The following is a 60,948-nucleotide window of genomic DNA, read 5'->3' as shown; positions in this document are numbered from 1 at the left end:
GTTGTGAGCCTCTTGTTGATCACCTGTGACACAAAAATTATTGATGTGTGTATTTGTGTAGGTGAATAAATATGTATGTGTATGTATATATGTATACGTATATATATATATATATATATATATATATATATATATATATATATATATATATATATATATATATATATATATATATATATATATATGTATGAGTGTGTGTACATGTGTATACAACATTAATAATTTTGTAACTAGCGTCAAACATTGTTATTTGCTTAGCTAAACGAACTAGAGGGTTCAGTTCCTGAACTGATTATGTGCCTCTGTAATCCTTTACACCACCGCCCACGGGATGGGTATGGGGTGCATAATAAAGAAAGAAATAGAAGAAATTGAAATTGCATAATACGGTTATTGACATTCAATAATAGTAAGATAAAGCAATGAGGACCAAATGGGAGACCAGTGATCAGATGAATATTACAGACTCAAGGGTAGCCTTCTCTTCTTGTATATAAATGAAAAAATAAATGTTTGTTTAATTCTAATGCTTGTAGGCGAGAACAGTTGTGAACGCCAGCTAGCGTACAAGTACATGAGCGCCCAAAATACTTTTACACAAAAGACATGTACAGACAGGCGTGTGGCTTCTGACTTCTTTTTTATTGATTAATATTAAATATTAGGCGCTTACCTATAATAGTTATCATTTTATACATGTATAACTCTCACATAATAAATATAAAAGGAGTTTATCCAAAAACTGACAGAAGTGTTGTGTTTTGTGCGTTGTATCGTGTTTGTGGGCATTCGGGTGTGTTGTGTTTACGCTGGCGGGCGGCGTCCTTACCAACTCCGGATTATGTCTATTACATCACTAAACTTCATTTATTAACTATATGCCTGTTAAATAGAAGATTTTAATTGTTAATAGCATTATATTGTCGTTTTAATATGGAACACGTACACATATGCGAAACGTCTAAAGCTGGTGTCCGAAGTGGTAAAAATATTAGTGTGCGATGTTGTCAATGTACGGAGTGTCTTGTATCCCTTGCGAGATACTGTACCAACGCTCAGTGCGCTCAACTCACACCAACGTATCACCTGTGTACTTCTGTATATTCGACCAAATATATATACAGTATAGTATCTTAGTGTCTGTGTTTATTTGTCACCATACTTTACGTAACAATAGAACCGTTACATATCTAAACAACATATATTTTTATCTAACACACACACACATCCCCAAGATGCAGCCTATAGCAGCTTCCTGACTTTCAGGTTCCTATTTACTGCAAGGTGAATAGAGGCATTAGTATGTGTATGTTTGTGTCTGTGTGTGTGTGTGTACGTGTGTGTGTGTACGTGTGTGTGCGCGTGTGTGTGTTTGTGTGTATACTCACCTAGTTGTGGTTGCGGGGGTTGAGCTCTGGCTCTTTGGTCCCACCTCTGAACTGGCAATCAACTGATGTACAGATTCCTGAGCCTACTGGGCTCTATCATATCTGCATTTGAAACTGTGTATGGAGTCAGCCTCCACCACATCACTGCCTAATGCATTCCATCTATTAACTACTCTGACACTGAAAAAGTTCTTTCTAACATCCCAGTGGCTCATTTAGGTACTAAGTTCCACCTGTGTCCCCTTGTTCGCCTACCACCCGTGTTAAACAGTTTATCTTTATGTACCCTATCAATTGCTCTGAGAATTTTGTAGGTAGTGATCATGTCTACCCTTACTCTTCTGTCTTCCAGTGTCATGAGGTGCATTTCTCGCAGCCTGTCCTCGTAACTCATGCCTCTTAGTCCTGGGACTAGCCTATTGGCATACCATTAAACTTTTTCAAGCTTCGTCCTGTGCTTGACAAGGTGTGTGTGTGTGTGTGTGTGTGTGTACGTGTATAACACACACGTACTTATGTGGTACGTATGTACTACATAATTGTAAGGCGTTTGCTGAATTAGAAAAGTCGGCTAGCAGTCCACCCTTAACGACACAATTAACTCATTACATAAAAAAAATACGTGGCTGTGCAACAGTGTGTGGGAATTGGGGAACTGGTGTGCATTTAGACGACTGGTGAGGACCAACAATGACGTAGAAGGATGGCACCAGCGTTTGAATCAATGGGCAGTGAGGGACAACTTGGCTTTATATATTTTAATCCCCTTACTGTACCGTGAGGCGTCCCTGGTAACCTTGCAATACCAACTGGTTTCTGATCAAAAGCTAAAGTCCAGTCGCCGCAAGAGCAATGAAGAGAAACAGGAACATTTGTGGAAGCTTTGGGACCGTTACGAGGAAAAACAGATAAGCACCTCACAGTTCCTCAAGGAATGTTCGCGTTTTATCCCAGGAAGTGCCTGAACTAGAATTAGAAAACAGCAGTCTGTTTACTGGTTGTTATTTAACTTAAGTTAGTTGTAAATGATAATGTAAAAATAGCCACTGAGAACTGATGAGTTGCCCAAGACTTTTGCTCGTAAAGAGGGAATTGATTACAAACTTGGACTGCCTTTGAGCAGCCTGAGGGCAGCAATATCCCAGGAACATCAGCTAAATTTCGGAGACTTGAAGCAAAGTGAAATTCACACCAGTTACTCCATCTATCATCATTCTATTATGCAGGAAGAACCGCACGTCTATGGGTCATCCAATAATGTTAGCAGACTTCTAGATGTTACCACTGCTAGGCTTAGGTTCGGCTACAAGTACCTCTGGGAGTTTGTAACATCTGCTGATGTAGATTTGACTAAATGTAAACTCTGTCAGCAGAACTATTCGCTTACTTTGCGCCATTATATAATGGAATGTGAAAAAATCGCGGAATTTAGGGATAACACCATCAATAGTGTCCAAGAAATGTGTAAGTACTTCATTCATAATGATGTGCTGCTCGAAATCTTAGCGAAGTATCCAAAATTTGCTTACTGTAGGTAATGCTGCACATAACTGTAAAGCTGCCGCCCAGTTGGATGGGTGTGGAGCAAATGACTGTAATGCTGCCGCCCAGTTGGGTGGGTGTGCAGCAAGACTAGTAACTGTGTGACTCACCATAGATGTAAAGTGCCTTGTATAGTGACTGTTGTGAGCCTCTTACTGATCACTTGTGACACAAAGATTATTGATGTGTGTATTTGTGTAGGTGATTAGATATGTATGTGCATGTATATATGTATACGTATATATATATATATGTACATGTATGTATGAGAGTGTGTACATGTATATATATAATATTAATAATTTTGTAACTAGCGTCACAAATTGTTATTTGCTTAGCTAAACGAACTAGAGGGTTCAGTTCCTGAACCGATTATGTGCCTCTGTAATCCTTTACACCACCGCCCACGGGATAGGTATGGGGTGCATAATAAAGAAAGAAATAGAATTGAATTGGTCTGATTAAGACTTTATGACTATGTAATCTATGTTTTGCTCCACTACTTACTGGTTGAGTATGGGGTGCATAACAAATAATAGCCTCCTTCGGGGGCGCCTTGTTTCTAAACGTGTTAGTCTTAAATCCTTTAATCTCAAATCTTGCTACAATGTACCTCTTAATATATGTTATGTACTCTCGCAACCCAATGTACCTTCTTGTATATAAATAGATTTCAACTGTAAGGGGGTATGGTTTGCACCTTGTTATTCTAATAATGGATAAATAATTCTAATAATGGAAGCGCTAATTATATGAACAAATGCCATGTATTTATTCAGATGATAACAACAGCGAACACAAACCAGCGCATATACGAACGGAATGGTTTGTATGTACAAACTTCTCAGTGAACGAAGTTGTTTCTAGCCCGGTATCCGAAATTGCAGTATACGACTTGACCAGTCCCCGTCTCCTGTGTGCCCTCCGGAGTGGTGCACTCCTGGTGTGCCCCTCAGGGCTTGGTGCACTCCTGGTGTGCCCCTCAGGACTTGGTGCACTCCTGGTGTGCCCCTCAGGACTTGGTGCACTCCTGGTGTGCCCCCAGGGCGCGGTGGTTTCCTGGGTGTGGTGATCTCCTGGGTGTGGTGATCTGCCAGAGGGATCTGGAAGGGGTTTTGTGTTTTTTGCCCATTTCAGTATGAGTTGAGGAGAGGCCTTGACTTTGGCTACCCAGTGTTCTCTGATTGGGGTATAGGCTGGCACTTGCCTTCCTGAGGGACTCTAGGGGCTCCCCAAACATCTGCCTACCAGTGCATTTATTTACTTCAAGGCGCATTATTTTCTGCCGACAGGCGACGCCAATGTAGTCACACGGCTTTTCATTTTACACTTCAAGGAAACACAAGTTAACATCCAGCACCACTTCCATCGTGGCTCCAAAATCAGCAGCAGGAGCAGTATTAAGGGAAAACCATGATACAAACTGCTCCTGTAATGAAGGTGAAAACGCACCAGTGTCCAGAGTGTGGGAAGAAGTTCAGTCGTCTTGGAAATATAAAGACTCACATGTTAGTGCATACAGGTGATAAACCTCATGAGTGTCTAGAATGTGGGAAAAGATTCAGGCAGCTTGGAAATGTGAAGACTCACATGTTACTGCATAAGGATGACAAACTTCACGAGTGTCCAAAGTGTGGGAAAAGATTCAGTCAACTTGCAGGTCTGAAGAGTCACATGTTGGTTCATACGAAAGACAAACCTCATGAATGTCCAGAGTGTGGAAAGAGATTCCGTCATCTTCTAAGTATGAAGAGGCACTCGATGGTGCATTCAGATGAACGACCTTTTGAGTGTGCTGATTGTGGCAGAAGATTTAAGGAACGAAGTGCCTTAATAAAGCACTTGATAGTGCATACAGATGAGAAACCTCATGAATGTCCAAAGTGTGGGAAAAAATTCAGGCAATCTGGATATATGAAGAGTCACATGTTGGCACATAAGGATGAAAAACCTCACAAGTGTTCAGAGTGTGGTAAAAGATTCACTCTGCTTGGAAGTCTGAAGAGTCACATGTTGGTTCATACGGATGACGAACCTCATGAATGTCCAGAGTGTGGGAAGAGATTCCGTCATCTTGGAAGTATGAGGAGGCACTCGATGGTGCATTCAGATGAAAGACCTTTTGAGTGTGCTCGTTGTAGCAGAAGATTTAAGGAACGTGGTGCCCTAATAAAGCACATGTTAATGCATACAAATGAGAAACTTCATGAAAGTCCTGAATGTGGTAAAAAATTCAGGCAGTCTGGATATATGAAGAGTCACATGTTGGCACATAGGGATGACAAACTTCACAAGTGTCCAGAGTGCGGGAAAAGATTCAGTCTACTTGCACGTCTGAAGAGTCACATGTTGGTTCATATGAATGACAAACCTCATGAATGTCCAGAGTGTGGGAAGAGATTCCGTCATCTTGGAAATATGAGGAGCCACTCAGTGGTGCATTCAGATGAAAGACCTTTTGAGTGTGCTGAGTGTGGCAGAAGATTTAAGGAACGTAGGGCCCTAATAAAGCACCTGTTAGTGCATACAAATGAGAAACCTCATGAATGTCCAGAGTGTGGGAAAAAATTCAGGACACCTGGAAATATGAAGAGTCACATGTTGGCACATAAGGACGAAAAACCTCACGAGTGTCCAGAGTGTAGGAAAAGATTCAATCTGCTTGGAATTCTAAAGAGTCACATGTTGGTTCATACGGATGACCAACCTCATGAGTGTCCAAAGTGTGGGAAGAAATTCCGTCATCTTCGAAGTATGAAGAGGCACTCGATGGTGCATTCAGATGAAAGACCTTTTGAGTGTGCTGATTGTGGCAGAAGATTTAAGGAAAGAAGTGCCTTAATAAAGCACATGATAGTGCATACAGATGAGAAACCTCATGAATGTCCAGAGTGTGGGAGAAAATTCAGGATGCTTGGAACTATGAAGACTCACATGTTAGTGCATAAGGATGACAAACTTCACGAATGTCCAGAGTGTGGGAAAAAATTCAGGCAGCTTGGAATTATGAAGAGTCACATGTTGGCACATACGGATGGCAAACTTCATGAGTGTCCAAAGTGAAGGAAAAGATTCCGTCATCTTGAAAGTATGAGCTAATTATATGAACAAGTGCCATGTATTTATTCAGACGAGAACAACAGCGAACACAAACCAGCGCATATACGAACGGAATGGTTTGTATGTACAAACTTCTCAGTGAACGAAGTTGTTTCTAGCCCGGTATCCGAAATTGCAGTATACGACTTGACCAGTCCCCGTCCAGTACACCTGTCAAGAGTTAGAAAGTGAGCCTAACATCTTGTCAGCTGTATAACATGTCATTAAGACGCTGCACAGTTTACCTAGACTCTCATACACCCCAGCACAGTGTCTACACCACACACAGGTATGCCTACATCCTTGGACTACCAATTTTACTTTTGAGGCATTTAATTGTTTCATTTGTTTTCGAAACTCTGTTTCATTTGTTAGTAGGATTTTCTTGCCCTTATCGGGCATTTGTTAGCGATATTGTAATGTGTGCAAATTAATTTATACAGTAGTTTATAATTACTATATTTAGTTTATACTGTTCTGTAATTCTAGTTTTGTAGCCAATTCAGTTAGTAAGTATTATGATAGTGACAATATTGTTTTATCTTTCTAATCCAGTACATTGGATTTTAAATCAAACCACACACCTATTGGGTTAAAGTATTGTCACTTCAAATTCTTATGGACTGCTCTGTAATTTGCTGAGACATAGATGTACTTGACCAATATTTATAGACTTTAAGAAGATCTCAAGTCCCAAGCCTGTATGTCTTGCCAAGCCTATATGACAAAACCAAGTTAGATACAAATAACATCATCACTTTTATTTTAGAAACAAAAACACCTAGGAGCGTTCATTTGAAATTACATATCTTAAGCTAAAATAAGATTATTGATCAAGGCAAAGTTCAAATTCACTGAACATTAAGATAGCTTCATGACAAGCTAAGTTAATATATAACTTTGTTACTTCATGAATACCAAAGTGATATATAACTTCTCTACAAGCCAAGATCATGTAATTTTACTTAAGGCTATTTTAGCATAGTGGGAAATAATGGTTATTACCAAGTGCTTTGTTCACACCAAAACATTCGTTAATTTAGGGGCACCAGGAAAGATGACCAAATGTAGTGAGAAACTGTTTTGAAGGTACACGATATGAAAGGAGCTTACAATGTTTTTGTAATTATATTGACAGTCGTGGACCAAACAAATATACACGCAATTGGAAGGATTTGGATGCCTACTCCAAGCCTGTTCGTGGTTCCATACGCGGAGGTCCTGGAAGAGGTGGGCCCAGGTCTTTGCATGGCAGCCGAAAAACTCTAGACAACGATGAAGAATTCCCGGTATTGAATTCTCCACAATACAAAAAACACGAAGGCGATAAATATAATGACCTCAACAAGTTTGAATCTCCTGTGACAAGATCAGAAGTGCCAGGAGCAATTGTTGACAATTTGCATACAGGTTAGTTTTGTTTATTTTTTGTTTTGGTCGACAGCATTGTTGACATCTGATTACAACAAAAAATTATACACAGTATTCATATTTTTAATGTTAGGGTTGAATTAATAATATTTTGTATGTCAATACAGTATTTAAGTGCTGGCTTGTATTAAATGTCCCCCCTTTTGGCAGAAGTATTTTGGGATAAATACTTTTTCTTTTTTCCCATAATACCTCTCTTCAGTTCTTTGTTTATATAGTACAGTAATTAGCTATTACAGTTCAAATTCTTAGTCATATCTTTCATATTTTAGTTTTTAATTATTTTTATCCTTCAAATTTTTTGTATTTTATATGGCCTGTAATACTTTATAAACCTAATGAACCATTCCTCATTTATGTATGTACGGAATATTAGTGTAAACATATAACACATTATATAGCACCACTTGTTGTGAGGGGAAACATTGTGATAAACTGCTATTGATTATAAACATTAAAACTGCTATTGATATTCCAAGATATCATCTGATCATAAATGTAATTAAAGCAAGAAATAAAATATAACAAATTTCCACGTGGCACCTGACCCTATCACTCGTTACCAAGCTACCATGATTGGATATCCTGCTCTCCAACTACCAAAGCTAGCCAACTTTATGACTCCACCAGAACTAAACCATGGCATGTAGATAATTTAATGACATTAGAGCTTCCTGAATGCTAATTAACAATATAAGAAAAAACATATAATTTTGTATGCACACAAGGAGATAGGTACAGAATATTGGCATTTGTCTTGAGAGTTAAGGTGATAGTTAGACTTCAGGGGGGCCATCTTAAATTTGAGGTGGTTTAAACTTTCCTTGCAGCTTAGAATTATACTGAGGCTATCTGGAGATCTTGAGGTTATCTCGAGATGATTTCGGGACTTAGCGTCCCCGCGGCCCGGTCCTCGACCAGGCCTCTTTTTTGTTACACACCCCCAGGAAGCAGCCCGTAGCAGCTACCCAACTCTCAGGCACCTATTTACTACTAGATAACAGTACGATTCTGATTTCAGTGAACCCCTGAACACATTGAAGATCAATGATCTGAAGGAATTCTTTGTGAATGTAACACCACCATCGAAGAATATATCACGCGCCACCCTAATCCCACTGGACTCTTGAAGCAGCAATAGACTGCATGCCCATGCACTCTGCACCAACCATGGACTCCTGGAGTCCTGTTCATCAAGAATTGGAAAAACCATTATCACAGGCCCTTAACATCTTTTGGTGATGGAGCCTACATACTAGTGTTACAGTATTCCTGATATACATAAAATAACAGATCGTTCCACTTCACAAAGGAGGTAGTAAAGCAAATGCAAAAAATTGTAGTCTTGTAGCTCTAGCATACATCATAAAAAATCTTTGAAAAAGTGCTCTAAAATGTAATATCACAAAACACATGGAATCACAGTGTCGACATAACTCTGGGCATCATGGGTTCAGAACAGGGCGTTCTTACCACTCACAATTCTTAGACCACTGTGATATGGCCTTAGATGCCATGGAAGACGAGCAAAATGCTGATAAAATACACACATATCTCATAAAAGCCTTTAACAAAAGTGACCAGGGTGTCATTGCACACAAAATGCGCACAAAAGGAATTACGGGCAAAGTAGGGAGATAGATCTTTAACTTACTAATGAACAGAACTCATATTTTAGTGAACAAAAATCGAGCTATCTTAAATATAAACAAACCATAGAATTTGGTTTTAAATATGCTCAATGGCTTTCCAAGGTCCCAACTCTTTTAATGTTGGAAAATCTATGAAAAATCATTACAAATGTGATTGGAGCCACATTAAGAGTGTTATCATTCATACTTTAATATTTCCCATGCTCCGAGCCAATTCCACTGAGCAAAACTTTAATTTCAACCTATCATATGATGGGCAACTTTTTCCACCAGTTTGCTCAACTCTGGTCTAACATCCTAAGCAAATCTGCACATCAACCGCTTCATTGAACTCTGTTCGATAAATCAGATGAGTAAATCCAGCCAGGAAAGCCTGTGTTGCAACCATAGATTTGCCAAAATGAGGTTCACTGAATTAAAAATTAAAAAAATTGAAGGATTCTGTTATATTCCATGACCTATTAACTCTTACCTGCATCTACAGATGGATCCATATAACCATGTTGCGGTGGGAAGGGTGAAACTTGCTGCCCAGGAATGGAGCGTTGTCTTTGAGACGAGTATCTTTTTGGTCTAGAAGATGAGCTATCTCCGTCAGGAGATGCATTACCACCTCTGTTTCCCCGACCTTGCATGTTGGCTGCAGCAGCGGCCGATTCCTGCAGTCGTGGAGGCATTGTGTTGCGTCTGTTATCCACATTTCCACCTCCACCACCTAAGCAAATAAAACACACTTATGGCACATGCAAGAGAGTAAATTATACAAACCTAAAAAGTCACCCCCTTACATCTCATTATAAGCATCTGTTAAATACATAATAAAGTAGACACTGGCAAAGTATCCAGTATCAAAAGTTCATCAACTTCACTCGCCTCTTCCTTGAGACACAATCAGGGTACAGTAGTTGCCCGTATATTGCATGCATTAAATATAGTTTTTGGCCTCCATGCAGTTTGGAAGCTTAGCAAAATCTCTAGATCACCTCTGAAATGAATAAGAACCAGTCTGGTGCTGCTGGTATGGAAAGACAAGACAAGACATTAAAAAAGAAGGTAACTAAATAGACGTGTATATTCTCCATGGCTATAGAGAATAACATTTTTTATTTGACCACCCTGGACATACCATTGAATGATTTAGTCCTGCAATTGAAGCCTTAAGCTTTTCACTGTCATGATAATAAGTTAAAATTTATACAAGATTTGCTCCCATGCCAAAACCATTTTGCTATGCTCACAAAATCTTGATTATGTGGCAGTCATGTCATTATCTTGAGGGAAAATATCCCCACTGCTGCAACATAATGCAGTACATTGAAAGACTGCACAGTGAAATGCTCCTGGATATGTGCCAAAAGGTTACCAATAAACAAAAACCACAACATCTGACTTCAGTGTATATACCGGTGGCTTAAGAAAAATAAAAACTGTTACTGGTTATATCACAATCTGACGTTAGCTATTGTATCATGCTTCGTGGTAGATGCAGAAGTGCTGCTAGATAATAGTGGGGATAGTGGAAATTTGAGACTGGTTGTCCACAGAAATGTGAATTTGTGAACACTCAAGAAAGCTACATTGACTTAGAAAGTTTTATTACAATGATTCAGTAAAAAATTATTACAAATAAAAACATTAAGAGCCAAAAGGAATAAGGTGGCAACCCACAATACTAAACCCAATGTTTATATATATACTGTACAGTTATCTTATTATGAGCCATTTTTGCATATTTTTTCTGGTATTATAGAGTACAGTACTGTATTTAGATGCAATTTGAGAACATTACATGTTCAAACTTTTCTTATGCATAGCAGGGGGAAGCGAGTAGCATTGCCTGACCTAGTCCAGCCCATCCTCCCGTTTTGGTAGTTCTTATAGTAACGATGAGGACCATAGTATATATACCAACGTACAACAAGATTAAAAAGTAGAAATCGGCACTATTAAGTTGGACAAACCAGACTTGGGTTGCGAAGACAAATTAACTAACCTAACCTTCCAAGGCCTAACACAATATGAGGCCTAGTATGTGTGTGCTATACTAGGCCTAGGAATATTTAAGTTTGTTTTTTTTAGCTTAATTTTTTCTGACTATAAAGTCAACAGTACAAAGTTCTAAAGTTCTACTATGTAATTGCTTAGAATGCCAATCTTTGTACTATGGTACACAGTTACAAAAACTACCATCTACAGGAGAATGGGTTACCTAGTCACATCCAGAGGCTAAGGACAATATGGTTTGCATCTTTATAGCCAAGTGTACTGTTTGTTTTCAAATAATGGTTACCACTCATGAACATGTTTTTGTCTCAAGTGCCTTACTAAAAAGTTTGGTAAAAGATTTTTTAATTAATATTTTACTCTTAACACCTTTACTGCAACATTCAACATTTGTTCATTTTCCTATTAAACTTATCTATACTGCAAGTGTAAACAATCATCTCAACCTTGAAAATAACAAACAGTACTTGTTAATGTACAAATCCACCACCGAGTTCAAAGAGGAGAGATACAGATGCTTAAAACAACCTCAGTGTTAACAGACAAAACTCTGGCCCTCTCATTGACAACTATGAGAGGGCCAGAACTAGATCCCAGGAATCAATAGGGATACCAATTCTTCAATACTCGCTTTACCTTAGCCAAAAATAAGGGTGAAGCATCGATTCAGCCAGGTCGCTATGAACCTGCACATCCTACCTTTACCTCCTCACCTAATATATATGGGTTGTGGTCCCCAGGAACCACAGCCCATATATAAACTTAACTTAAAAATGAAATGAAATGAGTATATGGGTCACTATGCATGGAAAACACATGGGTGTCATAAAGCCAGTCAATTTTCATATTGTTTCTTTCCTAGCAGTCAGTTTGGCAGGGAAGACCCTTCCAGGTGCAAACAGAGCTTGTTGGGGGTCAAGCACCTATGTCTCACTGCCAAATCAAGGAAGATGCTATGGAAGGTCCCTCAAGGCACTGTCTTGGGTTCATTTTTCTTCCTAATCCATGTGAATGACCTACTCAAGGAAGTGTATTCATGCATGGTAATGTTTTCAAACAATGAAAAGCTAATGGGAAAATAAAAAACTGATGAGAACTGTATAGTGCTGCAGGAAGACCTTGACAAATGCCAGGAGCAGGCAAAGAAATGGCTGTAAATGTCTTAAAAAGCTTAAGACAATGAAGGTGAGAAAAAATCAGAGGAAATCTACATCATAAAGGAAGGGCAATGACAAAAAATCTGAAAGAGAAATAGACCTGAGAGAGGATATACAACACTGGAACACTGGCAGTATAACACACTCTTTCAAGAAAATTTATGCAGCTTACATTAGACTAGTATTAGAAAAATTCAAAAGGAACTTTTAAAAGTACATTGGTTTACAAGATGGCTAGTACTGTACCTGAATTAAAATGGCTAAACTATGATGACTGGGTCAAGGAACTCAACAGAAGAGAAAGGAACAAAGGAGGTATGATAACTACATTCAAGACATCGAGGTGAATAGAAAAGGCAAACAGGGGCAGCCAATTATAAATTTGGAGAAAATAGAGCAAGAGGATAGGACACAGGTGGAAGCTGGAACACAACTGAACTTGTCCGAACCTAAGGAAGTATTCATTGACAACTTTAGAGCTAAATTTCACTCGCCACAGACACAAACAAGAAAGTGGTGATCAGGTTAAAGTGGTTTAAGCTATTTCCTATATTCTTCCACACACATCATCCTGCCAGACACTTTGCCCACTATACCTAACAAAGTCTAATATTCTTATACTAACAATATTCATGATTTTTATACAATGATCCTACTAACAAAAATAAATAATGAAATATTATTTAAATGAAATATTTAGATACTGTCCTGAATGCCTCTTCCAAATTAAAGATTAAATTTGTTCTGCAAATAGCCAAAAGGAGTTCAACTTTAATACTGTACAAACTTTGCTTCTATCATTATAGAGTACGTAAATGATGTCAAGTTTCTAGCCGATAAGAAAAAACATTCAAGGTATCGAAGAGGAACTACGAGGAAAAATATCAAGGATATCTAATTAACATAAGATAGCATTTACTAAATGACAATAATTATAAAACATGTGAAACATTAACATTGATAAAACAAAATAAAAGCTGACAACCAATATACAATTGTTAAGGAATACAAAAATTACTAACGATTTTTGTTCCTGAACGGCTCTTTTCTATTTTGTGAACTGATACTGATGTTCTTTAACATTGCTGTTATTTCTTCTATATCTCTGGGTGTATGGGGAGTATGTGGTTGGGGTAAACGCTGCTGGTGTCCGCCTCTATAATTACCACGGCCACTGGGACAATTGTCTTGGTAATACTGGCCCCAACTGTCCTCATTATATCTGTTGACAAAATGCCCACAGTGTTACCTGCACATGACTGTCAACACCATATTAATTAGCAGCATAAAATATAATTAAACATTTAGTTGAACATCTACACACAAATGGTTTCAAAAGGGTTAAACATTTTAAACATACAAAATGATATGTTCAGAAGTGTGTATATGAAATGTTGGGACATTATCAAAACATACCATTTCAAATTAATTATATTAATTTTCACCTTGCAATATTAATGATAATAAAATATCACCAAAACGAATAATAACCATACTACATTATTTAGGCACTGTGCTCGCTAAGAAATCATAGTGATCACAATGCCTAAAACATGTTTTCCAAAGAAAGATAAAATGTGTCAGCTGGCAGGGAGCAAGGACCATATCTTACTTATTCAGTCCTGACAGTAGCTTAGGAATGGAGGTGTTGGTAGATAGAAGGTCAAGGAGAGCAGGGAGGAACTGGGTGTGATGATGGGCGGCAAGGAGAGAATGACGAGGAACCGGGTGTGGCCAATAGGTAGCCCGTTATCACAAGACAACCTCAGGCCGGGCTCGGGGAGTAGAACTCCCCGAATCCTCTCTAGGTATGCTCCAGGTAAGCCCTGCCACCCAGTCTATGGAAGCCCTCTTTCTGATATCTTGTATTTTAGGCCAGTGTGTCAGACTTTGTCAAAACCTTTTGATACATTTCTGAGCAGCAAATTACACTGCCAGAAACTCTTAGCCACCCCATGCACTTTTGGTTACCCACCTGCCATCCACAATTGCCCTTCTGTGACTACCCAAAAAGAATGGCATGTATAGGCTGTATTGTACAGTGTATTTCTCTGCTATAATATTTAACTTTTTTCTTATGGTGGCCGAGGTATCATGCCTAGGGTGGACCGATCCTTATCTTGTCAACCTGCCCAGTCAAATATTTTCCCTTATGTGATTTTACCTCTTGCTACTCAATAAAATATTTTCTTTCCTAAATTTTTTGTTTTAAAAGAAACACAAGTCTTGTTTTTGCTAAGATAGTCTGGTAGCAGCAGCAATTGATGTGGAGGTGTTAAGAGGAAGCAAGTTATGCAATCATTAAAGCTACGAGTGATTCAACTTTTGTGAAAAATAGTCATTCACTTTGCTACATTCCTGGTAAGAAGTTCAGTAAGTCGAAAGTTTTGGTAACTGGAATGAGGGCAAGCCCCATATGATTCTGATTATCAAGCATAGACAATATTTTATTTTCCAAGTACTGTACATCTTCCCTAAACTGTCTTAGGCATAGATCAAAACAAAGTTTGAAGCGAATGATTGCCCTTGTCAATACCGTACTTTGGAACATTAGCAATCAAAAAATAACACTGACAATAAATAAATAAATAAATTTGTTACTTGTTTACAGTGTTATTAAGCCATGTCGTAGTAACTTCATCCAGGTTTCTGCTGGAAAAAGAGCAGCAGGCAAAGCTAATTGTCACTTTGTCCAATTCATTTACCTACCCTATATAGTGTACTGTCTATAAGCCAAATAAATAATATAAATTCAATTCTGTAACTTCTCAGCAACACTGTTTTATTCCCAATCCTATTCTAAGCACATTACAATAAGGTACCAGTGGATTAGTAGTCATCTGCCAATAAATTACTATGTCCTATTTTCATGCTTTACATGGAAAACCAAAAATAAGATTGAATCTATTTTGTTGTATATCTGAACAAAAATGCTTCTCTTACCTATGTTGTTCACGTTCTCGATTATAGCCTCTGCCACGATTGTAACCTCTACCAGAACCTCTGTAACCTCTGCCACGTCCACCATAGCCATCAGCACATACATCTTGGGGTTGTGGACTAAAACCTGAGATCTTGTGTAGCTGCTGCTGTTGTTGTTGCTGCTGCTGCTGTTGTTGCTGCTGCTGCTGCTGCTGATGATACTGCGGTGGTAACTGCTGCTGTGGTGAGGCTAATGGTGCCGTTTGTTCTGGTTTATAATTTTCATTATCACCTGCAAAAATTTCAACTAGTTGTTTCAACTGCCTAAAGTGCAATCAAGAAATATATTCCCAGCCAGGAATATGTGGTGTACATTTTCACATGTTCATGAATGGAGACAGACAGGAGGCTATAAATTACAAATCAGTGTCCCTTACATGCCTCTTGTGTAAAATGCTAAATACTTTGTACTCGAGAGACTGCATGGTTTTTTGGGAGAAAAAAAGGCAAAAAGGCTTTATGAACCTGATTGACTTTTATTATCACCAAGATAAGGAAGAGAAAGAAGGATACATCGATTTCATGTTCCTAAATTCTCAAAAGCTTATTGACACTGTCCCTCCAAAAACAAAGGCTGATCCACAAGTTGGAAAAGGAAGCTGTAGTAAATATGAAGATACTGGACTGGAATAGAGTCCAACTACTCTATTGGTATCTGACAAACAGGAAAGACTTCTGTAGTTTAGGAAAGTGTCAAGTGGGGTCCTGCAGAGTTCGGTACCTGGACCACTGTTCCAGCTGTATATAAATGACTTCCCAGAAGAGGAATACACAATAATGTTTACATATGACACTAAACTGATGAGAAGAGTAAGGACAGAGGAAAAAATAAAATAAAATAAAATAAAATAAAAGAGGACTGCACAATACTATAAGAGGACTAGACAAGCTGCAGGTATAGACAAATGATAACCAGAGTTTAATCCCGATAATTGAATAGAAATATGGTTTGGTTAAGAAAAATAAAGACCAACAAGAAAGTATTGTGCAATATATGAGTGAGGCAGTTATAACAAAAAATAAAAATAAAATAGAAAAACACTAGGGAGTTGACAAAACTAGCCTTAACACTAGAGGAGCATATGAGCAGAATAACATCAGCAGCATATGTGAAACTAGACAAAACAAAAATTGGCATTTGGAAACTTTGGTGAAGAATCCTTCAAAATATTACACATCACACATGATGACAAGACCACACACTAGAATGTGAAGGGACGACGACGTTTCGGTCCGTCCTGGACCATTCTCAAGTCGATTGTGATCAAGTCACAATCGACTTGAATGGTCCAGGACGGACCGAAACGTCATCGTCCCTTCACATTCTAGTGTGTGGTCTTACCATCATACTTTAGCCACGTTATTGTGACTCATCGCCTGCATACACATCACATACTTCTGACCAGTACACAGAACACACAGCTCCAAAACACACTTATGAAGGTAATGTGGTAAACAAGTGGGATGAACATGAGCCAGAAGTGGCAGAAGCAACCACCACTCACAGGTACAATAATGACAGTACTTGAACATCAAGAGGTATAAATACCCCTCTTACAATAGCAAGAAGACAGGGCTTTATGAGATAGATCTGTCTCACTTCCTTTAATCACAAGTAGTTAAGCACTCCAGACTTGAAATACTTTTCTATCAAATACAAAAATTCCAAATCTGTCAGGTACCTATTTCCAAATTTTTTATCAATTTGATTTAAATCACAACGATAACATTTATCACAATGTTTCCCCTCACAACAAGTGGTGCTATATAATGTGTTATATGTTTACACTAATATTCCGTACATACATAAATGAGGAATGGTTCATTAGGTTTATAAAGTATTACAGGCCATATAAAATACAAAAAATTTGAAGGATAAAAATAATTAAAAACTAAAATATGAAAGATATGACTAAGAATTTGAACTGTAATAGCTAATTACTGTACTATATAAACAAAGAACTGAAGAGAGGTATTATGGGAAAAAAGAAAAAGTATTTATCCCAAAATACTTCTGCCAAAAGGGGGGACATTTAATACAAGCCAGCACTTAAATACTGTATTGACATACAAAATATTATTAATTCAACCCTAACATTAAAAATATGAATACTGTGTATAATTTTTTGTTGTAATCAGATGTCAACAATGCTGTCGACCAAAACAAAAAATAAACAAAACTAACCTGTATGCAAATTGTCAACAATTGCTCCTGGCACTTCTGATCTTGTCACAGGAGATTCAAACTTGTTGAGGTCATTATATTTATCACCTTCGTGTTTTTTGTATTGTGGAGAATTCAATACCGGGAATTCTTCATCGTTGTCTAGAGTTTTTCGGCTGCCATGCAAAGACCTGGGCCCACCTCTTCCAGGACCTCCGCGTATGGAACCACGAACAGGCTTGGAGTAGGCATCCAAATCCTTCCAATTGCGTGTATATTTGTTTGGTCCACGACTGTCAATATAATTACAAAAACATTGTAAGCTCCTTTCATATCGTGTACCTTCAAAACAGTTTCTCACTACATTTGGTCATCTTTCCTGGTGCCCCTAAATTAACGAATGTTTTGGTGTGAACAAAGCACTTGGTAATAACCATTATTTCCCACTATGCTAAAATAGCCTTAAGTAAAATTACATGATCTTGGCTTGTAGAGAAGTTATATATCACTTTGGTATTCATGAAGTAACAAAGTTATATATTAACTTAGCTTGTCATGAAGCTATCTTAATGTTCAGTGAATTTGAACTTTGCCTTGATCAATAATCTTATTTTAGCTTAAGATATGTAATTTCAAATGAACGCTCCTAGGTGTTTTTGTTTCTAAAATAAAAGTGATGATGTTATTTGTATCTAACTTGGTTTTGTCATATAGGCTTGGCAAGACATACAGGCTTGGGACTTTAGATCTTCTTAAAGTCTATAAATATTGGTCAAGTACATCTATGTCTCAGCAAATTACAGAGCAGTCCATAAGAATTTGAAGTGACAATACTTTAACCCAATAGGTGTGTGGTTTGATTTAAAATCCAATGTACTGGATTAGAAAGATAAAACAATATTGTCACTATCATAATACTTACTAACTGAATTGGCTACAAAACTAGAATTACAGAACAGTATAAACTAAATATAGTAATTATAAACTACTGTATAAATTAATTTGCACACATGTCAAATTTGTATTGAAAAATAGAGTCCCCAAATAATTTCACGTGGAAAGATGCAGAGATGAATATACATGTACAACACTATACACCTTTCTCCTTATCATAGAACGAGGACGATACAAAAGCATTATAGTATATCACCTACAAAACATACATGCTTTTTAATTATGAAATCATTTGTTGAAATAGAAAATAATAAAAGTCGTAGAAGTACCACTGTTGGTATAGAATTGTTCCCACCATATTTACTTCCCTTACTAAAATGCTTTTTCCTTACCCATAACGCCTTCTACAATGAGCTTTTGGAGGACCTTCATTACGTATATCATAACCATATATAGCCATTATCTCTTCCCGGGACTTGGGAGATTGGTCAAACTCATTAAATTTGTCATGGTTCCACTTATCATCCTCTTTCCAAACTTTCTTCTTACCAACTTCCTTTTTAACGACTGGTTCTTCAACCCTGTAGCAAACATTATGAATATCACAAAAAATTATAAAAAATACATGTTTATATACAAAAATAAAAGTTATATACAAAATTATAAAAGAATTATAGAATACACACACACAATGTGTGTGTATGTGTATTCACTTAGTTGTATTCACCTAGTTGTGCTTGCAGGGGTTGAGCTCTGCTCTTTCGGCCCGCCTCTCAAACTGTCAATCAATTGTTACTAACTACTATATATTTTTTTTCCTTTCCCACACACACACCCCCACAGGAAGCAGCCCGTGACAGCTGACTAACTCCCAGGTAACTATTTACTGCTAGGTAACAGGGGCATCGGGGTGAAAGAAACTCTGCCCATCGTTTCTCGCCAGCACCGGGAATCGAACCCGGGCCACAGGGTCACGTGTCCAGGGTGCTATCCATACAGCCACCGGCAAAGGTGTGTGTGTGTGTAAACTCATACAATTCAAAGAATGTTTACTTTGGTAATGTATTGTTACCAAAAGCTTTCACAACTTATGTGATGATTGACAAAAGCATGCATTAACTTGGATACTAGCATGATGATAACACCATCATTGTAAAAAACATTAAGATTTATTCACCATTAGGTATATTTCAAAGAAAACACACTATAAATTCAAACTACAGTACTAATACACAAACAGCACTCACGGTTTCTCTACATCGTCTTCGGCAGCGGTCCGGTCATCATGCTCATAAAAAGTTCCTTTCTTGGGGATATACTGAGGGTTTTTCCGATCCTCATCGTCATCTAATGGCTTGTTGTCCTGTAATCACATATCACTGTAAATGCACAACCCTTGGCATGCTACATAATTACTGTACTGCAATTCTAAAAAACATGGAGATAGTGAAACTTTTGACACCAAACCCTAATTTACAATATAATTATTTCAATATTTTGATCAATAGTAATTTAGAAATACAAATGCTTCTCACCTCCCCTAATACAAGACCATCTGGCATTATAATGAGCTCATCCTCTTCCTCCTCCTCCTCTTCCCCAAGCTCTTCCTCATTAGCAGTTTCACACTCACCTCCATCACTTCCCTGGAAAGACAAGAAAAAATTCCTCATTGTGAGGCATGATCTGTAATGCACTTCTCAGGATAATCATTAACAAAATAAAAAGATACAAAACAAGTCAATCTAATCTCATCACAACAATGTTATGGCTTGGAATAGACCTGACAATTCAAAATCTATATGGAGTTATTAATTAATAATCCCCATCCACATAGTAAAATTACTATTAAAAGTGTAAATGTTATTTATATAAAGGTAAAGTCCCACCAGAACTTGCAATGTGTTTGCCTCCTCTTAAGTACATCATGTTATACAATGCATGCTGGCAAAGTTATTACTACTCGGACACCTTTTTTTCTAATGATCAGTTGAGCACCTGCTGCCTGGTAAAACTGGTGCTTACACCCTCATAACTTTTACCACTTGGTTTGCTGATCTGCTGTGTCTAAAGCTGCCGCCCAGTTGGGTGGGTGTGCAGCAAGACTAGTAACTGTGTGACTCACCATAGATGTAAAGTGCCTTGTATAGTGACTGTTGTGAGCCTCTTGTTGATCACTTGTGACAAAGATTATTGATGTGTGTATTTGTGTAGGTGATTAGATATGTATGTATACGTATATATATATATATATATATATATATATATATATATATATATATATATATATATATATATATGTACATGTATGTATGAGTGTGTACATGTATATATAATAATAATTTTGTAACTAGCGTCACAAATTGTTATTTGCTTAGCTAAACGAACTAGAGGGTTCAGTTCCTGAACCGATTACGTGCCTCTGTAATCCTTTACACCACCGCCCACGGGATGGGTATGGGGTGCATAATAAAGAAAGACATTGAATTGAATTGGTCTGATTGAGACTTTATGACCATGTAATCTATGTTTTGCTCCACTACTTACTGGTTGAGTATGGGGTGCATAACAAATAATAGCCTCCTTCGGGGGCGCCTTGTTTCTAAATGTGTTAGTCTTAAATCCTTTAATCTCAAATCTTGCTACAATGTACCTCTTAATATATGTTATGTACTCTCGCAACCCAATGTACCTTCTTGTATATAAATAAATAGATTTCAACTGTAAGGGGGTATGGTTTGCACCTTGTTATTCTAATAATAGATAAATAATTCTAATAATGGAAGCGCTAATTATATGAACAAGTGCCATGTATTTATTCAGACGAGAACAACAGCGAACACAAACCAGCGCATATACGAACGGAATGGTTTGTATGTACAAACTTCTCAGTGAACGAAGTTGTTTCTAGCCCGGTATCCGAAATTGCAGTATACGACTTGACCAGTCCCCGTCCAGTACACCTGTCAAGAGTTAGAAAGTGAGCCTAACATCTTGTCAGCTGTATAACATGTCATTAAGACGCTGCACAGTTTACCTAGACTCACATACACCCCAGCACAGTGTCTACACCACACACACGCCTAAAAACCATCGTATATTATACACATTCTCATGTTATGCGTCAGTCTTAAATTAGAAGTGTATGGGGTGCTGGCCCCGGCCCCGCCTACATCGCCTCCTCAGCCCTCTCTATCACCCCGCCCTCATGATGGATAATAATCTATCCTGGCCGGCACTGTACTTACAGTAAGGGGCTTCCGTGGTCCTGTCTGCTCATCCTCGGACTCGTCAGAATCTTCACCTGTGTCAAGTTTTCTCCGTCGCCTTCTGTCCGCCATGGTGGTCTTGTTGCGACTGGGCCGATGGTTAGGGGACTGGTCAAGTCGTAAACTGCAATTTCGGATGCCGGGCTAGAAACAACTTCGTTCACTGAGAAGTTTGTACATACAAACCATTCCGTTCGTATATGGGGTGGTTTGTGTTCGCTGTTGATCTCGTCTGAATAAATACATGGCACTTGTTCATATAATTAGCGCTTCCATTATTAGAATTATTTATCCATTATTAGAATAACAAGGTGCAAACCATACCCCCCTGTTACAAACACGCCATCTGTGGGTCAGCTCCCGAAACCCCCGCCAAACGGACGACGACACCTGGTGTCGACATCCTTGGCTTACAAAGGGAATACTGAAATCCATTAACAAAAAACACGACCTTGAGAAGAAGTATAGGTTAGGAATTGTCTCCAAAGAATTCTCAAAGAATTACTCATTATTGCTAACTAAGATAATTAGACGAGCCAAAACTAATTACTACGAAGATAAATTTACTCAAATAAAGAGCAACATTAAACAAACTTGGAACACAATTTCACAAATATTGGGATCAAAGAAATCTTTAAATAACAAACCGACTCTCCTGTCTAATAACGATGGTCAGCTTTCAGCCTCTGATTCTGCTATTGAGTTCAATAGGTTCTTCTCTTCCATTGGTTCATCCCTTGCAAATGATATTCCATCTTCCAGTACTGACATTAAGGACTATCTTACAGGTAACTATCCTCAGTCTCTGTACCTAAAGCCTATTAACTCCACTGACGTCAACGAGATAATCCTTTCCCTTAAAACCAAGTCTGGTGCCCTTGAGGAGATACCAACTTTAATTTACAAAAAAGCCTCCAGATCTTTAGCCCCTGCTATTGCTTTGCTCTTCAACAAGTCACTTGAACTCCAAACCTTTCCAGATATTCTAAAAAAAGCGAGAGTAACGCCTGTCCACAAATGTGGTGACCCCACAGATGTTAACAACTACAGACCTATATCAATCCTGCCAAACTTGTCAAAAATTTTTGAAAAACTTATATACAAGCAGCTTTACTCATATCTAGCCAAACTCAATATACTTAGCCCTTGCCAATATGGCTTCAGACCCAAAAAAAGCACTAACGATGCACTTATTAGTATGCTTAACTCGATTCATACAGCTCTTGATAAAAAGGAGCTCCCTGTTGGGTTATTTGTGGACCTGCGTAAAGCTTTTGATACTGTCAACCACCAAAACCTTCTTCTTAAATTACATCATTATGGAGTCAGAGGACACTCCCTACAATACCTCGAGTCCTACCTTACTGATAGGCTCCAATATGTTTCTGTGAATAATACAATTTCTCCCACCCTACCCATCAACATTGGTGTTCCTCAGGGCAGCATACTTGGCCCTCTCCTCTTTCTCATCTACATTAATGACCTTCCAAATGCCTCCCAACACCTCAAACCAATTCTATTTGCTGACGACACAACCTTCATTTACTCCAGTCCTGACCCTCTTGCTCTAAATGCCACAGTAAATACTGAGCTAAATAAAGTCCATCTTTGGCTAACTGCCAACAAACTCACCCTTAACATTGACAAAACCTTCTATATTCTGTTTGGCAATAAATCCTCTAGTCTTATAAATCTCAAAATAAACAATACCCAAATTTGTAACAAATTAGATGGCAAATTCCTTGGCATTCTCATTGACCACAAGCTGAATTTCCAGGGACACATTCTAAATATATCAAAAAAAGTTTCAAAAACTGTGGGCATTCTTTCTAAGATCAGATATTATGTACCACGCCCTGCTCTGGTGACTCTCTATTACTCCCTTATCTATCCTTATCTCAACTATGGTATTTGTGCTTGGGGTTCTACTACCCAAAATCACTTACGTCCTCTAATTACCCAACACAAAGCCGCTATTAGAACAATATCCAACTCTGGCCCCAGACATCACTCGGTACCCCTACTCAAATCTCTTAATATGTTAGATATTAAGTCACTGCACATTCTCTCATGTGTATTATACATATATAAAACGCTAAACTATAATGCCAATCCTGATCTTAAAAGCTTCATAGAAGGTTGTAACAGAACCCATGAGCACCACACCAGAAATAAATACAGTTTTGATATTCCTAGAGTACGTCTTAATCAAACTAGAAATGCTCTGCAAATCAAGGGGCCCAGAATGTGGAATGACCTTCCCAACCATGTTAAAGACTGTACCTCTCTCAACCAGTTTAAGATAAAAACTAAACACTACCTAATAAATTCCCTGTAATCTACCTCACTCCTCTATTGTCAACCCATGTCTGTTATTTTCTTTTTTTTTTTTCTTTTTTTTTAATAAACACTGTTTGTCAACCTATTGTATTTGTGCTGCTTTTTCAGTCATGTTCCCCCTTTTTTTTTATCTTTATTTGTATTTGTTCTCAACATCTTTTATTCTTTATGCTCAATTAGTATTAAGTTCTAGATATTAATGTTTTTCTTGCCCGAAACGCATTGCGTAATAGTGGCTTTAGGCATTGTATGTACTAGCTCTATCTATATATCAATCCATTAATGTAACATCACTTGTATGTATATACCTTACCTGAATAAACATCTGAATCTGAATCTGAATCTGAATCTGGTGAGGACAGCGTGTACTGGCCTCGAGGACCAGTTTCCAGTCTGGTTCAGCGCTCAACACCGCCGCTCCTGACCTCTGGTGAGGTGGTGCTCCGACGACAGCGCCATCTATGGACTGGATACGTCAGGTGTTTGTGCCAGAGCCCGTAAGTAAGGTGTTTTAGTGTGTCCCAGTCATTGATGACGTGCCTGTTTACAGAGTCGACCTGGGACCGCTGTGTTGAAGGTTGAGTCAGTCTACCCGAGGCAGCCAGTCTCCATACTGTGAAGTTTGCTGCAGCTGTTGTGACGTCGTCCCCCCCGGAAGAACACTGTGGTGTGTTAGCCTGCCAGTAGAGTGGCAGTGAAAGGATTTACCCGGGACCGACTGTTGGAGACGATCATCCACTGGGGTACTGAAGACAGGAGAGTGACTTGGGTTGTCACACGAGGCTCCTGTTTAGGGCGTTCCCCTTATATCGTTCATGGAGTGGCCGTACCAGCCTTGGTGGCTCAGTACCTGCCAGCAGACCAGCTGGACGTGTGGTTGACGGCCTCCACGACGGTGCCCCCAGTGGACCTGTGTTTTGGCTGACTTGTGGCCCGGGTAGGCTCGGCATTCTCAGAGGACACGTCGTGAGGCCACGAAGAAAGCACCGCGGACTCAGCACCTAGCTTCTGGCTCAAGAGTCTTCAGAAGGAGACTAATTTGTGGATTAATCCCCTTGTATAGTGTTGATACCCCCCCCCCCTTGTGTAACCGTTTTATATATTATTTATTGGTGACGGACATTATATTATATTAAGTTCTTAGCTTTCTTTCCCTACTCCCTTTAAGTTACTTGCGTCACGGATCTCATCCCTTGATAGCCTCTACTGGCTTGGGAACGGATACATTATATCTTCCTCTAACATCAGAGTAAGGACCCCGTTGCGTCCCGAGAGGGCCGTAACATAATTGGCATCCCCAGCGGGATCCGTCCCCTTGTTAAGTATGTTTGACAGGGGTGGTGAAGTGGCGTAATCCCTGTATATAATTCCCCCTGTGTGAGACGATTGTGACGTTATACGTCCTGTGCGGTGCTCAGTGATTCAGTGCAATATTGTAGAGCGAAGTGTTCGCTGTGATTCGGTGCAATATTGAGTAGTGCGGTGCTCAGTGATTCAGTGCAATATTGTAGAGCGAAGTGTTCGCTTGGACTCGGTGCAATATTGGGTAGTGCGGTACCCGAAGTGATTACGTACAATATTGGCAAGTGCAGTGTTTGGTGCGATAAAGTGCAATATTGGCGTAGAACAGTGCTCGGTGCGTTAAGTGCTAACTTGTAAGCAGTGTGTTAAGTGCTAAGTGTTCCATCTGTGACAATGGCAGAAAAAGCTACCATCGATGATCTGGACGAGGTTCAGGCTTTTCTGAACAGAGAAGATTGTCTTGCCAGATTAAAATATCTGAGTAAACCAGAGTTTGTACTAGTGAGCGCCTACCTGGAGATAAAGATCCGTGCCAGTGATTCCCGTGTGGAGATCTTGTCCAAGGTACACCGGCACCTGAAGGCAGAAGAGAAACAGGAAGGCGAGACTCCTAGTACAAAGGAAAGTGCAGACATAGCTTCCAGGGAAAAGGAAGATAAGGGCAGTGACGTTGACAGTGATGCAGGTGAGCTTAATATCAGCTTCCTAACAGTCAAGATGCATGCCCTAGAAATTAATCGGGAAATTGAATGGAAGAAGTTAGAAATGGAACGAGAATTAAAAGATAAAGAAATGGAGATGAAAGAAAAAGAATTGGCGATGAGGCGTTTAGAATTAGAAAGAGAAGAAAGAAGAGAAGAGCGAGAAAAAGAGAAATGAGAAAGAGAAGAGCGAGAAAGAGAAGAGAGACGAGAGAGGGAAGAACGAGAAAGAGAGGAACGAGACAGACAAGAACGACGAGACAAAGAGGAGAGAGAGAGACAACATGAACTAGAAGTTTTGCGATTAGGCGGTGGTCGGAGGCAAACAACGGACACCAGTAGCTTCGATCCGGTACGCAACATCAAAATGGTCCCCAAATTCCATGAGAAGGAAGTGTCAAAATTCTTTGCAGCCTTCGAGAAAGTCGCTGCCTCTTTGGAGTGGCCAAGGGAGAATTGGGCCATCATGATACAGTCAGTCTTGACTGGGAAGGCCCAAATCGCCTACTCTACGTTATCCCTTGACGACTCCAGCGATTATGACAAGGTGAAGAAGGTTGTGCTCATGGCGTACCAATTGGTACCTGAGGTGTATAGGCAAAAGTTCAGAAACCTGAAGAAGACCTCAGAGCACACTTTCACAGAGTTCGCCACGATCAAGGAGCGACTTTTCCAAGAATGGTGTGCCTCTCGGAAGGTGGAGACCAAGGAAGACCTCGAGCAGCTGATTCTGCTTGAGGACTTCAAGGATTGTTTGTCTGGAGACCTCAAGACGTACTTAGAGGAACAGCAGGTAGAGACCTTGAGTGCAGCAGCCACCATGGCTGAAGAGTACATCCTGACTCGTAGGCCATCTGCTAAGTACGTCCCAAGGAATTACCAGCGCCGGTTCGACAGACCCCATGATGAAGAAGAAAGACCCGTCCCACAGAGTGCTAAGAAGACTCCCCCAGGTAGCCCTCGACGAACAAGTCCTAGTAGTCCGAAACACCGTAGTCCGAGGAGGAACATGGTGTGCTGGACTTGTGGGCAGAAAGGGCATATAGCTGCTAGGTGCCGAGGCAGAAGAGGTGGCAGTGCACGTAGGGAGGTGGTGATGATGAGCTGTGGAACATCACCAGCAGGAAGCCAGTCGACGACGACGCAGGAAGAACCCAGATTGTTTTCCCCTCACACTTCAGGCGGGTATGTATCGAGTGATCAAACTGGTAGATCAGTTGTAGTGCTCAGAGATAGTGGAGCAGCCCAGTCCCTGATCGTGAAGAGCTCGTTACCCGAGGGAGTAAGTGTGGTTGGGAGACCAGAGGTTGTCCTGGTTGGGTTTCCTAGGACGCAGTACATCGCCCCCTTAGTGCCAGTACATCTCGACTCGCCTTATTTTAGCGGCACATGTGCGTTGGCAGTAGTCGATACCCTCCCTGTGGCTGGGATTGACGTGGTACTAGCCAACGACTTGGTGACCGATTGGAGCACCAATCATCCCAAGGTTGCGGACGAGTCTACCGGAACAGCACGGTCTGAGGTAACAGGCAATGGTAATGTCCAGGTAAAGACAGACCCGGATTTGAACATGTCTAATTTGTCCTCTCCCCCGCAGATCGACAGTTATCTAGCAGTGTCTCCTGATTCTTCTCTCGACAAGGAACATGAGGTTACGATGGCAGAAGTACCTGAGCTAGAAGAGAGGCCTTGTGTGCAGACACCCACGGATACCAACGAGTCTGGAGCGAAGGCGGATGTGTGCTTGCGGTATGGCAAGTTACAGCGTGTAGTGAACCAGCCAGAGATTCCCCAGACGTCAGAGGTAGGTGCGGTGTGTTCAAAAGGTCTAGTGCCCTCTTCGGTCCAAGCCAGGCGTGTGGATGTTGCCGGCTATGGACATGACAAGCTCGGGAAACTTATCCCTCGGCTTACCAAATGTTTCCTATCGGTATTTTGTTTGATTCTCGTATGTGTTCTCGTTTGTGCTCTCAGTGAGGACCGGTGGACGACCCGACGAATGATGGCTCCCATGAACATCGTGAAGAGGTCCCAGGGATTAGCGATTTGTACTGCAGGTGTTGCAGTTGAAGAAGGGACCTGGAAGGTGATGGTTGATACAGGAGGTACGCGAAATGATAATATGAGTGACTGTTTCCGACAGGTTGACACCCCCCGCGTGACTGCTGAGCCTCAATGCAGCGTTATGTGGAACGTTGGTCGACCTGACGGTGGCAGAGCGAATGCCATCTGCGACGTACGAACAGCCCCGTTGGGACTAGGTGTGGACCTAGTAGAGTATGCTGTAAGTACTGTTTTACCCGCTGTCGCTATCACTCTGAATTATCAGACCCCTGTATTCCAGGTGCCCGTCTCCCTGAAGGACCACCGGACCGGTACTAGAAATACCGTCTGGGATCAGCCATCATCGGTGCCACGACGCAGGGAAGTGTCGAGTCGCCCCAGATCGTGTCTACACCGATCCTTCCTGGAGAAATGTGAGATGATGCCCCTGCTTGCCATCGCAATGGAGACGTGGAAGACGTGGAAGATTACGCCAGACAGGACATCGCCTTCAATCTTCAAGTTCCCGTTGTGCCGGAATTGCCCAGTAGGACAGTTCTGTGGACGAGACAGCCTCACCATTCCAGATTATAATGCATGTGTGTCCATTTGGAGTTGTGTCGTCGTACTAATTTGGTTTGTGTTTCTTTTTATAGAACCCCAAACCAAATTCTTTTTGGTGGGGAGGTGTTACGAACCCGGATCCAGCGTCCGAGCCTGGAGCAGTGACAAACACGCCATCTGTGGGTCAGCTCCCGAAACCCCCGCCAAACGGACGACGACACCTGGTGAGGACAGCGTGTACTGGCCTCGAGGACCAGTTTCCAGTCTGGTTCAGCGCTCAACACCGCCGCTCCTGACCTCTGGTGAGGTGGTGCTCCGACGACAGCGCCATCTATGGACTGGATACGTCAGGTGTTTGTGCCAGAGCCCGTAAGTAAGGTGTTTTAGTGTGTCCCAGTCATTGATGACGTGCCTGTTTACAGAGTCGACCTGGGACCGCTGTGTTGAAGGTTGAGTCAGTCTACCCGAGGCAGCCAGTCTCCATACTGTGAAGTTTGCTGCAGCTGTTGTGACGTCGTCCCCCCCGGAAGAACACTGTGGTGTGTTAGCCTGCCAGTAGAGTGGCAGTGAAAGGATTTACCCGGGACCGACTGTTGGAGACGATCATCCACTGGGGTACTGAAGACAGGAGAGTGACTTGGGTTGTCACACGAGGCTCCTGTTTAGGGCGTTCCCCTTATATCGTTCGTGGAGTGGCCGTACCAGCCTTGGTGGCTCAGTACCTGCCAGCAGACCAGCTGGACGTGTGGTTGACGGCCTCCACGACGGTGCCCCCAGTGGACCTGTGTTTTGGCTGACCTGTGGCCCGGGTAAGCTCGGCATTCTCAGAGGACACGTCGTGAGGCCACGAAGAAAGCACCGCGGACTCAGCACCTAGCTTCTGGCTCAAGAGTCTTCAGAAGGAGACTAATTTGTGGATTAATCCCCTTGTATAGTGTTAATACCCCCCCCCCTTGTGTAACCGTTTTATATATTATTTATTGGTGACGGACATTATATTATATTAAGTTCTTAGCTTTCTTTCCCTACTCCCTTTAAGTTACTTGCGTCACGGATCTCATCCCTTGATAGCCTCTACTGGCTTGGGAACGGATACATTATATCTTCCTCTAACAACATCAGAGTAAGGACCCCGTTGCATCCCGAGAGGGCCGTAACACCCCCTTACAGTTGAAATCTATTTATTTATATACAAGGTCGCCGAGCGGACAGCACGCTGGACTGTGATCCTGTGGTCCCGGGTTCGATCCCGGGCGCCGGCGAGAAACAATGGGCAGTGTTTCTTTCACCCTATGTCCCTGTTACCTAGCAGTAAATAGGTACCTGGGTGTTAGTCAGCTGTCACGGGCTGCTTCCTGGGGGTGGAGGCCTGGTCGAGGACCGGGCCGCAGGGACACTAAAGACCCGAAATCATCTCAAGATAACCTCAGGCCCCGAAAGGTACCCGGGCCCTTTCTTGGCCTGTACCCGGGCCCTTTCTGGGCCTGTACCCGGGCCCTTTCTGGGCCTGTACCCGGGCCCTTTCTGGGCCTGTACCCGGGCCCTTTCTGGGCCTGTACCCGGGCCCTTTCTGGGCCTGTACCCGGGCCCTTTCCGGGCCTGTACCCGGGCCCTTTCCGGGCCTGTACCCGGGCCCTTTCCTGGCCTGTACCCGGGCCCTTTCCGGGCCTGTACCCGGGCCCTTTCTGGGCCTGTACCCGGGCCCTTTCTGGGCCTGTACCCGGGCCCTTTCTGGGCCTGTACCTGGGCCTGTACCCGGGCCCTTTCTGGGCCTGTACCCGGGCCCTTTCTGGGCCTGTACCCGGGCCCTTTCTGGGTCTGTACCCGGGCCCTTTCTGGGTCTGTACCCGGGCCCATTCTGGGCCTGTACCCGGGCCCATTCTGGGCCTGTACCCGGGCCCATTCTGGGCCTGTACCCAGGCCCTTTCTGGGCCTGTACCCGGGCCCTTTCTGGGCCTGTACCCGGGCCCCTTCTGGGCCTGTACCCGGGCCCCTTCTGGGCCTGTACCCGGGCCCCTTCTGGGCCTGTACCCGGGCCCCTTCTGGGCCTGTACCCGGGCCCCTTCTGGGCCTGTACCCGGGCCCCTTCTGGGCCTGTACCCGGGCCCTTTCTGGGCCTGTACCCGGGCCCCTTCTGGGCCTGTACCCGGGCCCTTTCTTGGCCTGTACTTTGGACTGCCTTTGAGCAGCCTGAGGGCAGCAATATCCCAGGAACATCAGCTAAATTTCGGAGACTTGAAGCAAAGTGAAATTCACACCAGTTACTCCATCTATCATCATTCTATTATGCAGGAAGAACCGCACGTCTATGGGTCATCCAATAATGTTAGCAGACTTCTAGATATTACCACTGCTAGGCTAGATATTACCACCTCTGGGAGTTTGTAACATCTGCTGATGTAGATTTGACTAAATGTAAACTCTGTCAGCAGAACTATTCGCTTACTTTGCGCCATTATATAATGGAATGTGAAAAAATCGCGGAATTTAGGGATAACACCATCAATAGTGTCCAAGAAATGTGTAAGTACTTCATTCATAATGATGTGCTGCTCGAAATCTTAGCGAAGTATCCAAAATTTGCTTACTGTAGGTAATGCTGCACATAACTGTAAAGCTGCCGCCCAGTTGGATGGGTGTGGAGCAAATGACTGTAAAGCGCTGCCGCCCAGTTGGGTGGGTGTGCAGCAAGACTAGTAACTGTGTGACTCACCATAGATGTAAAGTGCCTTGTATAGTGACTGTTGTGAGCCTCTTATTGATCACTTGTGACACAAAGATTATTGATGTGTGTATTTGTGTAGGTGATTAGATATGTATGTGCATGTATATATGTATACGTATATATATATATATATATATGTACATGTATGTATGAGAGTGTACATGTATATATATAATATTAATAATTTTGTAACTAGCGTCACAAATTGTTATTTGCTTAGCTAAACGAACTAGAGGGTTCAGTTCCTGAACCGATTATGTGCCTCTGTAATCCTTTACACCACCGCCCACGGGATAGGTATGGGGTGCATAATAAAGAAAGAAATAGAATTGAATTGGTCTGATTAAGACTTTATGACTATGTAATCTATGTTTTGCTCCACTACTTACTGGTTGAGTATGGGGTGCATAACAAATAATAGCCTCCTTCGGGGGCGCCTTGTTTCTAAACGTGTTAGTCTTAAATCCTTTAATCTCAAATCTTGCTACAATGTACCTCTTAATATATGTTATGTACTCTCGCAACCCAATGTACCTTCTTGTATATAAATAGATTTCAACTGTAAGGGGGTATGGTTTGCACCTTGTTCTAATAATGGATAAATAATTCTAATAATGGAAGCGCTAATTATATGAACAAATGCCATGTATTTATTCAGATGATAACAACAGCGAACACAAACCAGCGCATATACGAACGGAATGGTTTGTATGTACAAACTTCTCAGTGAACGAAGTTGTTTCTAGCCCGGTATCCGAAATTGCAGTATACGACTTGACCAGTCCCCTCTCGCAAGTGTCTGCTCTAGACCACACTTGAAAGTAGACTAGTTAATGTTTGCTATTCTTGCTGCTTATATTGCTCGGGCAACACCTCACCGTGTTGCCCGGGCAACGCCTCACCTCATTCATCTCCAAAGGTTGACAGGAATATTAACACTATATTTGGAGCGAGTATATTATTGGGATAATCTACTCGCTACAGATATGATGGAGGAAAAGAGGCCGAGAGTCGGTACATTAGACAACCGACGCTTAGAAAGGCGGGGTCCAAGAGCTAACAGCTAAATCTTGGAAATAATAAATTAAAATATTTAATACACACACATACGTGTTTCACAAGAATTTGGCTGAGGGCTGGTGGCCCCGTCGACGGGGCAGGAAGTCGGCGGTTGATCAAAGGCCTCCCTCATCCTCCACATACCTGAGGATTATTCCGGCTTAATTTTAAACGGAAGTAATGTCTTGGTATTTACGGCTTCAGCGGGTGGGTGGGTCCGTGGGTTTATTACACTATGAGTGAAAACAATCGCCTATTCTCTATTTTATATTGCCGCTTGTAGAGCTAGAAGCTGTTGCCTCTTGTGTGCAACAGCTATTGGACACCAAAAGTTCCTTTTGCTAAGCAAGCTACAGTCTTGATAACGTCAGATATATTGTTTGTTAACACATTTCTCAACAATGAACAGTCAGTTTTATCAAGCTAACATATCCTAACAGAACGAGTGAGAGTATTAACTGGTCTAATTATTTTATTAGACCAGTATATATTATTAGATTATACTGGTATAATTATATATATATAAATATATATATATATATATATATATATATATATATATATATATATATATATATAACTGAAAACTCACACCCCAGAAGTGACTCGAACCCATACTCCCAGAAGCAACGCATCTGGTATGTACAAGACGCCTTAATCCACTTGACCATCACGACCGGACATAATGAGGTGATAGCCGAGGCTTCAGGCTTGTTCGCATTTGTGTTCCTCACGTGTTGCCCCAAAGAATGAGGTGATTTGGTAAAATGCTATGCCCAAGATAACTATCCGAGTGCCGGCGGTGGGGTGGTTCAAATAGCCTCGGCTATCACCTCATTATGTCCGGTCGTGATGGTCAAGTGGATTAAGGCGTCTTGTACATACCAGATGCGTTGCTTCTGGGAGTATGGGTTCGAGTCACTTCTGGGGTGTGAGTTTTCAGTTGCATATGTCCTGGGGACCATTCAGGCTTGTTCGCATATATATATATATATATATATATATATATATATATATATATATATATATATATATATATATATATATATATATATATATATATATTACAACTATTTAACACTGGGAAGGGATCAGGATAAGGATTTGGGATGGGATGGGGAGGAATGGTGCCAAACCACTTGGACGGCGATCGGGGATTGAACGCCTAGGACTGCTACTGTGCATTTAAATTACTAACTTACCTGAGAGTCTCTATCCCTACATGTCAATGTTTGTGTATACTGGTAATGTGAGGAACATACAGAAGATAAGGGTAGCTGAACACTACAAAAGGCTGAAGGACAACTTTATTAAAGTTGCATAATGAAATGTGTAAGTACTTCATTCATAATGATATGCTGCCCGAAATCTTAGCGAAGAATCCAAAATTTGCTTACTGTAGGTAATGCATGCACATGACTGTAAAACTGCCGCCCAGTTGGGTGGGTGTGGGTGGGTGTGGAGCACATGACTGTAAAGCTGCCGCCCAGTTGGGTGGGTTTGCAGCAAGACTAGTAACTGTGTGACTCACTATAGATGCAAAGTGCCTTTTATAGTGACTGTTGTGAGCCTCTTGTTGATCACCTGTGACACAAAAATTATTGATGTGTGTATTTGTGTAGGTGAATAAATATGTATGTGTATGTATATATGTATACGTATATATATATATATATATATATATATATATATATATATATATATATATATATATATATATATATATATATATATATATATATATATATGTATGAGTGTGTGTACATGTGTATACAACATTAATAATTTTGTAACTAGCGTCAAACATTGTTATTTGCTTAGCTAAACGAACTAGAGGGTTCAGTTCCTGAACTGATTATGTGCCTCTGTAATCCTTTACACCACCGCCCACGGGATGGGTATGGGGTGCATAATAAAGAAAGAAATAGAAGAAATTGAAATTGCATAATACGGTTATTGACATTCAATAATAGTAAGATAAAGCAATGAGGACCAAATGGGAGACCAGTGATCAGATGAATATTACAGACTCAAGGGTAGCCTTCTCTTCTTGTATATAAATGAAAAAATAAATGTTTGTTTAATTCTAATGCTTGTAGGCGAGAACAGTTGTGAACGCCAGCTAGCGTACAAGTACATGAGCGCCCAAAATACTTTTACACAAAAGACATGTACAGACAGGCGTGTGGCTTCTGACTTCTTTTTTATTGATTAATATTAAATATTAGGCGCTTACCTATAATAGTTATCATTTTATACATGTATAACTCTCACATAATAAATATAAAAGGAGTTTATCCAAAAACTGACAGAAGTGTTGTGTTTTGTGCGTTGTATCGTGTTTGTGGGCATTCGGGTGTGTTGTGTTTACGCTGGCGGGCGGCGTCCTTACCAACTCCGGATTATGTCTATTACATCACTAAACTTCATTTATTAACTATATGCCTGTTAAATAGAAGATTTTAATTGTTAATAGCATTATATTGTCGTTTTAATATGGAACACGTACACATATGCGAAACGTCTAAAGCTGGTGTCCGAAGTGGTAAAAATATTAGTGTGCGATGTTGTCAATGTACGGAGTGTCTTGTATCCCTTGCGAGATACTGTACCAACGCTCAGTGCGCTCAACTCACACCAACGTATCACCTGTGTACTTCTGTATATTCGACCAAATATATATATAGTATCTTAGTGTCTGTGTTTATTTGTCACCATACTTTACGTAACAATAGAACCGTTACATATCTAAACAACATATATTTTTATCTAACACACACACACATCCCCAAGATGCAGCCTATAGCAGCTTCCTGACTTTCAGGTTCCTATTTACTGCAAGGTGAATAGAGGCATTAGTATGTGTATGTTTGTGTCTGTGTGTGTGTGTGTACGTGTGTGTGTGTACGTGTGTGTGCGCGTGTGTGTGTTTGTGTGTATACTCACCTAGTTGTGGTTGCGGGGGTTGAGCTCTGGCTCTTTGGTCCCACCTCTGAACTGGCAATCAACTGATGTACAGATTCCTGAGCCTACTGGGCTCTATCATATCTGCATTTGAAACTGTGTATGGAGTCAGCCTCCACCACATCACTGCCTAATGCATTCCATCTATTAACTACTCTGACACTGAAAAAGTTCTTTCTAACATCCCAGTGGCTCATTTAGGTACTAAGTTCCACCTGTGTCCCCTTGTTCGCCTACCACCCGTGTTAAACAGTTTATCTTTATGTACCCTATCAATTGCTCTGAGAATTTTGTAGGTAGTGATCATGTCTACCCTTACTCTTCTGTCTTCCAGTGTCATGAGGTGCATTTCTCGCAGCCTGTCCTCGTAACTCATGCCTCTTAGTCCTGGGACTAGCCTATTGGCATACCATTAAACTTTTTCAAGCTTCGTCCTGTGCTTGACAAGGTGTGTGTGTGTGTACGTGTATAACACACACGTACTTATGTGGTACGTATGTACTACATAATTGTAAGGCGTTTGCTGAATTAGAAAAGTCGGCTAGCAGTCCACCCTTAACGACACAATTAACTCATTACATAAAAAAAATACGTGGCTGTGCAACAGTGTGTGGGAATTGGGGAACTGGTGTGCATTTAGACGACTGGTGAGGACCAACAATGACGTAGAAGGATGGCACCAGCGTTTGAATCAATGGGCAGTGAGGGACAACTTGGCTTTATATATTTTAATCCCCTTACTGTACCGTGAGGCGTCCCTGGTAACCTTGCAATACCAACTGGTTTCTGATCAAAAGCTAAAGTCCAGTCGCCGCAAGAGCAATGAAGAGAAACAGGAACATTTGTGGAAGCTTTGGGACCGTTACGAGGAAAAACAGATAAGCACCTCACAGTTCCTCAAGGAATGTTCGCGTTTTATCCCAGGAAGTGCCTGAACTAGAATTAGAAAACAGCAGTCTGTTTACTGGTTGTTATTTAACTTAAGTTAGTTGTAAATGATAATGTAAAAATAGCCACTGAGAACTGATGAGTTGCCCAAGACTTTTGCTCGTAAAGAGGGAATTGATTACAAACTTGGACTGCCTTTGAGCAGCCTGAGGGCAGCAATATCCCAGGAACATCAGCTAAATTTCGGAGACTTGAAGCAAAGTGAAATTCACACCAGTTACTCCATCTATCATCATTCTATTATGCAGGAAGAACCGCACGTCTATGGGTCATCCAATAATGTTAGCAGACTTCTAGATGTTACCACTGCTAGGCTTAGGTTCGGCTACAAGTACCTCTGGGAGTTTGTAACATCTGCTGATGTAGATTTGACTAAATGTAAACTCTGTCAGCAGAACTATTCGCTTACTTTGCGCCATTATATAATGGAATGTGAAAAAATCGCGGAATTTAGGGATAACACCATCAATAGTGTCCAAGAAATGTGTAAGTACTTCATTCATAATGATGTGCTGCTCGAAATCTTAGCGAAGTATCCAAAATTTGCTTACTGTAGGTAATGCTGCACATAACTGTAAAGCTGCCGCCCAGTTGGATGGGTGTGGAGCAAATGACTGTAATGCTGCCGCCCAGTTGGGTGGGTGTGCAGCAAGACTAGTAACTGTGTGACTCACCATAGATGTAAAGTGCCTTGTATAGTGACTGTTGTGAGCCTCTTACTGATCACTTGTGACACAAAGATTATTGATGTGTGTATTTGTGTAGGTGATTAGATATGTATGTGCATGTATATATGTATACGTATATATATATATATGTACATGTATGTATGAGAGTGTGTACATGTATATATATAATATTAATAATTTTGTAACTAGCGTCACAAATTGTTATTTGCTTAGCTAAACGAACTAGAGGGTTCAGTTCCTGAACCGATTATGTGCCTCTGTAATCCTTTACACCACCGCCCACGGGATAGGTATGGGGTGCATAATAAAGAAAGAAATAGAATTGAATTGGTCTGATTAAGACTTTATGACTATGTAATCTATGTTTTGCTCCACTACTTACTGGTTGAGTATGGGGTGCATAACAAATAATAGCCTCCTTCGGGGGCGCCTTGTTTCTAAACGTGTTAGTCTTAAATCCTTTAATCTCAAATCTTGCTACAATGTACCTCTTAATATATGTTATGTACTCTCGCAACCCAATGTACCTTCTTGTATATAAATAGATTTCAACTGTAAGGGGGTATGGTTTGCACCTTGTTATTCTAATAATGGATAAATAATTCTAATAATGGAAGCGCTAATTATATGAACAAATGCCATGTATTTATTCAGATGATAACAACAGCGAACACAAACCAGCGCATATACGAACGGAATGGTTTGTATGTACAAACTTCTCAGTGAACGAAGTTGTTTCTAGCCCGGTATCCGAAATTGCAGTATACGACTTGACCAGTCCCCGTCTCCTGTGTGCCCTCCGGAGTGGTGCACTCCTGGTGTGCCCCTCAGGGCTTGGTGCACTCCTGGTGTGCCCCTCAGGACTTGGTGCACTCCTGGTGTGCCCCTCAGGACTTGGTGCACTCCTGGTGTGCCCCCAGGGCGCGGTGGTTTCCTGGGTGTGGTGATCTCCTGGGTGTGGTGATCTGCCAGAGGGATCTGGAAGGGGTTTTGTGTTTTTTGCCCATTTCAGTATGAGTTGAGGAGAGGCCTTGACTTTGGCTACCCAGTGTTCTCTGATTGGGGTATAGGCTGGCACTTGCCTTCCTGAGGGACTCTAGGGGCTCCCCAAACATCTGCCTACCAGTGCATTTATTTACTTCAAGGCGCATTATTTTCTGCCGACAGGCGACGCCAATGTAGTCACACGGCTTTTCATTTTACACTTCAAGGAAACACAAGTTAACATCCAGCACCACTTCCATCGTGGCTCTAAAATCAGCAGCAGGAGCAGTATTAAGGGAAAACCATGATACAAACTGCTCCTGTAATGAAGGTGAAAACGCACCAGTGTCCAGAGTGTGGGAAGAAGTTCAGTCGTCTTGGAAATATAAAGACTCACATGTTAGTGCATACAGGTGATAAACCTCATGAGTGTCTAGAATGTGGGAAAAGATTCAGGCAGCTTGGAAATGTGAAGACTCACATGTTACTGCATAAGGATGACAAACTTCACGAGTGTCCAGAGTGTGGGAAAAGATTCAGTCAACTTGCAGGTCTGAAGAGTCACATGTTGGTTCATACGAAAGACAAACCTCATGAATGTCCAGAGTGTGGAAAGAGATTCCGTCATCTTCTAAGTATGAAGAGGCACTCGATGGTGCATTCAGATGAACGACCTTTTGAGTGTGCTGATTGTGGCAGAAGATTTAAGGAACGAAGTGCCTTAATAAAGCACTTGATAGTGCATACAGATGAGAAACCTCATGAATGTCCAAAGTGTGGGAAAAAATTCAGGCAATCTGGATATATGAAGAGTCACATGTTGGCACATAAGGATGAAAAACCTCACAAGTGTTCAGAGTGTGGTAAAAGATTCACTCTGCTTGGAAGTCTGAAGAGTCACATGTTGGTTCATACGGATGACGAACCTCATGAATGTCCAGAGTGTGGGAAGAGATTCCGTCATCTTGGAAGTATGAGGAGGCACTCGATGGTGCATTCAGATGAAAGACCTTTTGAGTGTGCTCGTTGTAGCAGAAGATTTAAGGAACGTGGTGCCCTAATAAAGCACATGTTAATGCATACAAATGAGAAACTTCATGAAAGTCCTGAATGTGGTAAAAAATTCAGGCAGTCTGGATATATGAAGAGTCACATGTTGGCACATAGGGATGACAAACTTCACAAGTGTCCAGAGTGCGGGAAAAGATTCAGTCTACTTGCACTCACATGTTGGTTCATATGAATGACAAACCTCATGAATGTCCAGAGTGTGGGAAGAGATTCCGTCATCTTGGAAATATGAGGAGCCACTCAGTGGTGCATTCAGATGAAAGACCTTTTGAGTGTGCTGAGTGTGGCAGAAGATTTAAGGAACGTAGGGCCCTAATAAAGCACCTGTTAGTGCATACAAATGAGAAACCTCATGAATGTCCAGAGTGTGGGAAAAAATTCAGGACACCTGGAAATATGAAGAGTCACATGTTGGCACATAAGGACGAAAAACCTCACGAGTGTCCAGAGTGTAGGAAAAGATTCAATCTGCTTGGAATTCTAAAGAGTCACATGTTGGTTCATACGGATGACCAACCTCATGAGTGTCCAAAGTGTGGGAAGAAATTCCGTCATCTTCGAAGTATGAAGAGGCACTCGATGGTGCATTCAGATGAAAGACCTTTTGAGTGTGCTGATTGTGGCAGAAGATTTAAGGAAAGAAGTGCCTTAATAAAGCACATGATAGTGCATACAGATGAGAAACCTCATGAATGTCCAGAGTGTGGGAGAAAATTCAGGATGCTTGGAACTATGAAGACTCACATGTTAGTGCATAAGGATGACAAACTTCACGAATGTCCAGAGTGTGGGAAAAAATTCAGGCAGCTTGGAATTATGAAGAGTCACATGTTGGCACATACGGATGGCAAACTTCATGAGTGTCCAAAGTGAAGGAAAAGATTCCGTCATCTTGAAAGTATGAGGAGGCACTCGATGGTGCATTCCATTGAAACTCATTTCAACTGTTCCCTGTGTAGTAAAACATGTAAGGAACGTAGTGCTATAATGAAGCACATGTCAGTGCATATTGATGAAAGACCTCTCAAGTGTTGAGAATGTGGTAAGAGGTTCAATCATCTTGAAATTATGAAAAGGCACATGATGGTACATTCAGGTGATTGGCTAAACATTTTAAATGTGGGAGAACCTTCAGAAACTATTTAATACGGCACATATTAGTACAGTATGTTTACTTAGCCTTATTCCATTACTGTTGGGAAATTACAAGCTTCATCTCAAAAATATTATGCTATCACCGTGGAAAGTAAAGCTCTGCTGCATGTGGCATGTGGCATTAATATATTTTCTCTAATTTTTTTCTTATGAAATGATAAAGCTACCCATTTCATTATGTATGAGGTCAATTTTTTTTTATAGGAGTTAAATTTAACGTAGATATATGTCCGAACCTAACCAACCCTACCTAACCTAACCTAAACTATCTCTATAGATTAGGTTAGGTTATGTAGCCGAAAAAGTTAGGTTAGGTTAGGTTAGGTAGGTTAGGTAGTCGAAAAACAATTAATTCATGAAAACTTGGCTTATTAGGCAAATCGGGCCTTGCATAGTAGGCTGAGAAGTGAGTTCTGGCTACTAGGTACGACATATATATATATATATATATATATATATATATATATATATATATATATGTGCGTGTATGTGTATGTTGTACCTAGTAGCCAGAATGCAGTTTTTGGCCTACTATGCAAGGCCCAATTTGCCTAATAAGCCAAGTTGTCCTGAATTTCAATATTTTTTTTATTTTTTTCTTGTGAAATGATAAAGCTATTTATTTTATTATGTATAAACAAATTTTTTTAAAATTTGAGTTAAAACTAGCGTAGATATATGACCGAACCTAACCAACCCTACCTAACTTAACCTAGCCTTTTTTAACCTAACCTAAACTAACATAACTAAATCAGTAATTTATGTTCTTAATATAATATATTAATAATATTTAAAATAAACCAATTGGAAATAAAGAAAATCACTCGGCCTATTAAGCAACTCAGGCCTTGCATAGTGGGCCGAGAAGTGCGTTCTGGCTACTAGGTACAACACACACATACACTATATCAATAACATTGTTAATGTTTATATTTGTTTTAGGGTGAGGTGATAGGACATGAATCACTGGGTACATTGGGTGTTTTATCTTGCTCCTGTGTTGGTATTTATATATATTTATAATATATATAAATATATATTATATATAATACATATTTATATGTGCATTTATGTATTTATATTTAAATATTTATACTAATTCTTAAATCAGGCCTTTATACTAGTCTTACATAAGTTCAACAGTTGGCCTTACCCTGTATGGGTATGTGTGTGAGCCAGAATTACAGTATCATCGGCATTACTCCTGCCTGACTTCAACAGTTTGGTATTATTACCCTGAATAGCAATTAATATATTTTGAATTTGACAAACAAAACTTAGTCTGACTCGATCTATTGGCCAAAACCTGGCATATTTAAACAAGATTTTTGTAACTAAGTTTAATTTCAGGTTATATATTATCCTATCGAGTTTTTAATTCAAGTTCGCCTAGGCCTAATTATGCTAGTATTTATTTAATTTGTTTACAGATGTCTAATTCTAATTTTTTTTAATTAAAAAATAACTAATTTTGAATTTTTATATAAGCTTAAGTTTAAGTAATTCTTAACTGGTGTGTATGGTTAATATGCACTTGTTTTACCAGACCTAGGCATAGCCTGTATGGCTTTGATTGATTATAATTTTTAGCAGTTTTAATGGGATGTACAGTTAATTATTAATAGTACTATTTATTCTCTGTCTTTATAATAAAATAAGAAGTAATACTTGACTCTTATGACATGTTAAGTTTTATATAGAACTTAGTTTAATAATTGTCTCAACATACAAGGTTACCATCCATCCACTGTAACTTACTAGACAATTGTCTCGACATACAAGGTTACCATCCACCCACTGTAACTTACTAGACAATTGTCTCGACATACAAGGTTACCATCCACCCACTGTAACTTACTAGACAATTGTCTCGACATACAAGGTTACCATCCACCCACTGTAACTTACTAGACAATTGTCTCGACATACAAGGTTACCATCCACCCACTGTAACTTACTAGACAATTGTCTCGACATACAGGATTATCATCTGCCCACTGTAACTTACTTGACAATTGTTATGACATACAAGGTTATCATCCACTCACTGTATCTGCTATAAAGTGTTTTTGTAATTAGCACATAAATAAGATTCATGTAATGATGTTTATTTATCCAGTATTAATTCTTTTGTGTCTCACCCAAAATTGTTAGTTATAATTGACAGTTATTAAAGGAATTGGTCAGATGACAAAAATAATTAAAACAAAGACGAGAAAGTACTGTAATTACCATATTATAAAGTTTCATAAATCACTTGATAGCAAAATTGCCAGTTAGCACTCAGTAGTCACTAAAAGATCATTGATTATATAACTACTGTATATATAATACTGAAGCATCTCATTAGTCTGAATCCCTGCTAAGCTTTATCACAAAACACTCAGCTCATTCTTGCACTAATGCTTCCTAGCACCATGAAATGGTTAGCATTGTACTCATTACATAGTACATGGCATTCCTGTCTTGGAAATAAGAGTATCACCAGGAGAACTGGGGCCAGATTCACGAAGGTACTTACGAATGTTTTTCTTTCTTAGCACCTTTGTAGCGGCTACGTCAGTATTCAGGTACACTTTTAAGAAGGAAAATCTTCGTAAGTATGCTCCGTCGTGCTAAGAGTGCTGTCGACCACTCATAGCTTTATGTAAACTGGAGGGAGCCGGTCGGGCGAGCGGACAGCACGCTGGACTTGTGATCCTGTGGTCCCGGGTTTGATCCCGGCGCCGGCGAGAAACAATGGACAGTTCCACCCTATGCCCCTGTTACCTAGCAGTAAAATAGGTACCTGGGTGTTAGTCAGCTGTCACGGGTTGCTTCCTGGGGGTGGAGGCCTGGTCGAAGACTGGGCCGCGGGGACACTAAAGCCCTGAAATCATCTCAAGATAATCTCAAGATATAACTCATTTTTTCTCTACTACACAACATAGAGGATCGATTTTATAATAAAATCAAATCAAATCTAATGTTTATTCAGGTAAAGTACATACATACAAGGTGAGATACAAACATTGATGGATTTATACATAGCGCTAGTATATACAAAGCCTAAAGCCACTATTACACGAAGCGTTTCGGGCAGGAAAACACTCAGACTTAAACTTAATACTAATTGAGATTAAAGTGTAAATTGTGTTGAAAAAAATAAAAAAAGGGGGGGGGGAACATGGCAGAAAAAAGCAAATATACAATTTGGTAAACAAACAGCATTGTTTAAAATAGTAAGACATGAGCTGACATTTGGGGGTAGGGTAGGTTACATGGAGGTAATTAGGTAGGACTTAGTTTTTATCTTAAACTGGTTAGGAGAGGTACAGTCTTTGACGTGATTGGGAAGGTCATTCCACATTCTAAGTCCCTTGATTTGTAGAGCATTTCTAGTTTGATTAAGTCATACTCTTGGAATATCAAATAGGTATTTGTTTCTGGTGTGGTGCTCATGGTTTCTGTTACAACTTTCTAGGAAGATTTTAAGGTCAGGTGTGGGGGTTTTCTTTTCTGCTTTCACGACTGCAATGCGTACGTCGTCAATGTACATGTGGCAGACGCTTCACGAAGCTGTCGTAATTAGCAAAATAGAAAATACGAGAGCAACCGTACAGGGCCTGGGAGCAAGGTCGAGTTAGAGTCCTTGAGGGTCTCTTCTCAGACTAGCCTCACCTGGTCCTGCTCCATATTGATCGTTGGAATCTCCTCAATGATTTAACACTTTAAGGGACTCCTAGGGTCCTCATCACATTTATAGTTTAGTGAATAATAGGCAACTCGGTGTTGAAGACACTTAGAGCTGAAGGCTTGAGTAATGTTGGCAGTATTCAGAAGTGGTTCAACGGAAACACCGCATATAAAGCTTAACTTTATTTACTAACTTAACCACTAATACACAGGGTGCTTGATTTACTTTAGATTGGTGTCAGCAAGGCTATGGTTATATTAGCGGGACTCTTGAAGTCTGGCTAAACGACTCTTATCCACTCGTGGAGAAACACCTAACTTAACACAGTTGACAGCCAATCATTAACACGGCAACCTAACTGCCGGTATGCAAAGGGATCACAAGAGTTCCAACCGGATACTCGGGTAATGATGATATGCAATAAATCACAATGGCACTGTCAATGGGACAGGCAATAACATGCACAATAATAATCACACACAATAACTAAATGTGTGGTGTATGTGAAACTCACATTCAACAGACGAGTGAAATGCCGTGATTCCACACAGATAAACACGCATTCACCGTCGATTCACCTATAACCTGTGACAGGTATGAGAAGGTGAGAACTGTGGTTGATATCTCAGATCAACACAGACACAATAAAACAATGACAAGATCTTGTACTTACAGATGGGGTACCCTTCTTTACTCACTCAGGCACATTTATACAAGCACTCGTTGGTGGCCTGACAGCAGGTTTCGCTCATAGATACGGAGGGTACTTGCAGTAGGGCGTGCTGTATGCTTAACAGACAGACACACGCACACACTGGCACTGGCGATGAGTAAGGTGGTGACGTCACGTAGTAGTGAGGGCGGCGGGCACCTCGAGGTACTGAGGTACAGAGGTACACACTCGGGACAAGTGGTGGCTGGCTGCGGCTGTGGTACCATACAGGTACACTTGTGGTAAAGTCACACACAGGTTACTTAGGCGGCGGCACTGCCTTAGTTCACTCTAAGTCACTCACAACGATCTTTCTCACCAGGGGTTACCTGATACCAATCTGTTTCGCTCTGGAGATTTGTCACTTTAGACTTCTGAATAATATATTCACACTCGTGATTCTGGGCGAGTGTGTAGTATATTTTTCAGACGCTGAGTTAACTTGACGGTGAGGAATAGACAGTGTTCTTCTATCTATTGGCCGTTAGACAGAACAGGACACGTCCTCTATGCAAGAGATCCCTCACAAGAATGCTTTTGCCTGAAGCTCAGGGCATCTTGTTTGGCACACACACGGGGATTACAATTTGACCAATAGCATTGCAGCAAATGGGCGGGAACCAATCATATTAGCTCGTTCGATGAGCAGTAGCAGGAGTGACGTTATGAATACGTCATGAACACGTCATAGCTGTTATTTTCCATCCAGCTGGTTGACCCCAGAGGTCAGACGCTGCTGGCGTCTCCCCTCTGCTCTCACTCTCCCAGCGATGTACTTACTGACCCTTTGAAGTGGCAAGTATGCTTAACTCCCTGTATCTACTTCCTGCCTGGACATACGGCGGCCTCCGTATTATAAAAGTGTTCCTGGTTAAGTGGGCATTCTGGAGATACCCAACATGCCAGGTCACTATCCAGGGTTAACAGAAAGAGAACCTTGTGCACAAGATCAGTGCACTGTGCACTGCAATGAGCCATTCAAGTCAACTTGGGAGAATCTTGAGAGACACTCTCTCACATCAGGATTGACATTACAGTTAAGCATTTTATATATATAAGTGAATGTGCAGTGACTTAATATCTAACATATTCCGAGATTTGAGTAAGGGTACCGAGTGATGTCTGGGGCCAGAATTAGATATTGTTCTAATAGCAGCTTTGTGTTGAGTAATAAGAGGACGTAAATGATTTTGGGTAACAGAACCCCTAAGCACAAATACCATAGGTAAGATATTTAACTGTTCCTGTAATTACTTATCTTATTGTTTCATGACATTATTGCATCTATATGCTTACTGATATTGATCCTGATCGAAATCTTCTGTCTCATATCCACACAAATCAGCACATTGATCATCATTATTGCAGGTATTACACAGCAAATCTTGCAAAAAACAAACTCCTAAATAGCACCTGCTTATCAGTTTACAACCAAAATATTAGGTCACTTGGTAAACATTTTGATGATATAAATGCACTACTCACAGCACTATAGCTAGGTACTAAATTATCATTCATCATTTTAACAGAAACTTGGCTAAGTAAAGACTATACCCAACTCTACAACTTAGCTGGTTATAAAGCCATTCATAACTGCAGGCCTAATAAAAAAGGAGGCGGCACAGCAATATATTACAAAGATACCTTCATTTGCAATAGTGTTATTAGTGATAGAGACGACTATTGTGAATATACCTTTGCCAAGTTCTCCAGTAAAACCCTTAAATTCTCCCTGACTATCGGTGCCATCCATAGATTTCCTAATACCAACATAGCTTCATTCTCAGACAACGTAAGGAATCTTATCATAAATAACAATCTCAACAAAAATCACATCATTCTAGGAGGTGACTTCAATATTGACCTGGGTCTTCAAAATAACCCTCAAGTTGACTATTTCCGTAACAGCATGCACTCCTGTATGCTAATCCCCACAATCACCAAGCCCACCCGAGTCACTCAAACATCTGCCACTACCTTGGATCACTTATGGACTAGCTTATATAACAGCTCCCCTTACATCTGGGGTAATCTATGACAGAACAACTGACCACTATCCTACCTACCTCATAGCAAACATGGACACAACATCACCAGACCGCCAGAAACTCTCATTCAGGCTACACAGTGAATCAGCTTTAGGCAATCTCTCTAATGCACTTCACAATGTCAACTGGGAATCTGAATTCAATAATACACAGGATATAAACTCATTAACTAACCTCTTTCTCTCCAAAACTCTAAGCCTCTACAACACTCACTGTCCCCTCCTTACCAAACAAGTAACTGACAAAAGAAAAAACAATCCGTGGTTCACAAGTGGCATAATCAAATCAATCAACAAAAAACATGAATATGAAAAGAAATTTAGGATTGGCCTAGTTACAAAGGAAGTAGTTATTTATTTTTTTAGTAGATCATATTTTTTTTTGTCATATATTTTTTCTTTTTATTCTCTGTATACTCTTACAAAAAAAAAAAAATATGACTACTATTCTAGTATTCACATTTTTTTTCTCTGAAGGGGGGAGGAGTGTTACGACCCTGGGTTCTTCAGTGGAAACCAGAGGTCAAAATTTAACTAATTAAGCTACGTTAGAGTAGGAAATCGCAACCCGATGTGTCTTTGTTTGTATCTTCCCTGCCAGACATAAGACTATTCTTGTTTCTCAAAGAGCATTTAAAGACTGAGCTGGTGGTTGATTATTAAATAATAACATAGGCACCAACTATGCTTACTATTACTTTGTAATCATTTGTAAAGTAAACCTGAGTAAACTTGGTATAGGGCTGAGGTACGATTAGTTGAACAGTCTGCCGGCAGCGAGCCAGCTGGCGGGAGGCTGATCTGGACTGAAGCGGTCTTGTCTGGTTGCTGGCTGTGGTGAAAGGATCTACCTCCTCCTTCCTCCTCATTTCCTTATTTCTGTGTCTTGTTCAAGCTAAGTATATACTGTGTACATTATTCAATTTCTGGCATACTCATGTTCTATGGGTAGCGTAGTATATTTTGTGTGTAGTAGGTGTGTTTAGAGTTTATATTACTAGTTATTCTAAAGGGGGGTCCCATTGGAACCACGTGGTCCCGTACCCTAAGCTGACTCTAGCTTCAAGTTATTCAATAGTAGAGCTTTACCCTAGCTTGTGTTCAGTGTAAAACCTTGTATCCTGTTTATGTGGACCAAGGCTTTTAACGTAAGGTAGTGTGGTAAAGTTATTATTATTATTGTTATTGGTGTGAATGTATATGGGGGGCTGTTAAGGGGTTAATAAATAAGTACCTTAGAACAGAGTATCTCTTCTTCCTGTGTGGGAGTGCATTGATCAACCCTTAGACTGACATATATGGTCTAGTAGCAAGTTATTATTACTGTAGATAGTTTATTTTTGGGGCCGGGCCTTTTAGCTCTCCCATAGTTGATAACTCTGTCTTCTAACTACCCTTACCCCTTAATAGTACCAGTTTCCCCATAGCAAGACCACCATTTTTTGTTATAACAATAAGAAAAGCTAAACTTTCATATTATGAGACTAGATTCAAAGAAGCAAAAGGTAACATGAAAAGCACATGGAATACCATCTCTAATATCCTAGGAACTAAACAACACTCCCACAACCAGATAACACTCTCTAAGGATGGCCTTACACCGTCAACTGATTTAGAAATTGCAAATGAATTTAATAGCTTCTTTTCATCAGTTGGTGCTAACCTTGCCAGTAAAATCCCACAGACTGACACATATCAACACATATTTCTCAGGCAACTATCTAAACTCTCTTCTCCTTTCACCAGTCAGCCCGACAGATGTGTCCATCATACACTCACTAAAAACCAAAGCTGGGAACATGAGTGAAATCCCATCCATTGTATACAAGAGAGCCTCCCATGCCCTTGCACCACCTATAGCTCTGCTGTTCAACAAATCCCTTGAGTGTCATACCTTCCCTGATATCCTTAAAAAGAGCAAGAGTAACGCCAGTTCATAAAGAAGGTAATCCGGCAGACATAAACAATTATAGATCAATATCAAACCTACCCATACTATCAAAAATATTTGAAAAAATTATCTACAAACAGCTCTACTAGCTCATCAAGATTGTAACTTGCTTAGTTAAATGAACTGTGGGGTTCAGTCCCTGAGCCCATTATGTGAGCCTTGAGTACATCCGATCCAATCTTAGTGACAGGCACCAATATGTAACCATCAATGATACAACTTCTTCAACTCTATCAATTACCGTTGGAGTGCCACAGGGCAGTATCTTAGGACCTCTTCTATTTCTTATATATATAAACGATCTGCCTAATGTCTCTAATATTCTCAAACCTATATTGTTTGCTGACGATACTACCCTTATCTATTCAGACCTCAACCCACATACACTAAATAATGTTGTGAATAATGAATTAAAAAAGGTACACTTATGGATGTCAATGAACAAACTAACATTAAACATCGAAAAGACTTACTACATCTTGGAAGGAAATCATCAAATGTAATTCAGCTTGTTACGGACCCGAGCCCAGCGTCCGAGCATGGAGCAGTGACGACCGCGCCATCTGTGGGTCAGCTCCCTAAACCCCCTCCAAATGGACGACACCACCTAGTGAGGACGAGATATACTGGCCACAAGGGATAGTTTCCCGTCCTGATCAGCTCATAACACAGCCGCTGCTGACCTCTGGTGAGGTGGAGCTTAGACAGCAACGCCATCTATGGAGTGGATAGGTGGGCGTTTGGGTCTAAGCCGGTAAGTGAGGTGCCCTAGAGTGTCCCTATAACTGATGACGTGTCTGATTACAGAGTCGACCTGGGACTGCTGTAATGGAAGGTGGGATCAGTGTACCCAAGGCAGCCGTCTCGTCTCCAAGTATTTGCTGCAGCAGCTGTGAGTCACCCCTCGGATGAACACTGTGGTGTTAGCCTGTCCGTGACGTGGCAGCTGAGGGATTGTCGTACCCGGGACTGACTGGTGGAGACGCTTAACCACTGGGGTGTTGCGGCGAGGAGAGTGGTCTGTGGGATCACACGAGGCTCCTGACTAGGGCTCGCTACCCTAGTATCGGTCGTGGAGTGGCCTAACCAGCGTCGCTGATTGGAACCTGCCAGCTACCTGCTGGACTTGTGGTTGACGGCCTCCACGACGGTGCCCCCAATGGAACTGCGATTTGGCTGGCCTGTGGCCAGGGTAGACTCAAGAGAATCGAAGGATTCGTCGTGAGGCCACAAGAGTACCAAGATATTAGCATCGACGAGCACCGTGGAACACTCCGCGTCTTCAGAAGAAGACTACGTTGTACATTCTAGTGTTTATACCCCCCCGTGTAATCTTTTATATAGTATTTATGGTGATGGTGACAATTATATTATTAAGTTTTTGCCTTTGTCTCCCTTCCCCGTTTATTTTACTTGCGTTACGGATCACATCCCTTGAAAGCCACTACTAGCTTGGGGCCGGATACCCTACCTCTAACAACATCAGAGAAAGAACCCGGTTGCGACCCGAGAGGGCCGTAACACAGCTACAGATAGACAACATTAACATAAGTAATAAAAATGATGGCAAGTTTCTTGGCCTATTCCTAGACAAGAGACTCAACTTCAGCACCCACATTCAACACATAACTAAGAAACTGTCGTCAACTTCAGAGAGGTGGTGGCACTGCTCTTTACTACCACCAAGAACTAACATGCTTAAAAGAAATTAGAACCCCAGTTTAATTGCTAACTGTAGATAGTAACTAAGTGATTGTAACCTTGTAACATGGGGGGGGGGGGCTTGAAAGATCTTTCCTGCTTTTTCTCCCTCTACCTGTATTCTTACTTTAGTTCTCTATACAAGGGATTGTAACACGGGGGAGGGGGGGGGTGCTCGAAAGATCTTTCCTGCTTTTTCTCCCTCTACCCATATTCTTACTTTAGTTCTCTATACAAGGGACCCCAGACTTCCACTTGAGCCGACCCCACGCCACGTGGTCTCAAGACGATACCGACTTGAGATTCTACAACCCGTATGACGTGACGTAGACTTGTAGCAAAACCCTAGGGTCGCCTTTACGCTGCCACCACCAGACCTTTGCAACACTGAGCAATGATCGAGGTCTGGATCGATCATGCTAATTAATCAACCTTGGGGCTTGATCCCCACTATTAACTTATAACCTCGGATCTAACGTGTGGAATTAAAAATCAATGGGAATGATGAATTCAGATTCGATGTTAGAATCGGCGCCCAATTCAACTCGGCCTCGTAGGGACCATGTGACAAGGACAAATCCACATAAATATAACATACACATGGAAATAATGAAAATGCAATTTACTAGCTAATTAATTTATTCAAAATCTAAAACAAAATCTAAAGAGGAACACTCCCTATCAATTTAACACTCCCTACTTGGCAATGAATTGGCTATCCCTATAAATAACAATAGCAACTATACCTCTATGTTGACCAGCTTGGGTGGAGTGCTGGTCTTGGGGGGAGAGGTGAGATGGTTGACCTCCCCCAGTTGATCTTGATCCCACACTAATCTCTCCTCGTCTGGTCTTCCCCCAGACTAGAGCATTGTATCCTTCCGCATAGTCTAAGTTTTACCAAGTTACTAGCAAGGCTTAAGCTTAACAATTAACCTCTGTTTGTACTGAATTGATCCAGATTGGTTGAAATATTTTACTGAAGTTAAATTACACAAGCCTCTTAAGGAAGGGCTATTCCCGATCAAAAAATGGCTATTTAACCTTTGAGAAATTACTGAATGTGGGAACTCTTGTGACCTGTGACCGCCAGGTCACTCAAATTCTTCCGCGCCGAGGTCTAGTCATGGATAGTGACGTCACTGATGGTGACTTAAACTCATTCTCCTAATAATTAGAATACTCTTGATATTGTACCCCGTAATATTGTACAATACTATTTTAATACAAAATGAATAAAGGCTAATTTCTCTAAATAAGTGAATACTATAGAATGATTCATTATACGAAACTATGAACAAAGACGTCAGCCATTTTGTGACTCAGACTTGCTAATCCCCAGAGGAATGCGCGTTGTGGGGTCAGGTCCCTACACGACTTCTGGAACCTTCTGGATAATTCTTTACAACAAACCTAGTTTGTTACAACCTATCCACCGCTACCCACTAGATGGGGGGCGGTGTGCAGGACAAACATATAAATTTTGACACTAGCTCTCCACATATGTCAGTTGCTTAATTTAGAACCTGTACTTGAGGTCGATCTCGAACCCATTGTTGATGTGACGACTTATATTGAATTTTGTAACTAGCTTATGAAGATTGTAACTTGCTTAGCTAAATGAATTGTGGGGTTCAGTCCCTGAGCCCATTATGTGCCTCTGTAACCCTTTCCACTACCGCCCACAAGATGGGTATGGGGTGCATAATAAATGAACTAAACTAAACAAGTCTGTCCTGTCTGTGGGTGCAGTCTATAGAATTCCTAACACTGATGTGTTCGAATTCAACTCAAACCTTAGAAATCTAATACTCGATAACAAACTGAACAAAAACCATCTAATTATCGCAGGGGACTTTAATATTGACCTCTGCGAGCCAGAACACCCTACTGCTGTTAACTTCCACATCTGTATGAATTCCTGCTTCCTCATACCCTTAATCACTAGACCTACTAGAATCACTGATAGTACTGCCACGACTCTAGATCACATCTGGACAAACATAACCTCTCCGCTTACTTCAGGTATAATCACCGATAGCACTACAGACCATTACCCCACATTTCTCTTAACTAACATTAGCAAACCACCTCTAGAGTCAAGGGAGTTAAGTTTTAGGCTGCACAATGAAAGTGCTTTAGACAATTTTATAACTGCTGCTGATAATGTCAACTGGGAGTCCGAGTTAGGTAACATAGGGGACATCAACCTAGCAGTGCAATCTTTTCTTCAAAAAACTCTTAGCCTTTATAACACCCACTGCCCTATGCTCACAAAACAAGTCACAACCAAAAGGCTTAACAATCCCTGGCTTACAAAGGGAATACTTAAATCCATTAATAAAAAACATGAACTTGAGAAGAAGTATAGGTTAGGAATTGTCTCCAAAGAATTCTCAAAGAATTACTCGTTATTGCTATCTAAGATAATTAGACGAGCCAAAACTAAATACTACGAAGATAAATTTACCCAAATAAAGAGCAACATTAAAAAAACTTGGAGCACAATTTCACAAATATTGGGATCAAAGAAGACTTTAAATAACAAACCAACACTCCTGTCCAATAACGATGGTCAGCTTTCAGCCTCAGATTCTGATATTTAGTTCAATAGGTTCTTCTCTTCCATTGGGTCATCCCTTGCAAATGATATTCCATCTTCCAGTACTGACGTTAAGGACTATCTTACAGGTAACTATCCACAGTCTCTGTACCTAAAGCCTATTAATTCCCCTGACATCAATGAGATAATCCTTTCCCTTAAAACCAAGTCTAGTGCCCTTGAAGAGATACCAACTTTAATTTACAAAAAAGCCTCCAGATCTTTAAACCGTGCTATTGCATTGCTCTTCAACAAGTCACTTGAACTCCAAACCTTTCCAGATATTCTAAAAAAAAAGCGAGAGTAACGCCTGTCCACAAATGTGGTGATCTCACAAATGTTAACAAAATTTTCCAAGCAAGACTTTGGAAAGAAATTTTACCTGCCGTAAATTTTCCCACCGGTGACCGAGTCCAATAATACATCATCTTAAGGGAGCAGCTCTATTGGTCTATATCTGCAATTTTCTTCACTTTCTGCAAAACTCAGCAACATAAATCTATCTCCTCGGACGCTTACAATCTTACATGCATTCTGTAAGATATATGTCTACCTTAAATCCTCCATTCGTATATTACAAAATATATATTTTCGCTTTCTTATATTCTTGCGTGCATTGTATAAAGTATATATATATATATATATATATATATATATATATATATATATATATATATATATATAAACTACTTTTGTCTACTTTTAATTAGACATTGATATGTCTAATCAGCTAGAATAGACATATACCAATGTCTCATCAAATCTAAGAGTTAGTTTTGTCTACTGACAGTCACAACATCATATATTTGTCTTCTACAAACATGTTAAGGTGCGTCTGGGATCCTCTCAGACGTAAGTTCGAAACTTCGTCACGGCCCTTGTGGATTTTATTCATGTTATATACAGCGTGAAGAAGTTGTTATACATGCTTATGTATAATGAGTAACTGCTTTACTAGCAGGTATTCCATCTGCGGATCGCAACACAGAAAATGGGAAACTTGCTACTCTTTGGTCTTAGTGTTGTCTGACTGGCTTTATAACCCAGTTCATTCTTGAACGTCATTCTGCATTCAGTTTATGTCAAGAGTCGAAGCTGTTACATTCTGACGGGCCTAATTATTTGATTGTGTGATGGGTCGAATAGAGAGATGCAGTCATCAAATTAAGATCCTCGTCCAGTAATATGAATTCGCATTGGTTGCAGGAGAGAGAGAGAGAGAGAGAGAGAGAGAGAGAGAGAGAGAGAGAGAGAGAGAGAGAGAGAGAGAGAGAGAGAGAGAGAGAGAGAGAGAGAGAGAGAAAGAGGGAAAGAGGAAGAGAGAAAGAGGTAGAGAGAAAGAGGGAGAGAGAAAGAGGGAGGGAGAGAGAGGGAAAAAGAGAAAAAGAGAGAGAGGGAGAGAAAGAGAGAGAGAGAGAGAGAGAGAGAGAGAGAGAGAGAGAGAGAGAGAGAGAGAGAGAGAGAGAGAGAGAGAGAGAGAGAGAGAGAGAAAAAAAAAGAGAGAAAGAGTCCGACACGCCCCAACATCCGGGAAAATCCACCTACAACCCTATGTGGTCACATACCTTTGACCCACATGCCCAGCTGGGTCTCTTAGAGCCACCTGGCCAGATGGTGTGCACGGTCGTAGTCCTATATTTCACTACTGAAAAGATCATCAGGGCAAATGCGGTGACCTTTGACAAGATGTTGGCTACCTGTCCTCGACGTGGCCACTAGTGCCAGAAACACTATGCTTGTTAGTGACTTTGCATGAATGTAAAAATACCAATCTTATGTAATCTCACCGACTCATTTTACCTTCTTATGAAATAATAATTATTATTATTATAATTATTATTATTATTATTATTATTATTATTATTATAATTATTATTATTATTATTATTATTATTATTATAATTATTATTATTATTATTATTATTATTATTATAATTATTATTATTATTATTATTATTATTATAATTATTATTATTATTATTATTATTATTATTATTATTATTATAATTATTATTATTATTATTATTATTATTATTATTATTATTCTTATAGTGTTAATGGCTCTCACGTAAACTAATAATAATAATAATAATAATAATAATAATATTTATTTAGGTAAAGGTACATACATAAAGAGATTTTACAAAGTTTGTTGGCTTTATAGATAGCGCTAGTACATACAATGCCTAAAGCCACTATTACGCAAAGCGTTTCGGGCAGGAAAAAACACTAATGACTAAAGCTTAAAACTAATGGGTAAAAAGAACAAAATGTGTTGAGTACAAATAGAAATAGAGGTAAAAGAGGGGGGAACATTGTTGAAAAAGCAGCACAAATACAATTACAAATTATTACAGAAAATTACATTCAAACAGCGTTGATTTGTAAAACAAGAAAAAACAAAAAACATACATGGGTTGACAATAGAGGGGTAAGGTAGGTTACAGGGAATTTATTAGGTATAGCTTCGTTTTTAACTTAAACTGGTTGAGAGAGGTACAGTCTTTAACATGGTTGGGAAGGTCATTCCACATTCTGCATGGGCCCCTTGATTTGTGGAGCATTTCTAGTTTGATTAAGTCGTACTCTAGGAATATCAAAACTGTATTTATTTCTGGTGTGGTGCTCATGGGTTCTGTTACAACCTTCTATGAAGCTTTTGAGATCAGGATTGGCATTATAGTTTAGCGTTTTATATATGTATAATACACATGAGAGAATGTGCAGTGACTTAATGTCTAACATATTCAGAGATTTGATTCACCAACTCAGGTGAACTCAGGAAACAAAATATTGTCGGCAGATATAATTGGAGTCACCCCATATGAGCATCTCTCGGATGCTATCTTGAGGTTATCTTGAGATGATTTCGGGGCTTTAGTGTCCCCGCGGCCCAGTCCTCCACCCCCAGGAAGTAGCCCGTGACAGCTAACTAACACCCAGGTACCTATTTACTGCTAGGTAACAGGGGCATAGGGTGAAAGAAACTGCCCATTTGTTTCTCGCCAGCCCCCGGGATCGAACCCGGGACCACAGGATCACAGTCCAGCGTACTGTGGTTGACAAATGGAATGCATTAGGCAGTGATGTGGTGGAGGCTGACTCCATACACAGTTTCAAGTGTAGATATGATAGAGCCCAATAGGCTCAGGAATCTGTACACCTGTTGATTGACGGTAGATAGCCGCTCGGCCGACCGGCTATCCTATTCATTAGTATAATAAACGCCGCTGTTAACTTTACTTAGTGGGAGAGTTTGCCTCCCTCACTGAAGCAAACTGCTGTGGTCACCGAGGTTGCATTGTAAGCAGTACTGAAGGGACTGTACTGAACTGAAGTATCTCTGACTTCATTGTGTTGGAGTTTGAGAAGAAATTTATTATGGTTAAATGTGTCAAAAGCCTTGTACGTAGGTGAACAAATAAACCCACGTGATACTCATGTTTGTCAAGAGCTGAATGCATCAGGTTAAACAGGTTAATTAAACATTCTGTGTTTTCTTCCTTATTTTCGTTCTGGAAGGCATTAAATAAATAAATAAATAAATAAATAAATATGTTTATTCAGGTAAGGTACATACATACAAGTGATGTTACATTAATGGATTGATATATAGATAGAGCTAGTACATACAATGCCTAAAGCCACTATTACGCAATGCGTTTCGGGCAAGAAAAACATTAATATCTAGAACTTAATACTAATTGAGCATAAAGAATAAAAAGTGTTGAAAACAAATACAAATAAAGATAAAAAAAGGGGGAACATGACTGAAAAAGCAGCACAAATACAAATACAATATATTATAAATAAATATAATATAAATATAATATAAATAAATATAAACAAATACAAATATATTACTTCTGATTACATTGTACGCTGCTCCAGTCCTGCAGTTGGTAGGGCTCCAGTCCTGCAGTTGGTAGGGCTCCAGTCCTGCAGTTGGTAGGGCTCCAGTCCTGCAGTTGGTAGGGCTCCAGTCCTGCAGTTGGTAGGGCTCCAGTCCTGCAGTTGGTAGGGCTCCAGTCCTGCAGTTGGTAGGGCTCCAGTCCTGCAGTTGGTAGGGCTCCAGTCCTGCAGTTGGTAGGGCTCCAGTCCTGCAGTTGGTAGGGCTCCAGTCCTGCAGTTGGTAGGGCTCCAGTCCTGCAGTTGGTAGGGCTCCAGTCCTAGCAGTTGGTAGGGCTCCAGTCCTGCAGTTGGTAGGGCTCCAGTCCTGCAGTTGGTAGGGCTCCAGTCCTGCAGTTGGTAGGGCTCCAGTCCTGCAGTTGGTAGGGCTCCAGTCCTGCAGTTGGTAGGGCTCCAGTCCTGCAGTTGGTAGGGCTCCAGTCCTGCAGTTGGTAGGGCTCCAGTCCTGCAGTTGGTAGGGCTCCAGTCCTGCAGTTGGTAGGGCTCCAGTCCTGCAGTTGGTAGGGCTCCAGTCCTGCAGTTGGTAGGGCTCCAGTCCTGCAGTTGGTAGGGCTCCAGTCCTGCAGTTGGTAGGGCTCCAGTCCTGCAGTTGGTAGGGCTCCAGTCCTGCAGTTGGTAGGGCTCCAGTCCTGCAGTTGGTAGGGCTCCAGTCCTGCAGTTGGTAGGGCTCCAGTCCAGCAGTTGGTAGGGCTCCAGTCCTGCAGTTGGTAGGGCTCCAGTCCTGCAGTTGGTAGGGCTCCAGTCCAGCAGTTGGTAGGGCTCCAGTCCTGCAGTTGGTAGTGCTCCAGTCCAGCAGTTGGTAGGGCTCCAGTCCTGCAGTTGGTAGGGCTCCAGTCCTGCAGTTGGTAGGGCTCCAGTCCTGCAGTTGGTAGGGGTCCAGTCCAGCAGTTGGTAGGGCTCCAGTCCAGCAGTTGGTAGGGCTCCAGTCCTGCAGTTGGTAGGGCTCCAGTCCTGCAGTTGGTAGGGCTCCAGTCCTGCAGTTGGTAGGGCTCCAGTCCTGCAGTTGGTAGGGCTCCAGTCCTGCAGTTGGTAGGGCTCCAGTCCAGCAGTTGGTAGGGCTCCAGTCCTGCAGTTGGTAGGGCTCCAGTCCTGCAGTTGGTAGGGCTCCAGTCCTGCAGTTGGTAGGGGTCCAGTCCAGCAGTTGGTAGGGCTCCAGTCCAGCAGTTGGTAGGGCTCCAGTCCTGCAGTTGGTAGGGCTCCAGTCCTGCAGTTGGTAGGGCTCCAGTCCTGCAGTTGGTAGGGCTCCAGTCCTGCAGTTGGTAGGGCTCCAGTCCTGCAGTTGGTAGGGCTCCAGTCCTGCAGTTGGTAGGGCTCCAGTCCTGCAGTTGGTAGGGCTCCAGTCCTGCAGTTGGTAGGGCTCCAGTCCTGCAGTTGGTAGGGCTCCAGTCCTGCAGTTGGTAGGGCTCCAGTCCTGCAGTTGGTAGGGCTCCAGTCCTGCAGTTGGTAGGGCTCCAGTCCTGCAGTTGGTAGGGCTCCAGTCCTGCAGTTGGTAGGGCTCCAGTCCTGCAGTTGGTAGGGCTCCAGTCCTGCAGTTGGTAGGGCTCCAGTCCTGCAGTTAGTAGGGCTCCAGTCCTGCAGTTGGTAGGGCTCCAGTCCTGCAGTTGGTAGGGCTCCAGTCCAGCAGTTGGTAGGGCTCCAGTCCTGCAGTTGGTAGGGCTCCAGTCCTGCAGTTGGTAGGGCTCCAGTCCTGCAGTTGGTAGGGCTCCAGTCCTGCAGTTGGTAGGGCTCCAGTCCTGCAGTTGGTAGGGCTCCAGTCCTGCAGTTGGTAGGGCTCCAGTCCTGCAGTTGGTAGGGCTCCAGTCCTGCAGTTGGTAGGGCTCCAGTCCAGCAGTTGGTAGGGCTCCAGTCCTGCAGTTGGTAGGGCTCCAGTCCTGCAGTTGGTAGGGCTCCAGTCCTGCAGTTGGTAGGGCTCCAGTCCTGCAGTTGGTAGGGCTCCAGTCCAGCAGTTGGTAGGGCTCCAGTCCTGCAGTTGGTAGGGCTCCAGTCCTGCAGTTGGTAGGGCTCCAGTCCAGCAGTTGGTAGGGCTCCAGTCCTGCAGTTGGTAGGGCTCCAGTCAAGCAGTTGGTAGGGCTCCAGTCCTGCAGTTGGTAGGGCTCCAGTCCTGCAGTTGGTAGGGCTCCAGTCCTGCAGTTGGTAGGGCTCCAGTCCAGCAGTTGGTAGGGCTCCAGTCCTGCAGTTGGTAGGGCTCCAGTCCTGCAGTTGGTAGGGCTCCAGTCCTGCAGTTGGTAGGGCTCCAGTCCTGCAGTTGGTAGGGCTCCAGTCCTGCAGTTGGTAGGGCTCCAGTCCTGCAGTTGGTAGGGCTCCAGTCCTGCAGTTGGTAGGGCTCCAGTCCTGCAGTTGGTAGGGCTCCAGTCCAGCAGTTGGTAGGGCTCCAGTCCTGCAGTTGGTAGGGCTCCAGTCCTGCAGTTGGTAGGGCTCCAGTCCTGCAGTTGGTAGGGCTCCAGTCCTGCAGTTGGTAGGGCTCCAGTCCAGCAGTTGGTAGGGCTCCAGTCCTGCAGTTGGTAGGGCTCCAGTCCTGCAGTTGGTAGGGCTCCAGTCCAGCAGTTGGTAGGGCTCCAGTCCTGCAGTTGGTAGGGCTCCAGTCCAGCAGTTGGTAGGGCTCCAGTCCTGCAGTTGGTAGGGCTCCAGTCCTGCAGTTGGTAGGGCTCCAGTCCTGCAGTTGGTAGGGCTCCAGTCCAGCAGTTGGTAGGGCTCCAGTCCTGCAGTTGGTAGGGCTCCAGTCCTGCAGTTGGTAGGGCTCCAGTCCTGCAGTTGGTAGGGCTCCAGTCCTGCAGTTGGTAGGGCTCCAGTCCAGCAGTTGGTAGGGCTCCAGTCCTGCAGTTGGTAGGGCTCCAGTCCTGCAGTTGGTAGGGCTCCAGTCCAGCAGTTGGTAGGGCTCCAGTCATGCAGTTAGTAGGGCTCCAGTCCTGCAGTTGGTAGGGCTCCAGTCCTGCAGTTAGTAGGGCTCCAGTCCTGCAGTTGGTAGGACTCCAGTCCTGCAGTTGGTAGGGCTCCAGTCCTGCAGTTGGTAGGGCTCCAGTCCCGCAGTTGGTAGGGCTCCAGTCCTCCAGTTGGTAGGGCTCCAGTCCTGCAGTGGGTAAGGCTCCAGTCCTGCAGTTGGTTGGGCTCCAGTCCTGCAGTGGGTAAGGCTCCAGTCCCGCAGTTGGTTGGGCTCCAGTCCTGCAGTTGGTAGATCTCCAGTCCTGCAGTGGGTAAGGCTCCAGTCCTGCAGTTGGGAGGGCTCCAGTCCTGCAGTGGGTAAGGCTCTAGTCCTGCAGTTGGTAGGGCTCCAGTCCTGCAGTTGGTAGGGCTCCAGTCCTGCAGTGGGTAAGGCTCCAGTCCTGCAGTTGGTAGGGCTCCAGTCCTGCAGTTAGAAGGGTTCCAGTCCTGCAGTTAGTAGGGCTCCAGTCCTGCAGTTAGTAGGGCTCCAGTCCTGCAGTTAGTAGGGCTCCAGTCTTGCAGTTGGTAGGGCTCCAGTCTTGCAGTTAGTAGGGCTCTAGTCCTGCAGTTAATAGGGCTCCAGTCCTGCAGTTAGTTGGGCTCCAGTCTTGCAGTTAGTTGGGCTCCAGTCCTGCAGTTGGTAGGGCTCTAGTCCTGCAGTTAGAAGAGTTCCAGTCCTGCAGTTAGTAGGGCTCTAGTCCTGAAGTTAGTTGGGCTCCAGTCCTGCAGTTGGTAGGGCTCCAGTCCAGCAGTTAGTAGGGCTCCAGTCCTGCAGTTAGTAGGGCTCCAGTCCTGCTTTTAGTAGGGCTCCAGTCCTGCAGTTGGTAGGGCTCCAGTCCTGCAGTTGGTAGGGCTCCAGTCCTGCAGTGGGTAGGGCTCCAGTCCTGCAGTTAGTAGGGTTCTAGTCCAGCAGTTTGTAGGGCTCCAGTCCTGCAGTTGGTAGGGCTCCAGTGCTGCAGTTGGTAGGACTCCAGTCCAGCAGTTTGTAGGGCTCCAGTCCTGCAGTTGGTAGGGGTCCAGTCCAGCAGTTGGTAGGACTCCAGTCCAGCAGTTAGTAGGGCTCCAGTCCTGCAGTTAGTCGGGCTCCAGTCCTGCAGTTGGTAGGGCTCCAGTCCTGCAGTTAGTCGGGCTCTAGTCCTGCAGTTGGTAGGGCTCCAGTCCTGCAGTGGGTAGGGCTCCAGTCTTGCAGTTAGTAGGGCTCTAGTCCTGCAGTTGGTAGGGCTCCAGTCCTGCAGTGGGTAGGGCTCCAGTCTTGCAGTTAGTAGGGCTCCAGTCCTGCAGTTGGTAGGGCTCCAGTCCTGCAG

General features: G+C 41.7%; 4 protein-coding genes across 4 annotated transcripts; 3 read left to right on the top strand and 1 right to left on the bottom strand.

The window, feature by feature from the left end:
* Window positions 1–4,343: 4,343 nt before the first annotated feature.
* On the top strand, window positions 4,344–7,444 carry LOC123752028 (zinc finger protein 729-like). The gene is made up of 2 exons (XM_069321197.1): window positions 4,344–5,989; window positions 7,168–7,444. The coding sequence occupies exons 1-2, from the start codon at window positions 4,344–4,346 to the stop codon at window positions 7,442–7,444; spliced, it is 1,923 nt and encodes a 640-aa protein (XP_069177298.1).
* LOC138363870 (putative mediator of RNA polymerase II transcription subunit 15) lies at window positions 6,996–21,717 on the bottom strand. Its single transcript, XM_069323350.1, has 9 exons — window positions 21,562–21,717; window positions 19,849–19,959; window positions 19,561–19,676; window positions 18,706–18,894; window positions 17,441–17,712; window positions 15,217–15,487; window positions 13,296–13,495; window positions 9,585–9,827; window positions 6,996–8,646 (listed from the first exon to the last, which is right to left on the bottom strand). Exons 1-9 carry the CDS (start codon window positions 21,652–21,654, stop codon window positions 8,570–8,572), a joined length of 1,572 nt encoding a protein of 523 aa, XP_069179451.1. The 5' UTR covers window positions 21,655–21,717; the 3' UTR covers window positions 6,996–8,569.
* Window positions 21,718–38,205: 16,488 nt separating this feature from the next.
* On the top strand, window positions 38,206–39,144 carry LOC123757465 (zinc finger protein 85-like). Its single transcript, XM_045741151.2, has one exon. It carries the CDS (start codon window positions 38,206–38,208, stop codon window positions 39,142–39,144), a length of 939 nt encoding a protein of 312 aa, XP_045597107.2.
* On the top strand, window positions 39,141–39,845 carry LOC123757524 (zinc finger protein 776-like). Its single transcript, XM_045741277.1, has one exon. It carries the CDS (start codon window positions 39,141–39,143, stop codon window positions 39,843–39,845), a length of 705 nt encoding a protein of 234 aa, XP_045597233.1.
* The last annotated feature ends 21,103 nt before the right edge of the window (window positions 39,846–60,948 follow it).

Source organism: Procambarus clarkii, chromosome 1 (genome assembly GCF_040958095.1).
Source record: "Procambarus clarkii isolate CNS0578487 chromosome 1, FALCON_Pclarkii_2.0, whole genome shotgun sequence".
Taxonomy (NCBI): Eukaryota; Metazoa; Arthropoda; class Malacostraca; order Decapoda; family Cambaridae; genus Procambarus; species Procambarus clarkii.
This window is presented reverse-complemented; position numbering and strand designations above follow the sequence as displayed.

Coding starts and splice junctions, on each gene's coding strand:
- LOC123752028 (XM_069321197.1), top strand. CDS start 4,344: ATGATACAAACTGCTCCTGTAATGAAGGTGAAAACGCACCAGTGTCCA. Junction 5,990..7,167: donor AAACTTCATGAGTGTCCAAA/GTGAAGGAAAAG, acceptor TTATATTGACAG/TCGTGGACCAAACAAATATA.
- LOC138363870 (XM_069323350.1), bottom strand. CDS start 21,654: ATGGCGGACAGAAGGCGACGGAGAAAACTTGACACAGGTGAAGATTCT. Junction 19,677..19,848: donor ATGGTCTTGTATTAGGGGAG/GTGAGAAGCATT, acceptor ATGTGATTACAG/GACAACAAGCCATTAGATGA. Junction 17,713..18,705: donor CATTGTAGAAGGCGTTATGG/GTAAGGAAAAAG, acceptor TTATATTGACAG/TCGTGGACCAAACAAATATA.
- LOC123757465 (XM_045741151.2), top strand. CDS start 38,206: ATGATACAAACTGCTCCTGTAATGAAGGTGAAAACGCACCAGTGTCCA.
- LOC123757524 (XM_045741277.1), top strand. CDS start 39,141: ATGAATGACAAACCTCATGAATGTCCAGAGTGTGGGAAGAGATTCCGT.